Source organism: Ascaphus truei, chromosome 6, assembly GCF_040206685.1.
Source record: "Ascaphus truei isolate aAscTru1 chromosome 6, aAscTru1.hap1, whole genome shotgun sequence".
NCBI lineage: Eukaryota > Metazoa > Chordata > Amphibia > Anura > Ascaphidae > Ascaphus > Ascaphus truei.
The window spans coordinates 18,566,936-18,639,024 of NC_134488.1; the positions used below are offsets into that span (position 1 = coordinate 18,566,936).

Here is a 72,089-nt window from a genome sequence, read left to right on the forward strand (position 1 = left end):
GAGCTTAAATGTAGTAACCCTAACATAGGCCAAGGTATTGCTACTTGCAAAACAATGTCGATTCTCCAGGAACAATACAGCCACTGCAGCTGTACACTACAAAGAAATCAATGTCTCCCGGAAAAATCACAGAACGCTGAAAATTAAATCAGAAGTAGCACATTCAATTCATTTTTATGTCTTTCCATCCCAACCTGCTACTTTCAGACATGCCACCAGCTCACACTGCAAAATAAAATCTTTTCAACTTACCATTATAGTCAGCTTGCTACAGCTACAATATATAACAAAAGTAGATTTATAGGGCAGTAATATATTGGAATCATGAACTTTTTACACCGATATAGCGGTGGAGTTTTAGCGGTGTGTTTGTCACTGGCACACAGTAGCATTCCCTAGTCATTTAATAACACAGCTCATTAGACCCCTGACAATGGGAGATGCTGGAAATAGTTCCCTCAGAACCAGCAGGCTAATGTGTCTATTTATCTTCAAAGTGCTGACTGGAATATGTAAGCTGCTTTTACATGCCAGGAATATGAATCTCTGAGCGATGCACTAGGATGAAGGAAAGGGGCAGATGATGGGAAGTGTGAGCTACAGGGAATATCAATTTGATATCCCTAAGATTATAAAGATGTCCTGCTCCAACCCTGCTAGGGAAAATTTGTAAGCCTGCCATCCCTTCAAAAAATGTTTCCTTACAAATTATATAGTAAACATTTATGAGGCAGCGAAACCATTATTTCCTTTTAGAGAAAATGCCAGTCTTAGTTAATATATATACAGACACACACACTCACACACACTCACACACTCACACACACTCACACACACAGATATTCAGTGCGATTTGACAGATCTGCACAGTCATGCTATGCTAGGTGGTTTTCTCACTTGTTAAACGGCTTACGTGATGGTAGGGCCTGCGATGCTTTGCAGAGCCGAGGTTCAGGAGATATGGTCCATGAAGCTTTAATGTTCTGGCACTTTGTGTGGGCAAAATGGTCTGTTGTAATAATGGCCAAGGAAGAGAAAAATCACATGCACAAATGTCAACATCCAAGTACCAAAATCTGTGACATTTGGGTGTTCTTCATCAACAAATGACATTTAAAAGCAGCGACATAAAAAATAAACTTTTTTGTTTGCTTACTAGTATATAATCTTGGGGTTATGGGTGTCTCAAGCATGGTGCTCCCAGTTCCGGGGACTTCCCTGCTCTCAGTAAAATGTAGTTCAAACTTTTTTGTAGTTTTTATCAACAATAAAAATTAGCGACATCATCTCCCATGACATTGTGGCTTTCTATTGGCCACCGAGGCAAGCCTGACTCTGTGGCCATTTTGTGTCTGCCGGGCAAGTATTCTTGACCAATAGACAAAACAATTGTGGCCAGGAGACCCTTACCTGTGGCCTGCCTCTTCCTTCACGTTGCCCTCCTTCTTCAGTGTCGCGGCGCTAAATGACGTTGCGAGGTTACATGATGCCGCGTTTCTATGACATGCGTCGCCATGTGATGCCGCGACGCTGAAGAAGGAGGGCGGCACAAAGAAGGTAAGAACTGTAAATGGTATAGGATATTTGGTCGCGGCCATCTGGTTTTGACCAAAATGCCACCGGAACATTTCACCGCGATGTCCGTCCCGTGCCTGACCACCCGCTCGCTCCTACAAGCCAGGTCTGATAAGGGCAGGTTTAAATGTCCTGTGCGGGACCACTGCACTGCCTAGACCTGCTGCTTAGATATATATATATATATATGTAAATGTAAATACAACTCTATGCTCATCTGCATGTCTTATGCAGGTCTGCAACCCCGCCTTTCCCCATTATCACCCAGCATACAGCACTTCCACTGCAGCAAGGGATTCTGGGAAATTACATGCAAATGAGCACACCGTGCCACTTTTTGCTTCAAAAACCATTTTTAACATGGTTCCCTATAGGCTTAAGCTTGCTGCATGGTCAAAGCTTTGAGCACAGCCAGGGTTAAGGTGCATACCCAGAAAACCACCCACAGACAGCTGTTTCGACCTTAATGGGTCTCATCAGTGTGGGGTTGATTAACTGGGTATGCAAAGAAGCTAAAGGATGGGTCAACCATAATACTGAGTTAAGTTATGGTGAGTACAAAAAGGGACAAAAACCCTCCACAGCAAAGCAAATATGCAAATGTAAATACAACTGTATGCTCATCTGCATGTCTTAGGCAGGTCTGCAACCCCGCCTTTCCCCATTATCACCCAGCACATAGCACTTCCACTGCAGCAAGGGATTCTGGGAAATGACATGCAAATGAGCACACAGTGCCACTTTTTGCTTCAAAAACAATTTTTAACATATATTTATTTATTTTATATCTATATATAGATCAGGGGTGCACAAACTGGGGGGGGGAACACAACTGGGGGGGGGGTGGGCGTGGGATTTTCAGCGGTTACAGAGGACCCGTGCTTCTCAAAAGGCATTTAAATGAAATGCCGGGGATCGTGCGACGTCTCTGTAACTTCATTTACCTTGGCTACCAGCGAAGCGTCACCATGGCAACCCGATGTCAAATTACGATAATAACGTTGAATAACGATTCGATAGAGCTCCCATTCATACAATTCTGTGTTGTGTGTTCATTTTATTTCTCTAGTGGGCAGGTGGGTGAATGTATTGCTTATGCTGCCAGGTATGTTCAGACCACAGGGGGTGCTAGAGAGCCCTGTATTACAAAAAAAAAAAAAACAGATAACATCACTGAGCCTGCCTGATCTATGGTTCTGGGTCCTCCAGCCCAGGAGGAAGTGCAGCTGCTGCTTCTGAGTTTTTCAGACCTTGATGTCTGTATGGCGCTCTGTACAGATGTAGCAAGACTTACTATTCCCCCTGAGGGATTCCACCAGCTGGACACTACACAGTAGTCACATATTAATTGCAAAATTGTTAAATTCACGTTGCATTGCCCCAGTCATGTTGCACTCAGTCAGGAATCTTCAAGCGTAGGTTATATACAGTCATGTGAAAAAGAAAGTACACCCTCTTTGAATTCCATGGTTTTACATATCAGGACATAATAACAATCATCTGTTCCTTAGCAGGTCTAAAAATTAGGTAAATACAACCTCAGATGAACAACAACACATGACATATTACACTGTGTCATGATTTATTTAATAAAAATAAAGCCAAAATGGAGAAGCTATGTGTGAAAAACTAAGTACACCCTTACTGCTTCCACATGAATTAAGATGCTAAGTAGCTGTGAAAGGTTGCGTCCCAGCCTTTATTTAAAGAAGCAGCAGCAGCATCAGACCCTGAGAAGAATGAAAGAGGCTTTTGCTGTTCTCTGGACCTTCTTTTTATTAGGTATTCCACATTCAGGTGTACCACAACCAGTTCTCCCAGCGTGATGTCTCCAGCCACAGAATAGCCAGCAATATCTGCATTAGAAAGTTTGCATCCTTTCACTGAAGTTCCACAGACATCCTTATATCACATAACCGCAACAAGAAGTGCAGAAAGAGACAACCTCATATCACATAGCATCAACAAGGAGTGCAGCCGCCCCGGGGAAAGAAACTCCCTCCCTTTTATTACTGGTTAATTAGGACACAACCAAATGAAGTAAACCACATAGGGGAGTTGTCTCCCCCAAACTTACACAATTTGCAAACATAATACACTTCACACAACATACAATTTTCTATAGCAAGCCCCAAAACAGTACCTTTTACAAACATCCCATGCATGTCTTTACTCTGCAAAATAAATGACATTCAGTATCACTTACTTTAATTCCCCCCTCCCCTCCATACCATGGTACAATCCACCCTGGATGGTATGCAGGAAGGAAACACCCTTTTCCTTTTTAACAGGAACTGCCCATGGCTGTGTAACATCAAACTGTGTTTAACTCCAACCAGACCTGTATTGTACTGACTGACCTCAGGACACCACATTAAAGGTTAGTAAAGTTTCAGGTAAAGGAAACAAAGAAAAAAGATCGCTGGGCCCAGCAAAAAAAAGACAGAAACAGAAAGAAAGATAAAGTGGTGCACTTGATGCCAGAAAGCAAAACATGCATTTAACTTCTACAAAAGTGCAAGCAGCCCTGTCACATATCCCCCACTTTAAGAGGAAAACAGTCAGGATTTTTCTCCAATATACTTTTGTAAGAGACAGGGATGCTGCAATTTTACACTCCTATACTGAGAAATAGGGAACCTCCGCTTTGTTGAAAGTGCCTCCCCAGACGATATTGCGTCTTCCTTACTTTCCAACTGCAATCTCTGATATGCCTCACCTGCCATATCAGGTTCACACTCTCTCAGGAACATTAAAGACAATTTTTCTCTCTTTTTTTCAACCATTTAACAAATCAACATGGTATATAGACTGGTCCCTTTTTCCTGGTATGCTTACTTGGTAGTTCACAGCCCCCTTTCTTTCCACAATGGTATATGGACCTTGCCACCTAGCTACCAGTTTATTCTCTCTATCGGGCAACAAGAGGAGCACTTTATCCCCAGGAAGGAATACCCTATCTCTGGACTTTTTGTCATTCCACACTTTCTGTTGTTGTTGAGCTTCCCTCAAATTTTCATTAGCCAGATTCTGCATCCGGATAATCCTTTCCCTCATCTGGGTAATATATCCTACTACATTATCCCTCAAAGGATCCCGCTGCACCCAGGAATCTTTGATTAATGCTAGCAGACCCCGGGGTTGCCTTCCATAAAGTAGCTCAAACGGGGAAAATCCTGTTGAGGCTTGTGGTACCTCCCTGTATGAGAACAGTAAATAAGGCAACCACTGGTCCCATTTGTTAGGCTGCTCACCTACCACCTTTCTAATAATCCTTTTTAGTGTCCCGTTTAGCCTCTCTACTAAACCATCAGTTTGGGGATGATATGGGGATGTACGTAGGGTCTGGAGTCCCAACAACTGATACACCTCTTTCATTAAATTTGACATGAAATTTGACCCCTGATCCGTGAGAATTTCACGAGGGATTCCTACCCTTGTAAATACTTGAATAAGAGCATTCGCTACATTCTTAGCAGTAACACTGGGCAGGGGAATTGCTTCTGGATACCTGGTGGCGTAATCACATAGTACCAGTATATACTGATTACCTTTAGAACTTTTTTGTAAAGGACCCACCACATCCATGGCCACCCGGTCAAAAGCTTCCCCACTACCGGTATAGGAATCAATTTCCCCCGATCCATGAGGTTTACTGGGGCCACCTGTTGGCATATAGGGCAAGAGGCACAATATTCTCCCACATCCTTATGTACTTTAGGCCAAAAGAAATGCATTAATATTCTACATAAGGTCTTGTCTCTGCCCATATGACCCCCCATGGGAACATCATGTGCCAACCGAAGAATCTCCTTCCGAAATACTTTTGGCACCATGACCTGCTCCACCTGCAAAGAAGACTGAGGATCCTTGCGGTCCCTGGTTAATACACCCTGCCGTAATACATATGATGGTATAGGCCCAAACTCCTCATCTCTTCAGTCTGGGATACCACCTGCTGAAAAAAAGGGTTTAGTGAGCTGTCCTGCTGTTGCGCCTCTACAATATCCTTGCCCCAAACATTATTGACCTCGTCCAAGTCCTGCACCCCTAATTCTCTAGGACCGAGTGCTTTGTCCTTTCTTTTCTGCCTACGGGATTTCCTGCCTCTCCCTTCTTCACCAAAGATCTCTGGGTGAAAATGAAAAAGCCCCTCCAAAGAAGTTTTCAAAGACATCTCCTTCTCCTTTTCAGCCTGCTTCTTCTCTTGGGCCCTTGTGGTAACTGCTGAACAGTGTGTCAATAGTCCTAACAGACCTGGAAAGTCCCGCCCCAGAATCACCATATAGGGCATATTTTCTACTACTCCTGCCTGTACTACATGTGTAACGGTACCCACGGTGATAGGCAGTGGAATGATTGGACACTGCTTATAATGTCCATGGACACATTGTATGTCCAGAGAGCCCACTGGTATCCCTTTGGAAAAGTGTCCTTTCTTTACCAATGTACTGCTGCGGCCGAGTTTATTCGAGCATTTGCCCGTTCTCGGCCGCGCCAGTTACCTGGCGTGCGCCGGAGGGTGCCGGGCACGCGCCGAAGCAGCGGAGTAGAGGCCCGCCGATCGCGGCTTCCCGCTCTCCTCTCCGGGTCCGCCGGGTCCCCCGGAACCCCCTGCCGCCGTCCCCCACATCGCGGGACACCAGGGCTCCCTCGGGGAGCCCTGGACGCGCGTGCAGGGGGCGCAGGCACCCGATGACGCGTGACCGCGCATCGGTGACGCGCGGCACGCCGAGGGGCTGCCACTTGCAAGCCGGGAAATCTCCCGGCTTGCGGAACTGGCCACACTTCAATAAAGTGTGTCGCCAGTGTACTTTCACTCCCAGTGTCTATGAGGGCCTTCACCATTTTCCCCCTGATGGTCACTTCCTTAATGAATCCACCAGCATTGGTGATCATAGTACTTGGCCCATTCTTCCCTTGTCGGCAATATCTGGCTATGTGTTCTGGTTTCTTACAGAGATGGCATATTCGTGTATCCTGTATATGTGAGCTCCGACCTGCCCCTGTCTAAATGAAGATTCCCGTAATGGTGTATGTGATGAGGGGGGAGGTCTTACCACTGGTCTTCTCTCACGTTCCGGATGAGCTGCCAAATAGTCCTCAGCCAGGTCTATAGCTTTTTATCCCCAGTTTTGGGTCGATGTTCCTGCACCCACAGCCGCGCACCTGGTGGCAGAATTTCCAGGAACTGCTCAAGGACAAATAGCTCCAAAATTTCCTCTCTTGTCTTCTCGGTCGGCCCAATCCACTTATTCACAAGATCCATCAATTTGGCATAAGTCTCCCGCGGTCCTTCTGAATGATTATAACGGAGGTTGTGGAATCTTTGCCTGAATGTCTCCGGGTTGATGTTATATCGCCTGTAAATGGCCTCTTTCACCATCTCGTAGTCTTCGGCATCCCCTGGACTTAGAGCACTGTAGGCCATCTGAGCCTTCCCGGTCAGTGTGGGGACTAGCCTCATTACCCATTGTGATCTTGGCCACTGACTGGCTCTGGCCACCCTCTCAAACATGACGAGAAAAGCTTCAATGTCATTCTCAGGGCTCAGTTTATTTAAGCGGATCTCTTTGAGGATGATTGGCTCAGGTGCCGGTGTTATGGTTCCTGCTTGAAGGAGCTTCATCAAGTCCGTCATCTGTTGCGTCTGCCGCTGCTGCATATCTCCATCTGTCTCTCCTGTTGCTCTACTTGTTTGGCCCATCGCCGCTCCTGTTACTCACGGCGGTTCTCTAGTTCACTCTGCCGTCTCTCTTCCATCTCCTGTCGCCGCTGCTCTTGTTTTCTGTTGGACCACCAGCCACTTCAGAAGGTCCTCCTTTCCTTCCGCTCCAGTATTAACTGCTTCCACTGTATGGGTCTTGGGCTTGGCTCCAACGTCCCCAGTGTCCTCAGTGGCCTCCAATCCCTCGTCATCCTCCATAATTACCTCCACGCCCGGCACCAATTTCTTCTGCTCGATCAGCCCTTGTCTGGTCAGGACACCTGGATATCTTCGTCTGTTAGGGCGAGCTGCTACTTTCCTTTGGGTCCTTTTCATCAGGGACCATAGGGTTTAGATGTTGGGCACAGCATCAATTATCCAACCACTGCCACCATATGTGAAAGGTTGCGTCCCAGCCTTTATTTAAAGAAGCAGCAGCATCAGACCCTGAGAAGAATGAAAGAGGCTTTTGCTGTTCTCTGAACCTTCTTTTTATTAGGGATTCCACATTCAGGTGTACAACAACCAGTTCTCCCAGCGTTATGTCTCCAGCCACAGAATAGCCAGCAATATCTGCATTAGAAAGTTTGCATCCTTTCACTGAAGTTCCACAGACATCCTCATATCACGTAACAGCAACAAGGAGTGCAGAAAGAGACAACCTCATATCACATAGCAGCAACAAGGAGTGCAGAAAGAGACAACCTCATATCACATAGCAACAATAAGGAGTGCAGAAAGAGACAACCTCATATCACATAGCAGCAACAAGGAGTGCAGAAAGAGACAACCTCATATCACATAGCAGCAACAAAGAGTGTAGAAAGAGAACAACCTCATATCACATAGCAGCAACAAGGAGTGCAGTAAGAGACAACCTCATATCACATAGCAGCAACAAGGAGTGCAGAAAGAGGCAACCTCATATCACATAGTAGCAACAAGGAGTGCAGAAAGAGACAACCTCATATCACAGAGCAGCAACAAGGAGTGCAGAAAGAGACATCCTCACATCACATAGCAGCAACAAGGAGTGCAGCCGCCCCAGGGAAAGAAACTCCCTCCCTTTTATTAATGATTAATTAGGACACAACCAAATGAAGTAAACCACACAGGGGAGTTGTCTCCCCAAAACTTACACAATATGCAAACATAATACACTTCACACAACATACAATTTTCTATAGCAAGCCCCAAAACAGTACCTTTTACAAACATCCCATGCATGTCTTTACTCTGCAAGATAAATGACATTCAGTATCACTTACTTTAATTCCACCCCCCCCCCCCCCCTCCATACCATGGTATAATCCACCCTGAATGGTATGCAGGAAGGAAACGCCCTTTTCCTTTTTAACAGGAACTGCCCATGGCTGTGTAACATCAAACTGTGTTTAACACCAACTACACCTGCATTCTACTGACTGACCTCAGGACACCACATTAAAGGTTAGTAAAGTTTCAGATAAAGGAAACAAAAAAAAGATTGCTGGGCCCAGCAAAAAAAGAAAGAAACAGAAAGAAAGATAAAGGGGTGCACTTGATGCCAGAAAGCAAAACATGCATTTAACTTCTACAAAAGTGCAAGCAGCCCTGTCACAGTAGCAGACAGGTGCTGCTAGTCAAATGCTCTTGATTAATTGATCATCAGCAAGTGTGACCACCTCTATTAAAGCAGACGTTTTAGCAGTTTGCTGGTCTGGAGCATTCAGGTGTGTGTTAACACAATGCCAAGGAGGAAAGACATCATATATATATGTATGTATGTATATATATATATATATATATATATATATATATATATATATATATATATATATATATGTAGGTATATGTAGAACAAGTTGATAAAAAATGTATTGCATGAATGTGGAGTCCAGAGGTTGGGCAGGTTTCTAAAAGGCGACTCAAGCTGCAGGGACATCCAGTCAGAATGCATACTGTAGGTCAGTCAGAATGCATACTGTAGGTCAGTCAGAATGCATACTGTAGGTCAGTCAGAATGCAGAGAAGCCAGTCAGCATACAGTATACAGCATGCAGAGAAGCCTTGTGAAGCTGAAGGGAAATCCAACCAATCTGGAGGAAAGAAAATGTGGGGTGACATCCCACCAAACACTTTGTACATGCATTATGACCACTCTTATCTCCCCGAACATGTTATCTGCAAAGATGAGACTGGGGGCATGTGGGACGCAGAACAAATCAAAGTAAGTCATAATCTGTGTTTGTGTGTATTTCTTGCCATATAAACTACACACACACAAAAAAACAATACTGATTTTTAATTCAAAGGAAAGCAGTGTCAGTTTTAATATCCTTTAAAGGCTCATCTGCTCCTCACTTATTGACGTTGGTTATAATAGAGCTTTACGGGCTTGTTTTATGTATCCTTTAGTACCCTTTTGCTCTGTATGTTTCATAGAGGGTGATGATGGCCATCGCAGAACTTTATTCGTACAGTATAATAATGCTTGATTCTCGGATACATGTAGGCACATTGTCCCGGCAATACTTCCCCTTGAAAACATAACCGCGACTCACCACTAGCGCGCCCTGCTTCAGCACAACTCTGAAAGGAGAATGAGGCAAAGGGATCACTGTATTCCTTTAGCTGAGGGAATCCCTTGGTTAAGGGGGGTACCCCAGCTAGTGCCAAGGTGACCCACAAACAGTACATGGTTTGTGGGTGCCCAACCATACATAAGGTTGCGGGGGACTCTGAGAGTCCACACTGAGTAACAGGGAAAGTGTGTGGGGAAATAAGGCAGCCGGAAATAGAGACAACATTGTTACCTTTTCTGTTCCCTGTACCCTAGAGACTCCAAACTTTGGGAGTCTAAGTCTTAGGTGCGGTTTTTGGGTGAAAAGCAAGTCATTGTGATTGCAGGAGGTTTGGGGACAAAGTTACCGGTGGCTCTATCATTCTCCCCGGCTAACTCGCACAATTTACGGGTACCCAGGGTGAGTTGCACTGGGGCCATACAGTGTCTCCGGGATGCCACTTGTTCTGCCAGACCTAAGGGCGCCTGCCCAGTGGGTGTCATTGGGATAGCTGGGGGGAGATGTGGCAGGCTTCCGCATGTCCCTTGGCTATTTCGAATTTCCCAATGATCCGGCTTTTCTACCCGGCTTGGCTCTGATTGGCTGCTAGAGAAATTCCCACGTGCTGATTGGTTGTTGAGTTCTGCCTCTATGTTTCAGCTAGAGCAGGGAAAGCTATAAGAAACTATGAGCCAATCAGGTTGTGTCAGAGCGCGGACGAGCTTTTCAATGTTGCTTTGTTCGAAATAGCAAGACAACCGGCTTCAATTTCAAGCCTGCCCTCCAGAGACTAAGGGGCCTATGCAGAGAGCTCCGATAAGTCAGTTTTCACCAGCTTCTCGCCAAAACTGCCTCCTGCTATTCAGTAAGGTCCGGGAAACTAGCGTAAAATTCTTGATTCGCCATTTTTTGGGGGCGGAAAAAAAACATTTGCCAAACGCTCGGCAAGAAGTCACTTCTCGCCGCTGTTCGCCAGGTTCTGAAACTCGTAGTATTCTAAAAGCCCCGATCAGCATCTCGCAGCTATTCGCCACTCAAAAATGGAGAATTTGTTCTCCAAAACGCCTCGCCAAAAAAATTTGGCAAGAAGGTGGGGAGAAGCTGGCAAGAAGTGCTGATACCCATTAATACCAGCACCAGAGACCCCCGGCATGAATCCGATGCAGGAAAAATGCATTTACAACCCCTTCATTACCTTAGCGGCTAACTGCTAAGGCAAAGAAGGGGATAATCACCCGTGCCAGGCTTATTGTGGGTAGCGGAGGTGGGTGAAGGGGGTATTTGGCCCTTGGTGGTGGCTTAGGCCTTGCGGGGGGGACTGTGGGTGGACTTAACCCCTTCATTACCTTAGCGGTTAATACCGCTAAGGTAATGATGGTGTTAACCCCTCCCGCTACACACCTGCAAGGTCTAAACACCCATCCTTGGGGCTAATACTCCCTTCACCCACCCCTGCTACCCACAATGCAAGAATCTCTCTGTCCGGGTCAGTGAAGGAGACATGAAACTCCATGAATTAGAAACAGAGAAGAGGCTATTGATACAAGAAAAGTCAAGAATGCAGTTGGCACTGGAAGAGGCAAAGGGTGCCTTGGAAAGGTAAAAAGTTAACTCCCTATGTTTCCAGTTGTAACTTTCTAAAATTAGAGCAGAGTCTGAAAGAAAGAACAGAAGCATCCTAACATTGCAGCCATACAACAGAGCACTCATCCAAGGAAGGCTAGAGAGACAGCGTTATCTGCGCAAACGCTCCGCAGCAGTCATCACACAGGCCGCCTATAGAGAGATGAATTAGTCAGCGTTGTCGCTGGAATAAAGCAGCCTGCATCCTTCAGTCAATTTGTAGAATGCAACTATAACAGAGGAAATATGAATATCTGAAACAATGTGTGATTGTAATGCAGTCAAATGTTAGAAGGGTTCAGCAACAAAGATGCTACAGGAGTATAAAGAAAGCTGCTTGTATGATTCAGTCCAGATACAGGTCCTGTATCCTATCCAAGCAAGCTGTGAGTTCCTATAAGCGCATTCGCTATGCTGTCTGTCACGGGAGACCAGGACTTTTAACACTTTTATACCGGGATCATTCGCTAGGCAAAACGAGATAATGGAATAAAATGAGGTTTATTCGGGTAAACCCGCGTACACTCAGTGAAATACAAAATACAGACAAAATACACACTTACTGGGGGTCTGGGATTAAAACTTGCCTCAAATAGGAGCAGGGCGCCTGCTACGGAAGGCTTACCATGACTGGACTATACACCTGGGCTTCCTGGTCCTCTTTTCGGCTAAAGATCCTAGCCGCGACCGCTACTGCTACATTCCAAAACGAGAACTTGGACTTCGCGTCTGACTTAGTCTCTGCTGGGCAGACATTCCTAGATTCAAAATGAAGCCGGTAGCTCTGCTATTTGTAACAGAGCAACTATGAAAAGCCCGCCCTAGCTTCATCAACACAAGTCACTAGATAGTCTGATTCTCTGAGTTGGCCAACTCCTTATATACCCTCCGCTGTTCTATCTTCAGCAATTGAGAGAGAATTGATAATCTAACTATTTGGTATGTGTCTGTGTCTGTGAGCTGACTCCTATCAATTGAGAGAGAATTGATAATCTAATTAACTATTTGGTATGTCTGAGTTGATTAGGCAAACCCCTCCCTTAAGAGTTAATCAAATGCAAGTGATTCGGGTACTAAAGTCAGTGTAACTTGGCTGTGAGCCATATGGCTGTGTAACATCAAAAGAGTAACATCTTAAGTGTCTGCGAGAATTGATTTTGGAGTTGAAATTGGAGGTGAAGATTGGGGGAAGATCTGGACTCTGCATTACAACTTTGCCACTGTGAGACATTCACTTTTAACATCTGTGATTATTTGTTCACTTTTATCCTCCATTACCTGTGAAGTCTCTCCTCCTGCATCTTACTATGCCCTCCCTACTGCTTTTTCTGTTTACTGTTTTCTCACTCCTTTGTTCTCTCCAACATCCCCTCACCCCACTGCACCATTATTTATACACCTCTCTCCCAACAACTTCAATACCCTGCAACAAAAAACACCCACACAAATCCCTCTATCTACTCTTTCCTGCTGCTGGGGATCTCCCCATAGCCTGAAGCCAGACATACACACCTGATCTCACTCATGCCTCCCTGCCATCTCTTCCCCTGTAAATGGTGTTAACCTTTTCATTTAATACTGACCAGCCTTAAATCTCACCCCACAAATCAAATATCCCACACTCAGTCACTCCTACCACCCATTGTGACCAAGCACTGCCATCTACAGCACTTATTCCCTCACCTACTGTCTCTGTAAGTTTCCCATTAAACCTCTTAGATTGTAAGCTCTTTGGGCAGGTATTTCCTTTCCTATTGTCTGATTTTGCTGCACTTATACACTGGCGACACACTTTATTCGAGCTCGGCTAGTCCCACGAATTCGGGTATACCCGGGTGTATTGAGGTTTGTGACTGTTTTCTGCCCGAGTGCATTGGGTTATTTTCCAAGCAGGGATTGAAGCATTTTATTCCCGCTGGCTGCAATACTGCACAGTATATATATATATACTGCATTACAATTCATGAATTTATGCCATCTGGTAGACACGCGAAGCATTGCAGCCTATTAAATCCTAATCATTATCATTTAACAGATCAGCCGCCCGTCAGCCAGGCATGAACCCAGGCTGGGAAGGCAAACGCAACGGGGCTTGTCAGAGGTGAGGAGCGGCGCATTCCAGGTATCTGCCAGGTACATACCGGGTATTTGCTCGAATAAAGTGTGTTGGTGCAGTAGTATAATTATAATTCCCTGTACTGTATTCTTTGTAAAGCGCTGAGTATACTTTTGGTGCTATATAAATAAAGACATACAATACAATGGAGGAAGAAGGAGCGACCAATCAGAGCGTGGGAATTCCCTCCCACCAGCCAATAGGAATAGGGGGTCATCCTTTGGCTGATGTCAGAGGAGGGGGTGTGCCAAGCCAGCTTGGGATGCCATGTGGGCGGGACATACGGATTGACCAATGAGAAACGTGCCTATGTTCTGCGGCTTCCCCCAGTCAACACATTGCCACTTACTGGGCAGGCTCCCCCGAGTCTGGCAGACCAGATTGGTTTCTGGGGTAAACAGATGGGTTTATCCTTTATTGTATAGCCTGGCTACCCCTTACCGTCACACTGTCTCACTGCTACAGTCTGCTTTCCAAAAGATGCTGGAAAGAAGAAGCAGATTACGACGAAGAAGTGCAATTCTGATCCAGTCATTCTATCGTACCCATGTGGTCCAAACCAGATTCCTTGTTATGAAAGCCGCTGCCTTCAAGATTCAGTCTGTGACTAGAATGAAACAGAGATATAACCGCTATAGCACAATGAAAAAAGCAAGTTTTTCCGTTAGAATAATTTATTGTACCGAGATAGAAAGATATCATGGGATTCAGTGGGAGCTGGCGAAAGCTATGCCAAGGTTGAGCTGCTGGAAATCTTTAATGCTGAGCCAGACACAAATGGTTACGCCAGCAATAAAAAAGAGATACTAGCACAATGCCTAGGACAATTCACTGTCAAACCAGTGGAAGATGTGTTTGAGCGAGAAGTCTTCTGCGGGGTTAAGGACAACAATTCCCCCATTGACTCATGTGAAGAGCCTGATGTACCCATTCCTGATGTCCATGCCCCCAGGATGAAGTTAAATGCACCCCTAATGACGTTCCCTGCAATGCCTGATGCACCTGATTCTGCCTATGCTGACTCTTTGAACAGCCTGTTGTACCCGTTGCTGATGCCTATGTTCTTGTGAGGTGGATAAATGCACCTTTCTTGGATTTCCCATCGGCACCTGATGTACACATTGAGTCGGCCTTCCATCGAGGTCTCCCAGAAGATCCTGGAGTGTTGTCAGGTGCCATTGCTGATGGTTATGCTCCTGTGAAATGTGGAGTGTTTTCCGGAGGCCAACGTGAGTCGGCTTTCCATTAGGGACACCCTGCTAAACCTGGAGGGTCATCTGGAGGATCTGCTGGCTCCTTTGATCCTGCTGTGAAGACAAGCACTCTTTCTTCTGTTTGGTCATCAGTATCTGATGTGTCCTCTGCCGAGTCTGTGACCTCCTCTGCAAAGTCAAGTTTACTGCTCACCGATTCTCTGGCTTTTGGGTTGATGCATCCTGACACTTGGCTGTTTCGAGAGAGAATTGCATCCTTCTGATGGACTTGTATAGCCTGTGGAGTCCCTTCTGCCTGTCAACAAATCACCAGACGTGGGCTACCCTGAATCAGCTTTTTATAAAGGTCTCCCTGAAGAGCCTAGAGGGTCGTCCGGAGGACCTCCCTGGAGAGGGGGAGTAATGTCCGGAATAACCCTGACATAGTTTCCTAAATCTCCCTCTCTCACAGTTCCTTTGTCTGTTCACCAGGTGGCTGCTATTTCTGTCTGCTCTGGGCTTTCCTCTGATGGTCTCCTCTTAGGTGCTATTGTCTTCTGTCTCTGCCTGCCTTATAGTTTCCTGTTTCCTGCTCCTCTTTGCCTTTGATTTATAATCCTGACTCCTGCTTCTGACCTGATCTGACCTGCCATGTTTAGTCCTGATTTCATATTAATCATTGTGCACCAGAAGCTTGGCCCGCCCGGAATTCATGCTCAGCTTTCGGCATGCACTGGTGGGAGAGGGACTCGCAGCAGCTTGGGAGAGCTGGGGCCTGGTGGCCAGCAACTGGAGACCCGGCAGCCGGATGCAGAAGTTGGGCCTTGCCGTGCCCAACTTCTAGCGCCGTCCAGGCCCTCCACAGTCGCCGGGCCCGAAAACCTTTTCCCAATTCTTCCCCCCCTATCGGCAACCCTGGGGCAGGACACAGAGCAGCAATCAAGTCCAATGTAGGGACCCTGGAAGTAATAGAATAAGAATGCAATGGGATGATGTACTGTATAGCCAAGCAACTAACCACCAACTGTTCAAGGAATGTGCCTCTCCAGGAATGCAGGAAGCTATAATACTATGAGATTTTAATAAAGACCACCTTGTCTGTAACTATAATGTTCCTGGCGCCCAACCTTTTTCCATCACCACTCAGCTGCACAGACCCAGATCCTGATAAGGTAATACACTGAAGAAGCCAAATATATAGACAATCAGATATAAACTCGCTAGGAGCTAGGCAGGGAGGATTACAGAAATAATAATATACATTACTCTGTTCTCCATTGTACCATGCTGCAGAATATGTTGGCACTTTACAAGTAAACGATAATAATAATAATAGTGTTAATAGAATAAAATCTGAAGAAAGGCCACCAAGATTATGATCACACTGTTGAGTTGGACTTTGGCAGGTTGGTCTATTGAAAAGTGTCCTCAGATAAACCTACACTTTTCCAGGACCCATACAGCTACTAAAATGTCGAACTTCATTTACAGAGCCTAATGGCAACCCAAACAGAAAAGGTCTGAAGCGCTTAGAAAGACCTCATACCAAGTCATGAATCTGTGCTACACCAATATTCTGTTCCTTATAATCTGAACCATTTTTAAACGGCTTTGAAATGTCCCTATGAAGGTTGATAATTGAATGCCGTAGCCACATGACTGATTGGTATTCCATTACAGGAAAAGTGATTAAGGAAAAATATTAATTTTCTTTGCACAAAGACAGCAAGTGCAACAGTAATCACAGCATCAAATCAAAATAATAAAAAGACTTCATTAAAAATCTAGCTGCTCGGGGGCCCCTGGAGAGATCAGCTCAAATAGATTGTATTGAGATAAAATAGATTACAACACTGGAGTACAATAATGGCTGCCATTGTTTGGTAAATCGCATCAGGAAGTCAGAAAAGCTGAGTTTTACATGCAGCGTGATGTACTGAGCTGATAAAACCCCAGAGTTACATTTCTGATAACAACAAGTAAATGAGGTAAAAACCGGCAGTGCTGCATATTGCCCAAATGCATGCATTTTTTAACAAGTTCAAAACACGGAACAATTGTCACTTCGAAGAATGGGGGAAAGACAAAAACATTTTATTCGTCAAAAAATTGAATGTAGCTACACCTTAAAGTATTATACAGTAGCTAATTTGTATTGCGACATAATATATTCATAAGAAGTTTCAATTAGTGTTTTTAGAAAGAAAATCATTTTTGCCCCATGTTTGCGTTTGTCTGCTTTGTTGTGAGTGTAGCATCTATTGATACTTGCCGGTGAGCGCCACTGTTGACGTGACTGTACTAATTAATAAACTGTCCTTATGTGACCTTCATTTTCTTCAAAGTGATCATAAGCTACAGTATATTTCTATCCTCCACCACATAGCTATCTCAGAGGGAAAGGGCCCTATAGGTGGTTGAGCAGTGGAACGGGGGAGCTCTATACCTGTCATTTTATTCAGACGGTACCTGGAGAGTCTGAGGGGGCGTGGCTACTCTTTCGCAACACTCTGCCACTGGCTCCGCACTTAGATGCATCCTTTGCACTCTTGCATTTTCTTTTTCTCTGGCAGGAAACTTCAGTCACACTTGGCAAATCATTTCCTTGTAGCAGAGGATTGGGCCCACCACGACTTTTCCACTTAATAGTCTTTCAGTCCTGAGCGCACCACCTCAAGACTCACAGTCCTGAGCGCACTACATCGAGACTCACAGTACTGAGCGCACTACATCGTGACACAGTCCTGAGTGCACTACATCGAGACTCACAGTCCTGAGCGCACTACATCGAGACTCACAGTCCTGAGCGAACTACATCGTGACTCACAGTCCTGAGCGCACTACATCGAGACTCACAGTCCTGAGCGCACTACAGCGTGACTCGCAGTCCTGAGCGCACTACATCGTGACTCACAGTCCTGAGCGCACTACATCGTGACTCACAGTCCTGAGCGCACTACATAGAGTCTCACAGTCCTGAGCGCACTACATCGTGACTCGCAGTCCTGAGCGCACTACATCGTGACTCACAGTCCTGAGCGCACTACATCGTGACTCACAGTCCTGAGCGCACTACATCGTGACTCGCAGTCCTGAGCGCACTACATCGTGACTCACAGTCCTGAGCGCACTACATTGTGACTCACAGTCCTGGGCGAACGATCAAATGTATAATGTTATTTGAATTATAGAGTATTCCCTTTATAGGCATTGTGATTTACAAAGAGGTTAGTAATTTACATGTGAACAAAATAACCCTTTCTACAGAACCCATTCTTTGCTTAGATATGACTCTTTCCTTCCCTTTGATTTAATAAATAATATACCTGCAAGTAAATTTAGTTGGGTTAAAGGGACAGTCCTTGTGCTCATCTGTATCTGTATATATATATATATATATATTACACGGCTATGGAGCCTATGGCCGAAGCAGCGAAAAAGCATTTTCAGCAAGGGTTTGAACTCGCCATGTTTTTGGCGAGTTGCTCTCACGGTATGCAGGAAGGCCCAAAATATCAAAGCGGTTCAGTTCAGGAGACCCCGTGCTCCAGCACACTATTAATAAAAAATACATTAATGCAGCTATCCGCTAAGGCAATGAAGGGTTACGGCACAATAGCATGTTTATTGGGGACAATTGCCCAATAAACATGCAGTACAGTAATGGCCAAAATGACTATTATCCACATACTGTATGGATAATAATGCATTTGCCCATTTAAAATACAATAAGCAGAATAAATAAAATAAATACATCTTGCACTCACCCCTGACAGGGACCCACGATGAAGGCCATCCTCACCCTCACCCAGCCCCTGCCCTCCGGTGCTGCAAAACATACACAAGAATAAAAAGAGCCAATCTAATGTCCCCTAACCCCTTAATCACCCTAGCGGTTATTAACCGCTATAGTAATTAAGGGATTAACCCACCCTCACCCAATACACACCCAGGAGGCCTAACCACCCTCCCCCACTACTCACCCGGGGACCACCCGAGGGCTGGGGTGCTGGGACCGGGAGATTTCAAGGCTGTAAGTTTCAGGGAGGGCTTGCCGGAGAAAGTCTTTACAGAATGTGTCTATGTATCGGGGTTCCGGAGTTATGGGATACCCCAAGAGTTTGGTCCGAGAATCGAGTGAGATTCTCGGATACAGCCAAGCACATTGCTCCGGTCAAACTCTGACTCTGAGAACGTTCTTACGACTCACCGCCAGGATTCCTGCTGCAACATTATCCAGACAAGATAAACAGACATGAAGGGGTTAATGTATACCTGCAACCATACATGGGGTCCCTAGTATAACAGGGGGTCCCTACGATAAGGAAGGGTATCCAGATACATGCCCAGGTATCCTGAACCTGGTATAGGAGTTCAGGGGGTGCTCCAGTAATGTGATAAAGCTGAGCAGGATTTATTGTGTGAACAAAGTTTTAAAAGTTATTTCTAAAGTGTGCCAAGAATGAGGCTAGTGAGTGTAGGCAAATTATACTCTCACTCCATCCCTGACACCAGAATAGGAATTTATACATTTGATCACACAGAAGACAGGACACAGTATATTTTATTAAAGAGTAATATTTAATAGGTATATGTTCTGATAACCTGTAAATGAACTGTGGGATTTCCAAGTCATGGATTCCAAGAGACCAGATGGCTACCAAGCTTGGTGCCTCTGGGTCTGTGCGGAGTCAGGACTTGAAAGCCTCAGGGATGCTAAGGTGTTAGAACAGGAGGGGTACTGCAGTTCTGCTTGAGTACCCGCAACCTGGCTAACACAGGGCTATCCAGCCACCATTTGCCAGAACCCAGACTCTGTGGAGCCTGGACAGCGGATGGGCTCAGTATGCAAAGAGGCAGAGGTGCCAGGTTGGCGCATGCCTCATTACAGACTGAAAAAAAAAGGTGCCCTCCCGGCTTTACAATACCAGCAAATCGGGGATTGTCTGGCAGGGAAATTCCCACACTCTAATAGGCTGTAGAGGTTTGTAAATGGGACCCTGAAACCCATAATAAACCTTGCAGCCAATGAGATGCGCAGATTCCAAGCGCCAAACCATCAGCGGCAAATTCAAAGATGCTCTGTACTGAATAGACACGAGCCGGCTTCAAAGATTTTGAGTCAAGAATTCTTCTACACTACCGACACACTTTATTGAAGTGTGGTCGGTACCGCAAGCCGGGAAATCTCCCGGCTTGCTAGTGGCCGCCCCTCGGCGTGCCGCGCGTCATAGACGCGCGGTCACGCGTCATCGGGAGCGTGCGCCCGCTGCACGCGTGTCCAGGGGCTCCCCGAGGGAGCCCTGGTGTCCCGCGATCGCGGGACAGCGGCAGGGGGTTCCGGGGGACCCGGCGGACCCGGCAGCGGTAGGGAGAGCGCCCCGATCGGAGGGCGCTCTTCCGCTGCTTCGGCGTGCGCCCGTCACACTCGGGCGCGCGCCAGGCTACTGCTGCGGCACAGAACGGGCAAATGCTCGAATAAACTGTGCCGCAGCAGTAAGTCCCATTTCTGAAGAACAAAGTGGTCGCGTCTGGCATTGCATGCCGAAATCAGTACCAGGACTTTTGTGAGTACCTACCGGTAAAGAAAAAGGGCTCCTACAGAGGTCATTTTTGCGAATTTCGTTCTAAGGATAGATTTATTCATTAGCCCCGTTCCCAGTAAGTGTGTTAACCCTGTAATTGTGTTAAATTGTGTGCATGTCTTTACTTGAAATAAATAACCGTTTATTTTACCTCCATGCTTTGCTCAATCAATGATCCCGGTATAAAAAGGTGTTTATAATCCTAGTCTCCCGTGACAATGATATATTTGTGTTTTATAATGAATGCACTTTTAATCACTCTAAAATATTTATTTAAATTGTTCATTGCATTAGTGTTGAGCGCCACACTTTTTCCCTGTTGAAATAATAGCTATTACAGAAACCTATGACAGAAATATGATCGTGATGCAGGGTCATTAACGCTGTGTCAACTCCCGCATCACGATTTCACTCTGATTTCACCCCGGCTAAATGAGTACAGCAATTTTGATGAATACCAACTTAAAATTGCGGTTATAATGCTCGTAATTATTTTTTGGCGGGTGCGATATTAACTCCACTTGAATGGAGTTTGATGTATCCGGCGCCACTGTGTCTTATATTTATGGTTTGTGCAATATTTGTCGGATTTTTTTGTATATTTTTAATACCGTAGTGGTGAGAGGCAGATGGTTTCAATTTAGTTTTTGTATTGTATGGGGTGGGTCAGACTCACGTTCTCAGCCCTACTAACAACTTGCCCACAGTACACGCATTGCACCCCTCGCACACTGTCCCATGAAGGGATAAAATACATGCTTTGTGGCAACAGACCTCATCCCACTTAGAAACCTATTTCGTCTCTGTGTCACTACCTGGCAATATTGTCTCTGGGGTGGTGGTGGTGGTAGTGGTTGTTGGAGATGGGGGAGAAGGAAGATGTTCTACAGGCAGGGAGATCATAGGAGAAGCAAGAGTCACTTCTCGCAGCAGGGGTGGACCGTGTTGCCCACCTAGGCCTGGTGTGCCATCCAAGAGAAGAAGTGGGTGACTGCCTTCTTTGGTGGGTGTTGATGTTTCTTCCATGATGACCCAGAACAGAGTAATCACATCTGGAGACATGAGGATGCACAGGTTCGCTGATGCTGCCTCTCCCAGAGGTCATAGTGGTTGTTCCACAAGTGTTGCTGCCGACTACTCATCCCCAGGTGGCCTCCACTCTTCCCCATACAGTATGCACCGCTGCAGCACAAAGGACACAGTTTAGCACTGCAGAGTCACTCTCTGAGACACTGTGGGGCAATTGGAAGTATTGTCATAACATCATGGAGGTGGCTTCTTTAGGCAGATGACTGTGCCCATGTGATGTCTGCAAGCTTGGATAGGAGGCTGTAATACCACAATACCCAAACTGGGGACTACCACCAATATGCTGCCAGTTAAACTCCTTAGAAGAGCCATCATCACCACAACCAATGTCACCCTAACCCTCTCCAACGTTGATTTGTGCATTCCCTGGCGCAGACAGCTGGAAGCGCTCCCTGCTACCCTACCCACTCCACCTGCCTGCAGTTCTTCCTCCTGCACCCCCATATTCCCACCTGCTGATGCTTTCTGTGTAACAGCCTGAGGTGGTGCAGCTGAAACCTGATCTAGAGACACAAATTCAAAACCTATCATGGGAATCCACAACAGACTAGAACTGTGCCCTGCTCCGGCAACCCTGAAACCAGCCTAACCTGCATGTGCATATACAGTAACATGAGCAGCTGCATCTCTTTCTCGCACACCTGCTCAAACAGAAGCTGAGACTGGGCACAAGAAGCATTATTAATCTCTGTCACTATATAGACAGAATCACCTGAGGTCAATGACACAGGAAATAGCTGCTTACAAAGGATGCCCTGACAGAAACTCACTCTCCAAAAAAACGCAAATCACATAAAATGAACAGGAGGGGGAGGGATGGTGAGGGAAGGGGGAACTGGGACATCACTAAAAAGTGAGGGATATGAGAAAGAAATCCCTAACGGCGAAGAAGTGGGTGCGGTGAGACACAGGGGGCAATGTTAGTTACCACAAAGTGGGTCTATGGTACTTCCCGACTCCCTCACAGCAAAATCCTCCCAGTGTTAAAACAAATGCAAAAAAGTGTCCAGGCGGATGCAAGCAGTATTAAATTCAATGAGTTACAGATGCAGCGGCCATTATTGAAACACCACGCGGTGTATACCTCGAAATACCCATGTCATGTCGCGGGATTTCTTCCAACCGTACCGCCTTAAGACGCGAGTGCAGGCGAGTGCAGAAAATGGCATTTTAGTGTTCTGGCTTTTAAACACCTGAAATTGACACAGTAGCACAGTACTGTACACAATGTAGACAAAAAGTACCTTTTGCACCTTACATGACTGTGTTGTATATCATCTGTTTATGAGTCTACCTCTGTGTGTGCCAAATCATACCTGTTTCACCTACTGCATTATATTGCTGTTATGCACACACTGACCCACAATAGGGGCTGTAATCTCAGCAGTTACTGACCGGCCGGTCTGAATCTTTAGAGGCAAACATTGGTTTGCTTCTACATTCTTATTACTCATTGGTGCAGTTATTCATCCACTTAGCATATAGCACCAGCATTTCACTATGGGCCTCATGCAGTAAGCGTTGATAAGGGAATTATCACCATTTTATAGCCAAAATTGGGTTTGAGATTCAGTAAGCGCCGATAAGTGCTTGATTTCGCCAGGTTTCGGAGCCGATTATTTTGTTATGGCCAGTCGGCTGCCGATAAGCCTGTTTTCGCCACTGATCGCCACTTTTTTAAATCGGCTGGATTCAACAAAAAAAATCAGCTTATCGGGGCTGATCGGCACTACGAAATTGAGATGTTATGGCCGATTTCTCCCGCCAACTAAAGTTGGCAGTTTGGACGGGAGAACGATCGCTAAGGCTGCCGGAACGGCACTTAGAAAAAAAAAATCTTCTGTACATCAATGGAGTCAATGGAGCGGGGACGTATAACAGTATAGTACTGTTTACGTTTCATTGCTCACAATACAAATGGGATTTGCATTACAGTGTGGGGGGCATTCCCTGCATTGTGTCACAGCTGACGTGTATTATTTGCATAACATTCTACTTTTACATGTTTTCAGCATTTGCGTGTCACATTACTCATCATGTGATGATGTGTCAAGGGAAAATACTATACTCAACTCTTAAAGGAGAACCTCACATCATATCACACATTTTACTGAATTGATCGACAATTGTTTACATGATGTCACACATGTCACACATGTCACACATACACAGTATATTCATGTTCCTTTACATTACACAATGCTTGTAATGTGTCACGCATCTTTAAACGTTCATGTACACTAAATTCTCATGTTTACATCTAGGTTTGGTCCTCCCTATTTTCATGACGTCACTTATTGGACGCGCAATCACATTGCATGTTTACATTATAACCGTTGCATTACAAGCACTTCAACCTAACTTATACACACATGTACAGTAATTCATCATTGGGACACCTTGTAAACTCATTCTATAGCAACTATCCTCATTACAGAAATGCATGCATATGCACACGACTATTCATTGTTGGCAACATGTCACAATAACATGGCTAATTACACATGTTACACAAAACTTTTCCCACATCAATCTCAGCCTTTTTGTCTCATTACATGACTGACTCTTGCGTTCACAAGTTTTACATGCATTGCACATGCAACTATTTATTTGCATGCAATGTTTGTACAAAGCTTCACCTCACATCATTGGCAAATATCATCATTCCCTGCAGAATACACACAACAACTGCACACAGCTTGCCACACAAGTACTTTATTATGTTAATGTAAAACCTTGCATTTTACTATGTCACCTGACATCATCACATACCTATTTAAAAGACGCCCATTACCTGCTCATTCACAGCTACTCATTTCAAAATGTTGAGATTGTTTAGGAGACGGAGGAACATTCTTTTCTATGACATGCTTGCTGATGAAGAGAATGACTTAGGGCAAGGGAGGGACACACCGAGGGACAGTGACAGGGACAGTGACGCGGATACGACAGGGACAGGGAGAGGGACAGGCCGAGGGACAGGGAGAGGGACAGGAGATCAGAGGAGAAGACAGAGGAGACAAGTTGTGCCTCGTCCGCGTCTGTACAGGGAGAGAACCCTGTTAGATGGGATGAGTGAGGAGGAGATTGTAAGTCGCTATCGTTTGAGTTCAGCAGCAATCTTATCTCTTTATCAGGAGATGAGGGGAGATTTAGATTTTTTCACAGCCAGAGGTCGTGCAGTCCCTGGGCTTGTTAAAATGCTGTGCTCATTACATTATCTTGCTTCCGCGTCATACCAGACAACTGTGGGCATAGTGGGCGGGGTCTCGCAATCTACATTCTCGCGGGCCTTGACTCAGTTTCTCTATGCACTCAATAGACGCGCTAGGAATTATATTCATTTTCCTACAGAGGCGACAGAGTGGCTGGAAGTCAGGACTGGCTTTTATAATATAGCAGGGATACCATGTGTGCTGGGTGCAATCGATTGCACACATGTTGCTTTGATTGCACCTAGTCAGAGTGAGCATGTGTACCGCAATCGTAAGCACTACCATTCACTCAATGTACAGGTGGTATGTGATGCGACGATGAGGATAATGCATGTGGTACCCAAATTCCCTGGTTCCAGTCACGATTCCTCTATCCTGAGGAACTCTTCAGTCTTCCATGCGTTCGAAGAGGGACATTTTGAACATGGTTGGCTGCTGGGTGAGTACACATTTACATGTTATAACACAAAACACATTTTTATTTAGGAATGTTGGCATTGTACAATGTGATCACTAATGTCAGCTTATGTGTGCTCCATTCATTATAGGTGACTCAGGATACGGAATTAGGCCGTGGCTCTTGACTCCGGTGCTTAACCCTCAAACTGAAGCAGAGGAGAGGTACAATGCAGCCCATATATCTACAAGATCTGTTATAGAGAGGACATTTGGCCTACTCAAGACCAGATTTAGGTGTCTGGACAGAACTGGTGGGGCTCTTCTATACAAGCCTCAAAAAGTGTCTGATATTATCCTTGCCTGTTGCATTTTGCACAATGTTGCACTCAGGCACAATGTACAATCAGACCTAGCTGAGCCTTTGGTAGACGAGCATCCCACCCATGTAGCTGCTGAAAATGAACAAACTGCCAGTGGTGGCCAGACACGCCAGAATCTCATCAATTCATTTTTTTCTTGTAAGTAAAAACAGATATGTTCCAAGTTCTACTTTTATACTTACATTATGTTATCTTAACAATAATGTTTTTTTATATAACCTTCTGTTAGGACACAGATGAATATGGGTTGCACACCTTTCTTTTCTCTGCTGTGTGCACAAAGGGATGTGGCACCGGTATGTTATTGTTGCACAGGTTATATAATCCCTCTTCAATTGTACTTTAGTTGTGTGTATGTGAATACAACTGGGGTAACAAAGCACTAATATTTTAGCATTGTGTTGTTCCTTATGCTAACACAATACACATATTATGCCCATACTCATTCATGCTTCTAGTATGCTTACATATAATGTTATTGGTGCAGTGTAACATGTACATCCATATGATGTGTACACCAGGCTGATTTACATTTTGAATGTGATTAAATATACATGGTGTTGCACATTTAACACCAAATACACACTTTGCTGTGTTGTTTACGGTACTGAAGATGGCATGTCAATGTTTGCAATTTATATATTGTTCCTTTGCATTATAGGTATATCTCCAGTATGACTGATCATGGTATGTATATTTGCTGACATCTCTCATAAGATGTGCCTACCTCAATCTTCCTATAATTATTTGAAGTAAAAACACAACATATTGGTTTAAACACAAATGTAACATACATGTACTTTCTGTATCATGTATATGCATTTAGCTACTCTTGAGCTTTCATGTGCATTGTATTAGAAAATGATTACTCACATTTTATCACATTTTATGTATGTTTCCTTATAAATTCCATTCATGTAATATAGAGCTGTTTGGAGAAAAGGGGATAACTGTACTTATTTGTTTACTTACGGGAGCTCATTCATCACGGATGAAATTGACTGATCATAACACTCCATGCATGAATGCCTGTAATCACAACAATGCGTACTACATCTTATATTTAGCAATGTAGGTGTTTTTTAATGCTAGGAATTAATAGTCAACATGAATTTAAATTTGTGACATGTGTATGTATAAGTCACACGTGTGTGGATGTGTCCTACATGTACCAAGTGTAAAACTGTGAACAGAAAACACTATTTTGTTGCAAATGTTACTGTCATTTAGCATTTCTAATTTACCTATATGACAATGTTGGTAATATTTTTGCAATATAATTCACGTCACTTCATCATTATCATGATGATAATTATCAAGTATTCTCACAATTGTAACGTCAATCACGTGCACATTAGCATAGACACACTTTTTAAGACAACTGTTTGTGTCTGTATCAATTTGTGTAGGATCCATGTATAACACCGACAAATGATAACACCAGCTTTATTATGGTAGCTTATATCATCATATTGACTATACGATGTATTTTTAGAAAGTTTAATAAACACAGTAAACTATAGTTAGTTAGGTTAATGAAATATACACAGAAACGTACTTCATTACATGATGTTGATGTCATATTCAGAACATCATGCATTGTAGGGGACCACAACATCTGGCCAATAACATTAATTGCTACAGTCCCAAACCATTTTATCAACATACCCATGTAACAAGAGATTTTTAACAATAAAGGGCTAGTTGGTTGTAAGTGTCCTTTACATTGGGAGAAGGAGTGGCTCAGTGAGTAAAGACACACACTGGCACTGAGAGTTTGAAGCAGGGGAGTCTGGTTCAATTCCCGGTGTCGGCTCCTTGTGATCTTGGCCAAATCACTTTATCTCCCTGTGCCTCAGGCGGCCAAAAATAAATTGTAAGTTCCACGGGCCAGGGACCTGAGCCTGAAAAATGTGTCTGTAAAGCGCTGTGTACAACTAGCAGCGCTATACATGAACATGCTCATATTATAATTATTATTATTATTATTATTATTATTGTTACATAGTTTCGACAGTCATACGTTCCATTACACAATAGAATACACAAATGTGTTAGCAGAGTGGGAATGGTTGTTATATATAAAACACACCATGCCATAAAATGATAGTAGTCATTAAAGAACACTCAATAAAAATTCATGAGGCACTATTTTGCAACATCATTATGTTAATTAAGTGCTTATGCAATATAGGCATAAGTGTATCACATTTTTAATTGTTTGTTAATAAGCGCTGCAAGCAATATAAAATTAGTTCCATATGTAGTATAGTAGTCGGTGGCTCCTCCTCACAATCATCTCATATAAAGGTAGACTCTTCTGAAATCATACATTGATCCGATTGTATCTTCCCCGACATCTCTGAAATACAGCAAACACATGATGGTCAAAGATGGCACCTTACTATATATGTATCCGTGACAACGCATTACACAGCTCTATATGATTGTGTACATACACACGTCACTCACTTATATGTTAGAAGTACAAGTGTACATCAGTATGTAATGTTTCTTTAAATTTGTAGCAGGCATAACTATGTATATGATGTGAACGTTGCCTGTATACTGAAAAATGTGCGCGCACATCTTAGTGTGCGCACGCACTTCACGCTTGGCTGCACTAACTGTTTGCGCATGCGCAAAACAAAGCGTACGTTGTGCGTTCAATACATCTTGAAAATATCATTAAACATAAAATCTTTATTTCAAATACAATGAATACGAAACTACATTCGTTCTAAACGAGTACATCTGTATTCTTTTTAAACAGACGTGTTTGGACAGAAAGGACGGCCGATAACACAATGCGCAAATGCAATACGTGTGACGTCATGTTAAACCAGCGTGAAACGCACGCTAACACTCCTCCCACTCAATTAACATTTGGCTAACGCCCAGTGTACGCCCCCACTGTATGACACACTGCAGTTACCGTTACTATAACAAAACATGACAGCCAATAGGCATTGAGGCGCGCACGTCGCTTGGGGGCGGGACTTACATCCGTAATCCTTTTTAAGGACGCCTTGGGCCATGACAAGGGTCCCACGTCATACGTGGTGGACCCGCTTTTAAATGTTGTAGATGTAGCATGATAACAAAACAGGTATGTGTTAGAGTTATGGTAAAATGTTGCTAATATGTTTAAAGTGATAGGAAAGTACGTATATTTATTCCGTCAGCAATGTGTACTACTCTTTCAGGTTCTACTATATTGTATTCGGAAACAATTTGTTTGTGATCACTACATGTTATGCAGTCTGCTATGTTACGCTGTATCCACGCATTGAAAGGGAAAATGGTGGTTAGAAAAAAAAAAAAATTTTAAACACAGAGTCAACTCATAACGGTTGTTATATTTACCATTCTTCTAGAATTAACTCTTCGTCTGGCTGCAACTGGTCGCTCCAGAAATGCAAGGCTTTTTCATCCACGCTTGACCCACCCGCTGAATCCAGTATGACACACATCTCCTCCATGAAGCGCTCATAGGAATCGCCACTGCTTTCTTCAAACAATTGGTCGGGAGGTATGTTCATTTCTTCGGGTACCCATTCCAATGCATTTTCAGCTGAAAGGCTTGGTACATAATCATAGTAGTTATGTTCTTGTACAATGTGGGTTTCAGGAATGGAGGGTGCAGATATTGCAGCAGGTATCGATTCACACGGAACAGTAGTAGCGGATCCATTGCTATTGGCATTAGGAATAAATATGCCTTTAACCACAATATATGTGCCTTCTTTCACGGTGAAATGTTTTTCTTTGGCAATCTTCCAGAAACCATAGTTGTGTTCTAGCTTATCCTGCACACGTTCAAAAAAGTCATTTGTTGATAAAGTGAATCTTATTGAGGAATGCCGACGGTTTTGGTAATAAGGATATTTTGCTCGAATCAAATCATAGATTTGGCGTGTGCTTGCTTGATGTCCGCAAGTTGATAAAATAGCTTCTGATATCATGTATTTATAACCTAAATTCGGATTCATAATTGTCACCAATTCATCAGCCATTGCAGAGTAGCACAAAAGATGTGTGCAGGTATCTGTTCTTTGCTCATCAAAATGAAACTGCTCAGTGGCTAACAAATTGCTGTGTTTCCTTTTCAAGGTCAACAAAAGTATAAACTGTAACTCCTTATTTCAAACGCCAATTGGATTTCTAGTTATAATTGCTTGAACATTTGTGGATTGTGATAGCCGCATGTGGGACAAAAATGTATCCTTTTTTTATCTCGTTTTTGAAAACATTAGTACACTTTTCATTCAGTAACATTGAGTTTTCTTGCAAAATAACAAAGAGCACTGTGTGAAAATAGTGCTTAGACAGCCATATCAGTAAATACACACACCTGCAAAATGAAATGTTTTTTTCCCACATACATTTCTGTGTGTATTTGAAAGTCTGGTTAAGTCCCTGTCTGCATGAGTTTAAATACGTGTGTATCTATATATATATAAATATATCTATCTCATAAATATATATATATATATAAAGTGTATATTGTACTATATGTATATACAATGTATATTGTGTGTATGTGTATGTGTATGTGTATATGTATATATATATATATATATATTATATATAAAAAAATAATATTTTTTTTTTTTTATATATATATATATTATATATATATATAAAAAAGTAATTTTTTTTTAAAATATTGCTGGAGTACACACAACATATTGATGGCAGTAAGTAGGCCTTGTATGAAACCTATTTAAATGGTGATAAACATGAGTGAATTAAGTAATAAACATTTGTTTGCGCCCAATAATGTTAGAGGCTCACACTTAGTATAGTTCTCAAACATTAGGCCTGTATTATTTAAATACTGTGTTTTCACAAGGAAGCATGAAGTGTATGTTTTTTGTAAATGCATCTATACCAGTTTAGATAGCACTATATATATACACACACACACACACAGTGTGTGTCTGTGTGTGTGTGTGTGTGTGTGTGTGTGTGCATATATCAATACATACTACATATATATTAGTATCAATTCAGAGATGTTCTTGAAACAAGAACACATAAATGATTAAAGGACAACATTACAATGGGCAGCAAAGGTAAGTAATATTTAACACAAAATCCTGCTGTACACGTACAAGAAAGATGTTTGCAGTTAAATAGGTGCTTTTATAATTGCATGAAAATAATATGCACATGCAATGATTACATCAATTAACACACCCAAATGCAATGTTTTGCTGCAAAGTCAATGGCAGCTTCTCTAAACTTAGCAACTGGCTCCTGGTGGACCATTACTGAACAGACGATTAAAACATAAATATTTATAACACTATTCATTAATTAGGAGTGTTAACATTTCCAAAACTTCACGTGTACAAGAACATGCTTGAAAGTTTGGAAACAACACAGTCTTCAGCATACATACAATAGTAATTAGATAATCTGAAGTCAACAAAACAAGGCCAAAGACATATTTTCTGAATTAGAACATTTATTTTTTTTGTTCCTTTTGCGAGCGAGTAACAGGCCTGCTTGTTGTCTCTTGAATTTTCCTTTTTCTTTTGCCACCAACTTTAGGCAGAACAGAGCCACTTTGAGTGGCCTCTGGGACTTCACGGGCAGGGCTTGTGGCCAGTGACTCACCTACAGGGCTTTTGGGCAGTGACTGTTCACCTACGGGGCTTGTGGCCAGTGACTCACCTACAGGGCTTGTGGCCAGTGACTCACCTACAGGGCTTTTGGGCAGTGATTCACCTACAGGGCTTTTGGGCAGTGATTCACCTACAGGGCTTTTGGGCAGCGATTCACCTACAGGGCTTTTGGCCAGTGACTCACCTACAGGGCTTTTGGGTAGTGACTGTTCACGGACAGGGCTTGTGCCCACTGACACATGTGAGCAAGTTGGTAGACACTGCACAAGTGATGGTTGGTCTGTTTCATGTGTGTCTTGTTTTGTTTTTGTCGCCTCCTTTGTAGGTGTCTGCTGCTGAATTTGTACAGATGGCAGCGGTAGGATGTCATCAGGAACCTGCACAGCAATGTCTGCTACTTGACCGGTAACATTTGGGCCTGGTGAATGAATATCAGATGAATGTGGTGAAAACTGACCTGCATGAACAGATCCTGGCTGGGAGGTGTTGAATTGTGGTACATTAGTCATTCTCCAGTAATTAGCTTGTGTTTGCTGAACAACTAATGCTTCGAATGAGGTGTTGATTTTTTGCAACTGTTTAGGCACTTCAATGAAGACTCTGTGGAGATGTGCCAATTGTGAAACTGTTTCTTCCTGCAGTGCAATCATCCTTTCCAGCACTGTCATCAGGTCAGAATGGCGACGATTTTCTGCTTCCACAATTTTTCCCTCAGAAGCTACAATTGCATCATATGTGGTATTTGCTGGACGTTTTGGCGGTAAAACAGTTTCAATTGGAACCTCTTCATGGTCACTTGCTTGTATTTGTGTGTCTATGGCGGCGGCGGCATCATCATCATCATCATCATCAAAATCCTCTTCATCATGTTCTACAAATAAATGTACACATTATTAAATGGCATGTTAATCTCTGCTGTGTTACTATGTAATTGTACTGTGTCATAAGTAACAACTAACACGTTTTATAACCTCACATTAAAAACTACCTTGACTTAAGAATAATGTTTGGACTCAGTATGAAATATGAGTGAATGTAAACTTGCTGTAAACTCACAACTCCTACATGATAGTTAACATCACTAACACAATACAAGTTGCCTTACACTTCATTTTCACTGACACTAAGTAATCCTATTTAAAGAAGATGTGCAAAACAAATAATGAACATGACAACATAACATATAGAAGAGCACATATTATATGGCCACCAACTGATACACTCACCTTCTAGGTGTGTTGAGCTGGCTGACCCAGGTGAAGACACTTGTTCAGTCTCAGGTGACACATGTCCTTCAGGGGCAACTATATATAACAATAACATAAGTTTTACATTTACATGTGTAAATATTGAACAAACAGTTATTGTATGTTCTGTATTTATGAGTACCTAACAGCATCATTTCCTTAACCCAAAATGTGTGTGTGAAAGTGAACATAAATAGTTGTAATAACAATGTACATGCCTGTGTACTTAGAACTTTTGAGTTCCCTAACATAAAACATACTATGTTCCTGCAGTAATGCGTGAGGATAAATAGATAAAATTTGTACATAAAAATCATATGTTGTGTAGTGATATCAGTATCATAATGTACATAACTATCATGAGATGACCATTCACAATGGTTATCATGAAGGTGGTCATATTGCAAAAAGTGTTGTTTTTGGTAGAGTATATGTGTGGTACATTAATATAAGATGTGGCACACATGAATGTGGCTGTGACTAAACAAGACAACACATGCAGTGTGTGATAATGTGTCGTTGATAGTAGTAGTTCAACTATAGATATGAGTGAACTAATGTGTGACGTACGGTTTGATAAGTAATGAGTTGTTGGGGCATTTAGTAGCTAAAGTGAAGCTTTCAAATGAGTGTGATTAACTTCAGTTGTGCTAGTCAGGTTGTAAGAACGGTATTCCCTTCCCCAAAAAGCCTAATCAGCCACACCTTTCAATTACTTGAAACAGGTGAAAATGGTGTGAACTAAGTTGACCCTAAAATGAGGCTGTAATTAGTGTGTGTGCTGAACCCCACCCCCTCTGTTGAAGTGTATGCTGTGATGAGATATTAATTGCAGCTGCTTTAACACAATGGTAGATGAGCTAAATAGTCGTGTGCAGTTTCTAAGTTATGAAAACAATGACATAAAATATGATACGTGTGCCTCATTATGCTGTCTGTATATGACTTAAAGCAAAAATGGACCTTTTCATAAACAACTATAGATGTGTTAGTGCAAGTGATGTTTGTAGGCCGTTGCATGCAATATATTTGATGCATGCTTAAAATAGGCAGTAATGTCATGTTTGTCGGAGTAAAATAAATAAAATACACAATAATATTATACATATTTCTGTTCTGTACCTGTAGCTAGTAATAATTTCTCATTAACATGTGTTACACATGTGTACTACCCTGTTGTTCCCCATCTTCGCCCACCATCAATTGCTTCCACTGCAGCAATGCATTTTGGGAATTCACATGTAAATGAGCACGCAATGGCACGTGCTATATTAGTTACTGCTTTTAGTAGGACTACAACATATATGTCTATTTTGAGATATATATATATACAGAATCAGACATATACATATATAGATGCAGGTATGCTTATATTGTGAAGACAGTATAAAAAGCAGTGTAACTATGCAAAATAACTGTAAGCAACGACACGCCTAGTACAGTAATATTTCTCACCTGGTGGAAATTGTGAGGGGTAAATTCCTATATCACGGTCACCAGGTAAGCCTTCCACGACGACGGGAAGTAATTTTGCCCGAAGCAGCTCCTCCAATGGACTTAATATGAGACGTTGTGGTGTCGGCCCACCTCCAGTGCCAGTAGCATGCACGCGTTGGTGTTGTATTTTCTTTTTCAATTTGGACCTAATATCATCAAATCTCTTGTGACAATTCCGCTTGTCCCTCACATGATTCCCACACGCATTGACACCAATGACTATTGTGTCCCACATTTCTTTTCTGCTTGCTGAACTTGTCCGCCCTTGAAAAACATATACAATATATGAGGTAAATGAATAATAATAGAAGCACCAGTTTCCTACACTGCTAGCTGTTCCAAGAGATAGCAAACATGCTGTTTTATGTGTAATATGTGAAGCACATGAGCATTCACTACTAAACCTATACATGTAAGCAAGGTTGCATTCATATTGTATGCAGTTATGGCAAATTGACCGCCTGTGTTTAGTTGTCCTTGTAAGGCATGATAAAAAGCTGTGTTTCCAGACTAATTAACATAGAAAGATATTGTGAACCCATATTTGCATATGAACAAAACTCAGATGACCTAGGATCACATGTATTTGATTAATAAATGTAAAGGTACACTTACCTAGTAAATGTCCATATATACTGTCATAGTGCTCCAGAATGCCAGTGACAAGAGCTGTATTTTCCTGGTCATTGAAGCGAGGATTACGTGGCTTCTCCACACGTTTCTTCCGAGCAGGTTTAGGGTCAGAGCTTGGCTGGTGCTGACTGGACTCTCCTTCTTCCAATGGAAGAGCCTCCAAAAGCTGCCCACCAGCAAGCACGCCACCACCATCCACCCCATCAGCAACTGCGCCACCAGCAGCACTCCCAGCACCAGCACTCCCACTCCTAGCACCAGCACTCCCACTCCTAGCACCAGCACTCACACTCCTAGCACCAGCACTCACACTCCTAGCACCAGCACTCCCAGCACCAGCACTCCCAGCACCAGCACTCCCACTCCCAGCAACAGCACTCCCACTCCCAGCAACAGCACTCACACTCCCAGCAACACCACTCGCAGCACCAGCACTCCCACTCCCTGCAACACCACTCTCACTCTCAGCAACATCACTCCCCTGAACAGTACGTTCACTCCGACGCGTACTCGCACGAGTAGCACTCCCACTCCCACCAGCATCACTCTTCCCACGCTTTGCGGGCATACTTCCAGCACTCACAAAAAACAGACAAGAAATGTACAGCCAATCACACGAAACACTTCCACATATAAAACAAGACAAAGATGTAAACAAAACAACAATGGACAAAGCTCACCCAATACACAAGTCTCTCAGTCAATATGCAAATGTTCAAACAGCCAGCTCTGTGCGTCTCTCTCTCTCTCACTCCCAACAACACAGAGAATGATTAGCAGTACACGTTGCCTTTAAATATGGCGCGCAATCCAATACATGCTTGTTTCGCCTGATTCAGCAAGATTTGTGATTGGGCAACCTAACAGCACCGCGCCACGCACGCCGATACACCTGTGTGTGATCGGCTAATCATCGTGAGAGTGGGCGGATTTGTTTTCGGGTTGATTTTGAATGTATTCGGCACTTACTGCATACGGAGAGGAAAAATCGCCAATAACATGACTAATCGGTAAGATTGCCGATTTCACATAATCGACGCTTACTGCATGAGGCCCTATATGTTTCCACATCATAGTTACAAGCTCTCCTTTTAGATTAATTTAAATTTAGTAACAGCCTATTTCATCTTGTTATTTCTCTCTTTAAGGGGTTTAAGTACAGTACCATGTTACAGCAGGTAGGACACCACCGTTCCTTTTTTAATTTATGTATGTCTATTTGTGATTAATACATTTTGATACTCTTTTGTATGCTAGAGTGCTATTGGGGGATTCTTTTTTCTGTGTTGGTCTTCATATATATATATATATATATATATATATATATATATATATATATATATATATATATATATATATATCTGATGCCCTTAAACTGATGCACTAGACCCCTGATAACCCCTTGTAGGCTAGGAACCTGAAAACAGATATCACATATATGTGTATACTACCAAGTAGTATTAAATTCAACAAATAATGTCATCTGATATGTACTTAGCTAGTGCACCAAATATCTGACAAACCCTTGTAGGCTAAGAGCCTGAGAGCAGACAGCACATAAATGAGAATACTATTAATGAAACACAGTCTTTGCAAGTAATGGCAACAGTCACTACCAATGAGTCTCTAAGGCACAAGCAGGCAACAGTCCTCAGTGGGTGAAGCCCTGTTAAGTTAGATATTTGCAAGGGAAGAACCTGTTGTCTGGGAGTAATTCTCACAGGATCCTTCTCCAACAGCCAGTGGGATGGTGTGGTGACAGGTGTCTAGTGCATCAGTTTGTGACCCCGAAACGTTGCCCCCCTGCGTCTCACCGCACCTACTTCCTTCCCTGTTAGGGATTTCTTTATCATATCCCTCACTTTTTAGTGATGTCCCATTTCCCCCTTCCCTCATCATCCCTCCCCCTCCTGTTCATTTGATGTGATTTGCGTTTTTCTGCACACTGTCAATTCATGTTCTTCACTTCTGCTCATTAATACATATCAGCATTTCAAGTATCATTGATTCTTTCGTATTCATTTGGAGTGCGGGGAACACTTTATGTGTTCTATATGATTTAAAACAGTGTTGCACTACATATTTTTTTTTCCGTGCTGTTTCAATTCCACATATCCCTTGGGACATGTTCTTCCCCTTTAATGCTTTACTGATGCCAATGTTTTCATCCTTGTTTTGCAGATTCTCAATGTCAACATCTTGTTTGTGCAGAAACCACATCATCCAGTGACACAGAACAGCAGTATTGAATAATTAAGGTAACACCTGCCTTTTCTTCATCTCTTTGCATTTTAACTCCTGCACACATGCGCATTAATTAGATGAAACACAGACAGTATGCGCTCCATTCAATAGATATGCGCAGTAATTGAATGGAATGCATATGCATTCCATTCAGTTGGCATATACCACGCGTGTGCACTAATTCAACCGAACGCATATGCGTTCTATACAGTATACATAGAGCGCGCTTGCGCAACTGTGTTCCGACACAGCAACACAGTGTTAATTTAATTAATCTATTTATTGATTATCTTACAGGTTAAACTGTACAAGAGGTATTGTATAAAGCAATAAATATTTTCATAAATATTACACCAATGTATTACACAACACAGTACATGTTTCTATAATTTACTTAAATAATAAATATGTTACAGTAGCATTTATAAAAACTGACTGCGTCTCCGATCATTGAAAGAGTGTATGGGAATAAGGGTTGGGTTACATTACACAGAACAGTGCAAAACTTGCATTACTGTAGCAATAGCATCGGAATACAGTACTGTACATTGAATTTAGCTGAAATACACACTAGCACCGCCTGTCATTACTGTACTACGGCCGTCGCAAAACACCATTTGGCAGCAGCGGTCATGTGGCCGTGACATGCAATGAAGTGCCGGCGATTGGAATCGCACGTGGTTTCTCTTGGTCATGGGAACAGTAAGTCTTGCTACATCTGTATAAGTAGCTTTGAGGATAGGCATTCATTTCAGGGAACATAACATCCTTTCTTGTACCAAGTAACATCACGTTATATATAAACCCTGCTTCAATGGAGCTATATGGATCTGGCTCATAGACTTTTGACTGAGAACAGTTAAGGAACCTTCTATCCCAAAAGCGTTTGTAATACTGATGAAGAATGTACAATTCAAAGGGAACTAATGAAAAAAATGTGCATGACCGTGTGAATTCAAAAAGACTTGGCAAAAATGTATCACTATACGTTAAACATTATAGCGTTAATAAAAAATCCATTCAATATGTGCATCAATACAATCTACACACTGACAAGTGATTAGCTAAATTGCAGATTGATCCGTTATCCTGTAATCCATCACTTTGCTCGGGGTTATTTAATTCAGTTATTGCTGCAAAACTGTACCCACGATGCAAAGTTCTGGGTGGAAGATCATGTGACCAGGCAGTTAATTGATAAAATTGGTGCACTGTTAGAGAGAGGGCAGGGCTCAAGAGCCAGAGCCCTCAGAAGAAGAAGGGGATGTGACTTTGTAAAATGGTTTCTATAGAAACAAAAATGCTTACTACATTAGAATACATTAACATTTCTTTAACAATTGTTTTTTTTTTAAATGCTACAAGTATTTTCTCATAGTACCGAACTGATTTATTAAAAAAAAAAAAAAAACACATGTAGGACTGTGGCTTTAGAAGGGCAACACTAAAAAGCTACTTTTCTTTCTACATTGTGTACAAATACAGGCTTCTTATAAAAGTTTAATACACAGACATTGGCACTTTGTTCAAAATGAACCTAGAATACTACAAATATTCCTAGGTTTGCTTCCATAGGAAAGAAATAGCATTGGGGCTTATTCAATAAAGTGCTATAGTGCTGATTCTGCGCTAACACACACAAAAGCCCCATTGACGTAAATAATAATTTCTGTGCTGTAGTGCTGAATCGGTGCTACCAAACTTTATTGAATAAGAGCCACTGTTACTAAATACAGTATGAGTTTATTACAGTATATGGGGAAAAAAACACAATCTGCAGACAACTACACAGTAGGTGTGGAAAATACACACAATGTTTTTATACTTATACCAAACATGACCCTGAAACATTTGCACATCCCCATACGGAAAAGTCAATAAAAATAAAATAATATCTTTATTGTTGTACAGCAGGTGTTATATACATGCTAAAACACTCTTGTTCCAAATGTTATATTGGCAGCACAAGTAGACCTTTGAAAAATAGAATAAAGCAACAGAGAAATGCAATTCAAAATTCCGATGTAAAGAGCTGTATAGCCACGCACTTCATTGCAGCTGTACATGATACCTTTTCCCACTTGACTTTTATTGGTATTGAACATGCTCAAAGAAAGCAAAAGGGGAGCAGATTGGTACTGACATAGTCTAAAGAAAACTGTTGTGGATAGAGGAGCTGTGGGCAAAAGGACCATCTGCTTCAAATCTAAAAGTGCATAGAAGCTGTTGTCTATAAGGGGTTAATAATAGACCAGGAGTGGTCAGTTCCAGTCCTCAAGGGCTACAAACAGGTCAGGTTTTAAGGATATCCTTGCTTCAGCACAGGTGGTTCAATGACTGTGGGACCCTCCAGCTGGATACCATCCAATGCGGAGGCGGACTCGTCGCTGACTCCAACCGTCGCTGCATCAGTGGATCCTATCTTCTGCTGTGGCGTTACCTGGTGTGGGACCACCCGACAGGTACCTCACCTTGTCAAGTGCACCAACTATATATATCAGCTATATCTCCCAGGGGGTGGGGGAAAGTGTGCTACATATATAAGAGCAATTAATGTGTTTTGTATTTATCCTAAGATGATAACTAAATTGATCTCTTTTTAATTACTCATAATATTATTGATTTTGCAACATATTCTATAAACATACAGCAATGAGTTCACACAAAGAAAAAAGGAGGGGGTGAGGGTTTGGGGAGGGATGTACAGCCCCCCCCCCCTCCCCATTTCACACTTCATGAGTCTCTTTTTCCCACCCTCTTCCCATGGATTTCTCCCCCTCCGCCTCACTCCCTCTTACTCAATCACCCCCCCTCCCACCTCACATGTGAAACACTCTATGCCTATGGGAAATAGCGGTAATTACGGTACTGGTGCTACCTGTTTGACTTACAGGAGGCCTGAGCCTCCACTCATGGGGAGCCTGGGGTGACAGTGTGTTCTCTCTCTCTCTGGTGCAGTGCCTCCACCTATGAGGATCCCTGATAGCGGGATGGCTCCTCACAGGAACACGTATACATTTATAGTATACCCCAATAATACAACAGAACAGGATTACATAATAACTCCTTTACTTCTGTGGTTCCACAGTAGGCCCCAAATATTACCCACAGTACACATTACACAATAACAACAATAATAACAGTAGAACGCCCTGGGGTAGTGTGACGTAGGGGTAGCTGACATCACAAAACTGAAATGAAGCCAAGCTAGCTACCTCTAAAGCCATGTAACCTGGCCACCTATGTAAGGCTTATTTCAGCCAAATGTATTTAATATCTGGGGGAGAACAGGGAATGTATAATGCACGATGTATGTGAGAATGTATTCCTTATTCCCTGTGACAATCCTTCCCCCCCTTTCCCCGTAGAAAAGCTGGCATTGTTCTGTGATGGGATTTGGGAGTCAGCCCTGTAAAGGGTTAATTGGATTATGTGACTGTATGTACTCATTTCTAAGATAGCAGACTGGTAATGGGATTTGCATGCGAGTTGCATTTCTATGGAGGGGACTCTGTGATTCAAGCCGCTGAGGTTCCTGATGAGATTGTCTTACAGATTTAGTTTGCACTATGTATATTTATTTCCCCATTTATTGCTATCCCAATGGGAGAAGTGCAGGGGTTCACTTTCTGTTTTTTTCACACATGTATGGCCAATCCTTTCACCAGCAGCACGCTCCTTACGTGGAGAAGCGCGGTGAATATTTATTTGTTTTACATTTTCTGTTGGTCCGAATTATATCCTTAGCAGCACTAGAGGGCACCACTATTAGAGTGTGAATAATGTATTTAGCCAATCCACCTGCAACTGCTCATTGAGCAGCTTGTGGGAGGCCAGTCCCTCCTTTTTCAAGTTATATAATCTCCCAGTAAGGTCCCTGTAAATTCACTTTCCACTCTACTTGCTTACAGATAAGTAACTTCACTGGTATATAGTATATTAACCCCTTCAGGGTATATTTCACAGAACATTTGTATACATTTAGCATAGGGACCTGCTACTGAGACTTACCTTGACGTTGGTTAGCAGGCTTGGCATTATTTGATCAAAGGATGTAATCAAAAGTCTCCTTTGTCTTACAGATTTAATTTGCACTATGTAAATTTATTTCCCCATTTATTGCTATCCCATTGGGAGAAGCGCAGGGATTCACTTTCTGTTTTTTCACAACCTGATGAGATGCCATCGGTTCCAGCAGACACATTTGAACTAATAAATCTTGAAGTGTACACAGAGATCCACCGGCAAGTCTGTGTTCCGTTCACAAACGTGACATCCAAAATATGCTCGGATTCCATTGTTTCTCAAAATGGGCAATGCTCCAGCGAGCGTTTGTGCGTCTCAAGCATGTAACCATTTCTTTTCGCCAAACACTTGGTGGAAGACAGCTGCCTTGCTTGGTTCTGCACCACCAGCACAATAACAGAGGTAAGGAAGATTCTCTTCAGTTTGGTCCAGGAAGAAATGCATGCAGAGTGTGAGAATTGGGCTTCGGTCCTGCCCCTGTGATGCGCCCCGTAACGAGACGGGTGACCCTCCTCGCACTGAGGTTGCGCACAGGCGCTGTGCGCCCAGACTTGAAGACACCGCATAGATATCGGGCTTAGGCCCTGCCTGTGACACGTCCCATGACGCCACAGACAATGTCCCTCGTGCTCGCGCACCTATGTGCCGGCGTTGCGTCACCAGGGATACGCAAGGGGTTAATGCAATCTCCAATTACCCCACACCTGCGGTACACTCCGCCCCTGTTTACCAGTAGACAGAATATGTCTAATGATTCATTGCTCACAGCCTGGTGCATCCCTGCTATTGGCTGTCACTCCCTTATATGCTCAGCCAGACCTCCTCCAAGTTGGCTGAGCATAACCATACTTTTGTAACTAGTGCTTGGCTCAAGCATCCTGCTGCCTTGTCTTGTTTCCTCCATCTGCCTTTCGTGATACTGACCTTTGCTGGTACTTGGAACTCTGCATTCCCTGACCCTTGACCTTGGCTTGTATTTGGACTCCCGCCTTCTGTATTCCTGGACCGCGGCTACGCACTACGACCATCCGACTTCTCCAACCCCAGAACCACGGCGAGTATCACAACCATTCGAACCTCTCCTACCCTGACCCGGCTACACGACTACGACTCTGCAGTCCGGACGCGGTTACATGGTTGTTGGTTGGTGTATTCTAAAATACCCACCTCGGCCTCGCAGGCCCGTCCTGTTTGTGGTGAGCACCCATTACACAGAGAAGATTAGCTGCATCAGCGGGAAAAGGGATATCTCTAAAGGGGGTTCCCTCTAGAAGTCGAATCCTACAATCAACAAGTACGACCTTATGAGAATAGGTGGTTGCCTTACCAATTCCCAATTGTACTGGGAATACACGATTGGAATCGCTCGACGAACAAGACGCCACGATCCTGGAGGCAGGTTCAACTCGACTCTAATGCTTTCCCATAGGTGGTAATTAATCAGTACCCCTATATATTGGATCTATAGCAACCTGGCAGTGATAGCGTCCCTGACGAAGAGGACAAGGTCCTTGAAACGCGTAGGGCTGTTTCTGCAAAGGTTGCCTGCTTCTGTGCTGTGCTGTGGGATATTGAGTTACACGCTCAGCAGATAGAGTTCCTGCATGCCTAGTTTGGAGGGGGAGCAAGTGTCTGCCGAAAGCCCAACCCCCGATCTACGACATACACGCTGATGTCACGAGTCACGTGAAGCGGAAGCGGAGGCACGCTGCCGATCGAGTGAAGGAGAGCAGGAAAAGACATTGAGCACCCAGCTAACGGACAAGTGGACCACTACTGTTCCAGCGGTCATTCAAAGTACCGAAGTGCCTGTACCTACTTACTTTTTGTGAGTGTTTATAACCGTTTTTATTATCCTATAAATTGACTGTACTACTTTATGGGCATTTGCGCTTTTTTCATTTTTTTGTCCTTTTTCCTTCAGTTCATACCGGTCCTGAGGTTAGTTCCGGTTGTAAAGAAGCTGCACACCCATACTTCGCCTAATTGGACTCTGTTTTTTCTGGGTACACTTGATGTGACTATATATTTTTATTATTATATTTTTTTGAGTGTTGTCCTTTTATTGTCTCTGTGTAACCCATTTTTTATTATATGAAAATTTGTCTATGAGGTCAGGGCGCCAGCAGATACACTCCATTTGTATCAACTATTATCCTCTTTTTACTGTTCTCCCATGAACCTTGACAACGTTTATGGTTGCGGTTTCAACTATTGTCAAAGCCAGAATCTTTATTGGGACAATTAAAGACATATTAAGGCGCACAAGCCCTTTTTACTCATGTGCCTACATTATCACCCTATTCCCATTACATGATCCCATCCCTTATTGTGTATTTCCGCGGTACTTTTTCCCGTTGTATTTCTGTTTTGTTCCCCAATAAAACATTTCACAATATTAGAAGCCTCCCTTTTTATGGAATGGGGATTGAGTTGAGCTGTATGCCTCTACTCACTAGCCACAGTGTGCATGAGTCAGAACATTACAAGTGTAGCCATGTGTAAAAATGGTGTACATCTCTTTCTCATGCTGGCAGTAAGCCTGGTAAGTATGCAGGGTTGCCAGCAACAATCATGGAGGTTTGCCCTCAAGCCCTGGTGAGGTGTCATATGTAACAAAGGAAGTGACAACATGCTTTGTGTCCACTGTTAGTGACACAAAGGTGTGTCTGTTTCTGGAGTCTATATAAGACACAGAACTGCCAAAAGTTAGTAGTTCTAGTTCTGTAGGAGGTTATGTTCCAGTTCTGAAGTAGTCTAGTTACCAGAGTGTCTGCAGCAGTTCAAGGCTGTCAGAGTCAAGTGCAAGCTAACTACACACTGTGACCAGGGACCTGGCACAGATGGTGATCTCCCTTAGGGGAGAGGTGGACCAACTCTATTAAGAGAGGAGGAAGTTCTGAAGGGGGGTACCTCAACAAGATGAGCGGCTAAGCACGACCGCGATGAGGGGCAGTCTGCCTATGGAGATGCCAATAAAGATGCCCTGGTTCAAAAGATCCCTTCTGCGTGAGAGTGAAGTTATTCCACAGAAGGATGCACCTGAGAGGAGTTCCCCATCAGATACTTCCCCTGCGGCCGCAGAGATCCTGACGGGGTGGAGGAGCTGTAACCGAATGTGAGTAGGACTCCGAGCACACTACCTCACACGCCTGTCATGGTGATATTCCCCATACCAACCAAGCGGGAGACTCAGGAGTCCTGTTGCCAGCAGGTGCAGCACACATCACACAGACATGTAATGGGGCCAGTAGACCACAGGGGCCAATGTGAGATTGGGTGGGGGCCCGTAAAACCATTACACAAGTTAAAATAAATAAAGATAATTTTGTGCAGTCTCTTACAATTAAACTGTATGTAAAAAGAGGCACACTAGGTCTATATTAAACTCATTTTTGTATGTTTTGTTTTTGCTTTTATTCCCTGAAGGCTCTGGGATTCCCATAAAACATTCCTTTAAAGCAGCAGTTTTATTTTTACAGTTTTTAATAAAATAAATCGTCCACTAAGGAATTAGTCTATCCTTTGGGGGGGAAAAATCTTACTTTGGAAATCAACCAACACAAATGTTGGTCCCTGATACAGTATTTACAGTGAAGAAGCTGGTGTAATTGATGCAATCAGTTTAAAATATATTAAATACCTCTAAGTTAGGGTTGCCAAGCATCCAATATATACGGGACTGCCCCTTTTTTGCGCACCTGGTCCCATAAACTGTTGTCGGGATGCTGAAATGTCCCGTTCTTTTGAGAGGAGGCAGCGGATTGTGGCGGGCGGCTGCAGAAGACGGCGGGTGGCGGCGGCGGATGCTGCCTGCAGCAGAGAGATAGATTCGGGGGCGGGGTGGTAGGGCGGGGGTGAGAGATGAGGGGGGGAACTGTTTACTCAGGGTTCATAACGGCCAAATTACTAATGGACCTTATTTTCCCTGAGGTTAACGATAATCCACAAACGAACGAGATGTTAGTGATCTCATTAGCATAGGCTTAACGCCATGTGAAGTTAGCACTGCCTTGCGTTAGCCTCAAATAACATGGCGATAAGCCAGTCTTACCCAAGGCGGCATTACTCCCTCCCAGACCCTAAGTAGGTCTTTAATTAAAGTTAAAAAAATAGAAGAGAGGCAAGGAAAAGAGCCCTGTAAATAATAATAAGATCGTTAAATCACACCTTATCTGTGGTCTTACACTTATCCAGACCATGTAAAAGACCTACAGTATTTCAGGGTCTGGATGTGAGTAACGCTAAATTTAGCTATGACTGAACTAACATCTCGTTTAATCCCAGCGTTATCGTTAACGGAGCTCTGTGAAAATGCTTTGATAACGTTGTGTTATTGAGCTTTGAAGATACCAGTGGGCACTTAATGATGCATTAACGTAAAGTAGCCCATCTTTTTTTTTTCCAAAAGTTTTTATTAGGCATTGTATGAAATACATTGTATACAGAATAAACAATATTTTGCCTAATACAGGTTTTTCTTGTTTTATTGACATGAAAGGGAAGGGAAGGGGAGGGTTAATTCCCACTTGTGATGCTAACCAGGAGTAGGCAATGTTTGATCATGATATAAAAATATAAACATCTTCATAGCATAGGACAGTTCATAAGACTCAGGATTCCAGATAGTCCAATGTTAAACACACTCCCATAGATTATGCCACTAGCCATATAGGTAAGTCTTATGTGGTGGTCTAGGTAACCGTGTGTGGGACTGATCACATAAATGAAGTAAATGGATTACTCACTGCTGACCTTGGGGATATCCTGGTCCTGTCCTGCGTGCTCCTACCAAGGACAGAAAGAGGGAAAAAAGACTCAACGCTCCCCCGACCTTCAAGTGTGGGTCGGCAGGGTTGGCGTGAGGGTCGAAACAGAGAGGGGGGGGGAGGGGGAGAAGTAGTGATGGAGAGATGAGATGGGGGGGGCAGGTCTGGGGAAGGGAGGACCCTTCCTCCTCTGACCGTTGCACGGTACTCTTCCACTACTGCTGTCTTCTAATGTAGGAGATGGTCGTCACTAATCTGTCATACGGGACAGCCACGGTTCCCATGTATTGTAAAAGGGCTCCGTTTTCCTTTTTAGAAAAGCCGAGAGCTTTTCCATTAACATAACTTCCTGTATTCTGTTTTTAACAGTTTGCCAAGGGGGGGGAGACACCTTCTTCCACGAGGCCACCACTGCACATCTAGCCGCCGTGAGAATGAAGAAGATCAATTTACTTGTTGGGCGGTCAATGTTCTCGATTGGCCTGGCCAGCAAGTAGGTCAGCGGATCAATGGGTATTGTGAGGTCAGTGACCTCTGTGATTAAAGTCTGTATGGTTTCCCAGTATTTCTGAATTTCTGGACATGACCACCATATGTGGGCCATGTCACCCTTTTGTCCGCAGCCTCTCCAACATAGGTCTGAAGCCAGAGGGTAGATTTGATTTATTCTAACTGGGGTAAGATACCAGCGAAACAGTATTTTGTAAATATTTTCTTTGATTGTGGTACATATGGAAGTTCCTGAGGCTGATTCCCAAATACTTTCCCAGTCCTCTTGGTCTATAACTATGCCCAATTCTGCTGCCCAATGGAGCATGTAGTCATGAACCGGAGCATCTGTTGCTCTTTCTAGTTCTGAGTATATTTGCGTTATCAGACCTTTTTGATGCGCTGTCTCTGTGCACAGTCTTTCGAAGTTCGTGAGGGGGAAATTCCAACGTTGGTGATATTGATTGGACGTAGTGCCGAATTTGGAGATATTTGAAGACATTCAGTCCCCGTATTTCATATTTGCTTTGTAGCCTTTGGTAGCTCAGGAATTCCCCAAAGCTCAGGAAGTCAGCAATCGCCCTTATGTTTTTGGTTGTAAATTGCTCAAATTGCCTGGGCTCACATCCTGGTGAGAATTTGGGATTTTGGATAATTGGTATGAGTTGAGATTTGGTGGTTGTGAGCTTAAATTTCAATTTGCATGTCGTCCAGGTCTCCCATGTATGTCTCATTGGTCCTAATTGGAATTTGTTTTTCTGCAGATCTTCCCTACTCAGGGACCAAAGGCATGCTGGCAGAGAAGGCGTGCCGGCGTATTGCATTTCTATGTCTAGCCAGCAATATTGGCCGGGCTCCGCGTTACATACTACTACCTGCCTTAACTGGGTGGCCTGGTAGTACCGCATAATGTCGGGAACCCCCAGGCCCCCTCTCCCCCTCGGAGTAAGTAGAACTGATCTCGCGACTCTTGTTTTTTTCCCCTGCCAGATGAAATGGAGAATTTGTTTCTGGATATTTTTCAATTCTGTGCCAGGGATGTGGATCGGGAGTGTCTGGAAGTAATATAATAATCTGGGGAGTATGTTCATTTTCACCGAGATCATTCTCCCGATTCATGAAATTTGGTATGCCCCCCATTTTTCTAGGTCTAATTTTATTTTCCGAAATAGGGCCGGATAATTGTGATGGTATAGCGAATGGTAGTTCCCCGATATCTTTACTCCCAGATATTTGATATGGGAGGAGCACCATCGGTAGTTAAAATTTAGTTTAAGGAGTTTCATCTCTGGCTCTGGCAGGTTGAGGTTCAGGGCTTCGGACTTATCGTTATTAATTTTATAACCTGATATAGCTCCGAAGTCTAGAAGCTCTTTTTGTAAGTTTGGGAGGGAAATCTGGGGTCTTGAGAGCGTTAGTATTATATCATCCGCGAAGAGGGATATTTTGTAATGCGTACGCCCAATTTCTATCCCTTGAATATCTACGTTGTTTCGAATTGTTGCCGCCAGGGGTTCTATAGTTAGTGCGAAAAGGAGAGGGGACAAGGGGCACCCCTGTCTCGTGCCGTTTTGAATGCCAAAGCTCTGGGCATTACCTCCTGGTAGTTTTACCGTTGCGGATGGATCTTGGTAAAGTCTGCGGACCCCTTCTAAGTATTTACGCATGGTATGGTCTAAAAATAGCCAGTCAATTCTATCGAACGCCTTCTCTGCGTCTAGGCTGAGTAATATTGCTTTGGTTCCTGTGAGGTGGATATGTTCGATAATATTAATTATTTTACGTGTGTTGTCCGAGGCTTGTCGACCTGTCACAAATCCGACTTGGTCGATGTTAATCAGTCTCGGTAGAATGGGGTTTAATCTGTTGGCCAAAATTTTGCTATATAATTTGAGGTCACTGTTGAGAAGGGAGATTGGACGGTAGCTTCCACATTGCATCGGGTCTCTGCCTTCCTTGTGAATTATGGCTAGGTTGGCTAGGGACATGGAGGTGGGGATCGAATTTCCCTCCATAAAATGATTGAACATTTTTAGTAGATGTGTGGATAGTATGGGCAAGAATTTCTTATAATAGACATTTGTGAAGCCATCAGGGCCAGGAGACTTGGAGATCTTTAGTGCTTTTACCGCTTCATCCAATTCTTCTTTCGTGATCTCCGCATTGAGGACCTCATTGTCCTCTTCAGTCAGGGTGGGGAGTTGACATTTATCTAAGTATTTTTTGATCGCTTCTGATGCTTTTGGTGCTGATCGACCATTATTAGGTCGTAAATTATAAAGTTCTGTATAATATTTTGTGAACTCCGCCGCTATTTTTTTGTCGCTATATTGTGTTTCGCCAGACCTATTCTTAATCGCTGTTATTTGGGACCTTTTATGGATGCCTCTTAATCTGCTGGCCAGAAGCTTGTCCGCCTTGTTACCCTTATCGTAATAATGTTGATTAGTCCATTTAAGGGCTTTTTCAACTTTTTCCAGTTGGGTCTGTTTGAGCTTTTGTCTGGCTATTGTTAGGGCTTTATAGGTTTTTTTTGCAGGGTTAGCTTTATGGGATTGCTCAAGTTTAAGGATGTTATCAGTAAGTTCCAAAATCAGTTTTTGCTTTATTTTTTTCCTATGAGAGGCAATAGAGATAAATTTGCCTCTAATTGCCGCCTTATGGGCTTCCCATAGGATCGCTGGAGATGACATCGACCCTGAGTTAAAGAAAAAGTAGTCCTTGAGGGAGGCTCTGATCTCTCGCTCTATCTCAGGGTGGTTCAATAGGGAGTCATTCAATCTCCAGGAGAATGATGTTGTCTTTTCGAATGGTGTGGATAAGGTTAAGGTGATTGGGGCATGGTCTGACCACGTGATGGAGCCAATGTCTGATTTCGTGGCTGCCTCTAGGATGTTCTTGGTCAGCAGAAAGTAGTCTATGCGCGAATAGGTCTGGTGAGGTGCCGAGTAAAAGGTATAGTCTCTCTGGCCCTGATGTTGTGATCTCCAAACGTCCACCAATGAGAACTCGTCCACTAATTCCCTGAACCTTTTCCCGGTGATTTGGGAGTGGGTTGTACGGGGGTGACCCCCTGTGGTTGATCTGTCCTCGGTGGGGTTAAAGACCATGTTTAGGTCTCCTCCCACTACCATCGATGACAGATATCCCGGGTCTATGCCCTCAAGCACTGTTTTCAGAAATTCTGTTTGATTTTCGTTTGGGGCATATACATTGATTAGAGCGATTGCCGAGCCCGCTAGGGAGCCATATACCACGAGAAATCTACCCTCTGGATCCATGGTCGTTTTGACATGATTGAATGGAGTTCCTTGTCTAATTAGTATAGCCACTCCCCACTTTTTACTACTAAATGGTGCGAAAAAGCATGTTGGAAACACTTTTTTGAATAAATATGGGGGGTCTTGAGATGTGAAGTGGGTTTCCTGTAGGAATACGATGTCTCCCCCTGCCTGCTTCATGTCTTGGAGGGCAAGCCTCCTTTTTCTATTATTTTGAAGTCCTTTGACGTTGAGCGACACTATCTTCACTGGGGTGTTAGAAGCCATATGTGACATTTGTTGTTGTGGTAGTTAAGAACCCTCCCTTCCCATCTGGGGGGGACCCTGATTCTATAGCTCAAGAGAGTTCTTAGCCCTGGCAAACATTGTAGGGTAGCTTGTAGTTTTGAAAGGTTTACTGAATGGTCCGAGGAGGGGGGGGGGGGTAGGGTGGGGGGAAGGGGGATGATGGGTAGGACCGCTGGGACAGAGTCAGCGGTAGAGAGAGCAGGAAGATGAGGTTCGTGAACGAACCTAACAGGTATTTGCCTGGTCCTTGGGCGACCGGCTTTTGGGCAATAATGCCCATCGGGGTGGACTTCGGTGTCAGCATCCTGTGGGCAGTGTGGGGTGGGGGGCTGAACCCTCTGGTTCTTTGTGTTTTTTTCCCCTCCAGAATTCTCATTCACGCCTTTGTTCTCATACGGGGAGGGGTGGGGGGAGAGGGGGGGAGGCTGTAAGTGGGGGGGGGGCAGAGGGGGGAGGGGGAGGAGAAGGTGATTTAGGGGGGGGGGGGAGGAGGGTAAGACAGAAGAGAGATTCTAGAGCGCGTTTCCGCGTCACATGTGGGGGTATATTCCCAGCATGTAGGTAGCTATTGACATTAGATTATCATGCCGTCTTTTATGTATCAGTGTTCTTTATTATCGGGAGCTGGTATTCTTTGTGCAACGTATAGGACTTGGGGTGATTCTTCTGTGTGTACATTGGTACCTCTGTATATTGTAGGAGCTATGAGCGCACGAGATTTGGGGGAGAGAGAACAAGAGGGGGGGAGGGAGGGGGGGAGGGAGGGGGGGAGGGGTGATATGGATGGGGAGGGAGGGGGTGAGGGAGGGGGGGAGGGGTGATATGGATGGGGAGGGAGGGGGTGAGGGAGGGGGGGGAGGGGTGATATGGATGGGGAGGAAAGGAGAGTGGTAGGCATTGCGGCGCCTTGCTTATGTTTGGTTCACCTGCACAGTAGTTATACAATTCTTCACTTCAGTAGGTTATACACACAGCAATCGTTTGTACAATAGGTGGACAGTTAATTATGTGAATAGGCCATGTGGACAGTTAAACCATAATAAACTGCGTCTTGGTTGTATATGGGGGGGTGGAGGGGGGGGGGGGTCTTAGTGATGGGGTTCGTGTTCATTATGGTGTCTGGGGGGGGGGGAGAGGCGGTATGAGGGGATGGGTGAGAGTGGTTAGGGGTAGGATCGTGGTGGGGTTGCTATAGGGCTGCAAATGCACAACTTAGGGTCTGCGGATTGGTTTGCTCAGTGCGAGCTGCGTAGCGGTTTCTCGAGGTTATGCGGCCAGCTCGGGGTGCCGTTCCGCTCGCTGTTATCATTGTGACGTCATAAGGGGAGTGGCGTCTTGGGTTTCCGGAGTGACAGGTAAGGTGATCTTGGTGCTGGGTGGTTCTGTGGGGGGGGGGTATTTTAGGGGGGGAGGGGAAGGGGTACGTGGGGGAAGGAGGGGGTGGGATAGGTGGCATCAGGGTGAGGTTGCGGTGAGTGGTTTGGCAGCTAGCTTTGAATCACATATACCTATACATATATACATGTACATTAGATACATAGATATTCACATTGGTAGAACACATTGGCAATACAAATAGACCGTTATATCAGGGTGGTCTCAACTTTAGTTGCCTGCGGTGAGGTTGGGAACCTTTATGGTGGGGCTGGGGTTCATCGTATCTGGGGGGGGGAGGGATGGGGCAGGGTAGCGGGGGGGGGTGTTTGGCTTCTAGCTTTTGAACACTTGTATATTGGATAAACAGTTGTTTACATTCGCAGTACCTATATACCAGGGTGGTCTCTGTTTTGATTGCGCCTGGTGAGGCAGGGGACCTTGATGATGGGGTTCATAGTCATGGGCGTCCGCAGAAATTTTTTCAGGGGGGGGCATAATTTTAACGGCCAGTGCCCGGCGTGAAAGTGGTGGTGAGTGCACCGTGGCGAGCGAGCCCGACCACCCCCCCCCCCCCCCCCCCCCCCCCGAGAAAATTTTGGGAAAAAAGTGGGCAAATGGTGCATTTTCAAGCAAATTTGAGAAAGCTTGAAGGTTAATAAAGCAATATTAAATATTAAAAAAACACCATTGCATGCAGTTGCACCACATTATTCATACACACACTCTCCCCCCCCTCTGTATCTCCCATCTCTCTCCTCCCCTGCATCTCCCATCTCTCTCCCCCCCTCTGCATCTCCCATCTCTCTCCCCCCCCCTCTGCATCTCCCATCTCTCTCCCCCCTGCATCTCCCATCTCTCCCCCCCTCTGCATCTCCCATCTCTCCCCCCCCCTCTGCATCTCCCATCTCTCTCCCCCCTGCATCTCCCATCTCTCCCCCCCCCTCTGCATCTCCCATCTCTCTCCCCCTTGCATCTCCCATCTCTCCCCCCCCTCTGCATCTCCCATCTCTCCCCCCCCTGCATCTCCCATCTCTCCCCCCCCCTCTGCATCTCCCATCTCTCCCCCCCCTCTGCATCTTCCATCTCTCCCCCCCTCTGCATCTCCCATCTCTCCCCCCCCTCTGCATCTCCCATCTCTCCCCCCCCACTGCATCTCCCATCTCTCCCCCCCTGCATCTCCCATCTCTCCCCCCGCACCCCCCCCCCCCTGCATCTCCCATCTCTCCCCCCCTGCATCTCCCATCTCTCCCCCCCTGCATCTCCCCCATCTCTCCCCCCCCTGCATCTCCCATCTCTCCCCCCCTTCTGCATCTCCCATCTCTCCCCCCCCTGCATCTCCCATCTCTCCCCCCCCATGCATCTCCCATCTCACCCCCCCTGCATCTCCCATCTCTCAATCTCCCTCGCCCCCCCCAAGCTTCTTTGCCCCCACAACCTCCCCCCCACCCCCAATCTCCCTCGCCCCCCCCCAAGCTTCTTTGCCAAATTGCCCCCCCCCAATCTCAGTCTCTCCCCCGCATCTCCATGCCATCTCTCCTGGTCCCACGTGTCCTACTCCCTACCTTATGCGATAATGCGGCCACACTGCCATCTGCCGGGGTGCAGGAGGGAGCAGGGCCAGAGGGAGAGTCTGGGTGCCGGTCCGGATGAGGAGTTACAGCGGTCAGCGCGGGAGAGCACGTGGCGGCCCCCACCCCTGCGTGACTGCTGCAGCTAGCCCCGCCTCCCATCCAATCCCAGGCCGCGGCTCAGCTGCCTCTTCCTCCCTCAGCATATTTTATTAAATTAATGCTGCGACTGCGAGCCCCCCCCCTTGCCCCCCCCCTGCGGACGCCCATGTTCATAGTATCCAGGGGAGGAGGGGTGATGGGGATTGTGGGAAAGGGGAGGGGGGGGGGAAGAGGCAACTGGAGGTATTTTGGTGTAGTGCTGTGTGCCACTTGTATGGTAAGTGTACCTTTATTTACGTTGGTAATTCGTATTGACAGTTGTGGAGTGACGGTCTCAGCTCTATTTGCGTGCAGTAGGGTGGGGAGCCTTGGTGGTGAGGTTCAAACCCATCGTTCTATCCGGGGGTTTGGGGGCTGGGGAGGGGGGGGTGGGGAGGGGGAGGGGTAATGGGGGGGGGGAAGGGGTGATTGAGGTTAGGTCCGTTAGGGGATTATTGCGAAACCACTGTTGTATTCTTGTGGGTGCGTGCGTGGGCTAACTCGCTGTCAACGGTCAGTATGCAGGTGGTTGAAGCAATGCATTCGTCCCTGGGCCTTGCTCTGTTCATCTCTATGTCTCGAGGCACTTCAGGGGGTGAGGCACCCTGTGTTCCTTGGACGGGAGGTGAGTATCTCTGTGTGCTGTTACGGGTGAGCGGGGCACCGTTTGGGGGGGGGACGTAGGGTCAGCGAGAGGAAGGGTTACAGGGAGGGGGGGGAGAGCAGGGGGGGGAGTGGGGGGAGGGAGATCGCGCGGGGGGGGAGGGGGGTAGGGGACTCTCTAGTGGACACCCGGAGTAGTGTGTGATTGGCTGTTTGATACTGGGGGTGTTGTGTAGATTGTAATGGGTAGGTGTTCTGTTGTACGCTCGCCGTCGCGAGTTGGGGGGGGGAGGGTTGAGGGGGGGGGAAGGGAGGACAAATAAGGGGGGGTGTGGGATGAGGATGAGGGAGGGGGCACTGGGGAGGGGGGTGATTGGGGGGAGGGGTGGGATGATGGTGAGGGGTGGGGGGGAGTGATGGTCGGGGGGGGAGGGGGTGATGGTGAAGGGGGGGGGTTGTTCCATCTTATAGGCTATTGTAGTTGACATTAAGGGGCTTTATAACATAGCTACAACTTGGGTTTCAACAGGGATGTAAGCTGCACATAAACAAGGTGGGGGGGGAGGGTAAGTTCCGCAGCACAGGAAAAAGCGCTTAACAGTCTCAACAGGGGTAACGGGTTCTATATCAGTCGGATTGGGGGGGGGGGAGCTATTTCTCACCGGGTCCAGATATAACGTTTATCTGGAGCGGGGGCAATCAAACCTGGTCTGGGTGGTGTCCACGGGTAGGTCGAGGAGTTCCCAGCGGGGCTTGGCCGTCAAGGCCACCAGGTGGATCAGGTTTCCCCTCTCCAGCCTCCGCGCTTCTCAACTCGCCTATGCTGCTTGTGGGGGTGCACATCTTGGCTCCAACAAACCGAGCCATGGGGTGCTGGGGACTCTTTGGTCAACTGGTTGGTATAACAACAACTAACGGGACTGCGTGGACACGCTGGTTTTCTCCATGGCCTCCCGTCGGGAGGTAAGGGCTCTGGGTCGCAGGGCTGCTCCTCTGGGTGATCAGGTCTGTTGCTCCTGCTGGCTGGCTAATCTCTCCGATGCTCTTGTGGGTCTCCGCTCCTGGCTTGCTTCTCGTGGTTCCCTCCGCGTGGTGTTCCGTGCATGCGGCAGCGCCAGGCCTAGTTCGCGGGCGAATCCCTGCATCTCTTCTGGCGGTCTGATGGATCTCTGCTTCCCGCCTCTGCTTACGACAAGCCAGAATGGAAATCCTCACCAGTAGGGTATGTTGTTTTCCGCAGTATTTGGGTGAGTGGTTTGAGTTCTCTGCGGCGCTCAATTGTGATCTTGGCGAGGTCACTGAATATTTGTACCGGCTCATTTTGAAAAGTTAAGTTGTTCGCCTCTCTGCTCGCCGACCTAAACCTTCTCCTTCGTGGAGTAGCTATGGAGGCGTACTATAATGTCCCGCCTTCATTTTGGATCATTCGAGCGGGGACCCAGTGCGCGGTACGCGCCATCTATTTCTAGATCCCTTTTGTCCAGGTCCTTGCACAGGGTGTTAATGAGGTCAGTCACATAAGATTTTATTGCTTCAGGGGGAACCGTTTCTGGGACATTCCGAATCCTGAGGTTCTGCCTCCGGTCCCGGTTCTCCTGATCTTCTATGCTGTCCTTCAGGAGTCTGACCTCCTCACCAAGGCGTATGATCTCATCATCTGCCGCCGCTTGAGCTTGCAACGATTCTTCAAGCTTGCTCTCTAGATTGTCAGCTCTTTGTGTTAGGGTATCCATTTCTTCACGTAGGCCCGTCACCATTTCCCTGAGGTCCTGCTTGAGGGTTTAATGTAGCCTGTCGTGCATATTAGAGAGGAGTTCCTCCAGGTAGGTGCGCGTGATTTCCCTATCCAGGGCTGGTTCCTCTGCCTGCGTGTCTCCCTCTCGTTGCGGGGACGCGGCCGCGTGGTGTCCGGCGCCATCTTGAGGTCCCTGTATGCTCGCAGGGCCGTGTTTTTGCTGCGGCTGGAAAAATTTCGGAACGCCTTTAGAAGCTGGCGCTTTTGCCTTCTGGGGCATGCTGTGAGGTTTAGACGTCGTTTGAGACTATTTGCGGTTAGTTTCGGGGGGGTAAAGGTCTTTTCTGGTCTTTTTATGTGTGAGGGTTCTCAGAGCTCCCTGACTAACCCACCATCTTGGATGACGTCACCGGAAGTCTCCAAAGTAGCCCATCTTTAAGTCAATAATGAAGATCTGTGTATCTGAGCCCTGGTCATGTCAGGTCAATACTGATTTATACAAGAGTTACCCTGAGTTTAATACAGATGCAAATCCAAGGTACCAAGTTAAGAAAAGTGGGAATCGCAGAAGGACAGAGGAACGTAAATAAACAGTATGAGGGGGGCTGAACTAAAGGAAAAATCCTTAGGGGGAAATAACTTTGGGTGGCTTTAATATAATAATGATTTTTACTATTATGTCTCCACATAGAACATGAAATGCTGCCTTAAGGAAATCAATTAATCCATAATTGGGAATAGCACGGCTTCTGACTTTGAGTGCAAGACCCATCAAATTACCTTAAGTGAGTCTTTATGCAATGATGTAAAATGCTGGTCTTTTTTTATATCAAATAATTAAATTATTACAAATGAAACAATTAAATATTAAAAGCTATATTATCTGATTGAGGTAGAAGTCTTTCAGCGGGGTGTGGAGTCAGATAAAACATTCTAGAGGGGAAACTGAGGTCATAAAGAAACAATAAAAATAATAATGGCTTTGAAATTGAGAGAAGTGTTATTTTCTGGAATTGGGTGAGAAACATCCACTTCATGGCCCATTACTCCTTTAGGAGTCATCTCCTCATAGGAAAAGTAACACGTTACAAAATATAGCAGTACTGAGTGCATTTGTTACATCGGTGACAGATTCTTCTACGTAAATACGATAACAGGGACCCAAATAACCCTTTCGTGGTGTTCTTCTGACCCCTGGAGTTTATCTCTTGCCCACTCGGAATGCCCTTTAAAGACTGATCTGGTGATGTGCAAAGTTTACGTTTCAGACATGATGATGCTATGCAGGTTTTGTTACTTTGTTCTATAAGAAGGTACAGACAGTGGCAGATTTAACATTTTGCTGCCCAGAGGCACTTACCATTTTTGCTGCCCGGGCCGCCCCCTCCTGCAACGCCGCCCTCCTCCTTCTGCAGCGTCGTGCCATCAAATGATGCCAAAACATCACGTGATGTGTTTCCATGGCAACTACTTGTCACGTGATGTTGCGGCAGAAAGAGGAGGGCGGCGCGAAGGAGAAGGTCTGCGCTCCCCACCCCCACCCCCCTGCTCGTTCCCCACCCTCCTTACCTGCTCCCCGGTTTCGGCGGCGGCGTATGACATCACGATGTCATGCAACGTCGCGTTGCCATTTGACCCCGCCGCGTTGTCATGGCGACGCGTCACCGAAGAGATGGCTGAGATCAGGTAAAAGAAGTTGCAGAGGCCTCACGCCTCCCCTGGCATTTAATTTAAATGCCTTGGGGAAGAGCTCGGGCCTCTGCAACCGCCGCGCCCCCTGGAAGGCCAACCCGGAGGGGGAAAAAATCCCATACTTGGTGTGTTGTGGTGCGGCGGTGGCGTCTCCCGGCATCCTGCTGCAATTCCCCCTCCAACTGCAGTGAACATGGCTGCGCGGCATGAAATGGCGCCGTGTTGCCATGGCAACCGGACGCTACGTGACGTCATGACGCTACGTGGCGCAGCGTTGCCATGGAAATGCAGCGTCATTTGATGTTGCCCAGCCATGTTCACTGCAGTTGGAGGGGGAATTGCGAAGAATGCCAGAGCCGCCGCCGCCGCACCACAACACACCCCTCCGCAACCCGGATATTGACAACGGCAACCCGCAGCCCCGGAGGTAAGTGCCTGAAACCCGGAGTCTCCGGGTCAAACCCGAAGAGGTGGCAACCCTGCCCGGGCCTGATGGGAAATCCGCCACTGTCTGCAGAATACTGCAGCGTTTTATTTCATCTACTGATAATGCAGAATGTTGGGTTATAACATCACAGACTTTCCATAGGATACACTCGCAATGATAACACAGATCCCAACACAGCATGTCCCACCTGAGCGTGCCAGCAGAATGTGACACACTGCACATGGGTCACACGGGCACTTTCTCCTAGTCAACTAGTGGAAGTGGCACGTTTAGCAGATTAAGTAAAGGTAATTCTTGACTTTTTTTTTTTTTAACAAAGATCAGATTTTAAAACACTACAGTATTTGAAACTGTGTTTCTATGATAACCGGAATTCTGGAAGGATATTTACAATCTGTGCCTAACCTCTTTAAATACAATTAGTATAAACGTGGGGGGGAAAAAGAGGCGGGGAAGGTATTGCATTCATCTGAGGCCGTCACCCTGGTCCTAGGACATTTTCAACCTTGCACCATAATTCAATTTTGCAATTCTGCACCAGCTTTACTCACCTGTGTTTATCCTTTTGACTCTCTGCGTGCAGCAGCCAGCTACGATCACCACCCACCAGTGATTCCAATCATATGGACACTATTCTAAATACTGTTTTTAATATAACAATTGTTGTATATTATTCAATTTGTGTTTTATATTCACATAAAGTTGTCAATTTGCCATTTACCCGTTTTTACTGCGCTTCCTTATATGTTTTTTTTCTTTCTCTTGATCTCACAACCAAGGACTGGGGTCCCTTGTATTGGAAGCAGCAATTAATTTGGGTTTTGTTTTTTTTACTTACTTTATTAGTGTTTATATTTATATTAAGACCCTTTATGCTCCGGAATGGTTCATGTCACGTTATAATCATTTGTGTATTTATTGATTTTAACCTCAAGGGTTTCACGAATCAATCATTTGGCGCTCCTACCTTTCTTTTTCTTTTTTACCGGGGGGAAGGTAACCTCTGCTCAGCTGATTGTCATAGGAGATGAGTGAATAAGTAATGGTGCTGTGCTGAGAAATATATTGATAATACACCTAAGAAAAAGAACTCAGCTAATAGCACTCTATAACTCGGAGTAGAAAAATTGTAGTATTTAAAAAATCCTTTAATAATGTTTAAAATAAATGGGTGTACATACAAGAGACAAAAATGACTGTATATATGTAGCAGAAATCAGCAGATAGAAGCTCCCCCCAGGCTGCATGGAAGATGTAACTGCTCACAAGAGTCCAGAGGTGTTTTTCACCAGTAAAATACATCTGTAGGAGTCCCAGAGATCGCCTCCAACACTTGAATGGCCGCAATGTATTCTCGCACTCGATGCGGCCTCCTCATGCGTATGCGCAACGTCGTAGTGACGTAATAGCGCGATATCGTTCCCTGACACGTTTCGTCACCAGAGGGCGACTTTCTCAAAGGGCTGATGGTGAATGGAAGGAAATCTGTATATTTATAGCCAGTAGGTTGCCTAGCAACCCGTAATTAACGAGGGATATTGTAAAAGGGGACTTATCCCTGTTCACAAATGTGCCTCTAATCCAGCAGTGTGGTGGTTAACTGCTGGTAGCAAAATAACTAACACCACCTGCCTGATTAGAGGTGGTAGAAAAAGCCTGCCTTTGAGACAGGAAGTGACTCCTTAGCTTACTTGTGGGCTGAACTTTGGAGAACACAGATCTCTGGAGCTGACCTGTCTTGAGCTCTGTCAAGAAGAAACAGCAGAGCTGATTGCAAGACACCAAATAAGACTTCTAAACCTGGATGCTGATTTTCTGTGCACGCATGGGTGCGGTTCCAGGAGAGCAGAGAAGCTTACTCTACAGCAGCTAACAGATAAGACTTTCATTCTAAAGAGTCTTCTTATATCTGCTTTTGTCATGCGATGTGTTTGGGGCTGGGAGACCTGCTTAACTAGGAGTTGTGAATTGCATGGGATTTCCCTAGAAATACTCCCAAGTGAATTAAGCTTTGTTTCCCTCCCCCCCCCCCCCCTGTGTTTGGATGATTTCCTGATAAAAAGGAAAAGGCACAATAAAGCCTTATTATAATTTCACCTTATAAAAGCCTCCAATTGTGTACCTCTGTGAACGTCCGTCTACAGATATGCTTAACCTATTATATATTTCTCCAACCGAAGTAATCCGAATCCCATAATATATTAATAAAATAATTACTGGCACAAATATACAGATAAATATAACACAACATGGGACACATAGTAGGATTGATCAAGCTTCTGCAATAGAACCATATGGAAAATAGCTGAAGCGCTCAAATGCAGGTATATCTCAAAATGATAATAAGCCAGACCACTGTACCAGGGTACTAACAATTGATATAGTACCTATTGTGTCATATAATGGGTACTATCCTCCTGAAGACAGGTGGTGTGTGGTGCAACCCACTCACCATATGTCTCATTGGCAGGTTCCCAATAGGGTCTGCAGGTCTGCAATAGAACCATAATGATAACTAAATAAAACCATACATTTACAAAACATAAAAATTACCAATATAGATTATATAAATAATTAAAGCAACCAATAAACATACAAATGACACCTGGGTCAACAATAGTAATAAAGCAAAGGATATACAAATACATTAAAAAAACTTCAATTGGATTGTAGTATACATATATAAGTAATAATATAAAAACAAAATCATTAAAAACAAATGTAAATAAAAAAAAATATATATATAAATATATTGAATACTGCAAGTACAACTGAAGATCGATGGCAATGAACAATATATTTCTAATAATAAATAACTTAATTTTAATTTTAATAACCACCTTAAAATTAAGTTATTTTTTATTTGAAATTTTTTACTTTTGTTACACCTGTGTCCCTGGGCAGTGCGCTGCTGTGTGCATGTTTTTGCATCTCTTTGGATCGTTTGGAATTTATTCAGCGGCCGGACACGCCCGGAGGAATTCAGTGGGCTCTAGGAGTGGGTAAGATCTTTTCAGATATACTGCTATATGGATCCTTATTACTTCGAATCAGGGTGAGTGCTGAACTTTATCATACCCATTTCCAATGAGGTACAGCAAAGTGTGTCATACATATTTTTTCTGTTGCCTTCAGGAGATTCAGGATTTCAGTGGCTATAGTCACTCACCCAACTATGTACCCACTCCATCATTAGAGCCTTTACTGTTTTTACCTGATTGTTGAATACATATAGATTCCAGGACTGTTGGAGCACCAAGCACATTTCTTATCGAACCAGACAGCAAAGTAGCATTGCCTGGGTCACGGGAAGAGGTCAGAGTCAGGCAATAGAGAAGCGCCATTGGGGGTCATTCGCAGTGGTCAGGGCAGGCAGCCAAGTATTATCGTCAGAGTCACAGTGTCATGCTGTGCTCACCACAAACAAGGCGTGACTGCTGGGCTGAGGTGGGGAGGGATATAAACATCACCCACAGCTGCATGGCACGTCTGGAGTGTAGGTTGGTCGAGGTAGCCGGGTCGGGGTTGGAGAGGTACGGATAGTCGATATACTTGGCGGGGTCTGGGTTGGAGAGGTAAGGATCGTTGCAGGTACTATTAGCCAGGGTCGGGGTTGGAGAGAGGAGAATGGTCGTTGTACGGATGCCGAGGTCAGGGTTGGAGAGGTAGTAATAATAATAATAATAATAATAAGGTGCGGATTGTCGTAGATAGCCAGGGTCAGGAGTACAGAAGAGCGGAGTCCAGAACAAACCGGGTCAATGACAGAGAGCTGCGAACAAGAGGACAAAACAAGACTGCGAGGCTAGGAAGCAATGAACACTACGGAACATTGACTTATGCTCAGCCAATTTGCCAGTGGGGCAGCTGAGCATAAATAGGAGCGAGCGACCAATGAGAAACCTGCAGCGTGGAGGTGCGTCAGCAGCGAGGGACGTGGTTGGTGAATCAGGAGCAGAAATCAGGTGGGGTGAGTATTCCTGATAATCTCTGAAGAGGAGGGACCTGTGTGCACCAAACGCGTGCTGCGTGCGCGCGCCACGTGCCCGTTACGTCGGCATGAGAACGCAAACCCGCAGTAGAGGCATAAAGTCTGGAGTGGGGTGCGCACGTGCGAACCGCCCGCGGAGCGACACCCGACGGAGCAGCGTCCTTACCAGCGGGAGCGGAGGTGAGTGGGGAGCATGCCGAGGGGCAGCTTGACTCCCCGATCCTTACACACAGGCAGATGTTGGAGCCAGGCAGCGGAGAGTTGTTGCCGGAGTCACTAGCAGCAGTTGGAGGTAGGCAGTGAAGAGGCAGGAACCTCGGGACTGAACTGGAACGTGGGGACAGGACTGGAACGCGGGGACACAGGACTGGGATACGGGGACACAGGACTGGAACACGGCGACACAGGACTGGGATACGGGGACACAGGACTGGAACACGGCGACACAGGACTGGGATACGGGGACACAGGACTGGGATACGGGGACACAGGACAGGGATACGGAGACACAGGACTGGGATACGGGGACACAGGACAGGGACGCGGGGATACAGGACTGGAACACGGCGACACAGGACTGGGATACGGGGATACAGGACAGGGATACGGGGACACAGGACAGGGATACGGGGACACAGGACAGGGATACGGGGACACAGGACTGGGATACGGGGACACAAGACAGGGACGCGGGGATACAGGACTGGAACACGGCGACACAGGACTGGGATACGGGGACACAGGACAGGGATACGGGGACACAGGACAGGGATACGGGGACACAGGACAGGAACACGGGGACATAGGACTGGGATACGGGGACACAGGACTGGGATACAGGGACACAGGACAGGGATGCGGGGATACAGGACTGGGATACGGGGACACAGGACTGGGATACGGGGACACAGGACAGGGATGCGGGGATACAGGACTGGGATACGGGGACACAGGACCGGGATACGGGGACACAGGACAGGGATACAGGGACACAGGACAGGGACGCGGGGATACAGGACTGGGATACGGGGACACAGGACTGGGATACGGGGACACAGGACAGGGACGCGGGGATACAGGACTGGGACACGGGGACATAGGACTGGGATACGGGGACACAGGACTGGGATATGGGTACACAGGGCAGGGATACGGGGACACAGGACTGGAACACGGCGACACAGGACAGGGATGCGGGGATACAGGACTGGGATACGGGGACACAGGACTGGGATACGGGGATACAGGACTGGGACACAGGGACATAGGACTGGGATACGGGGACACAGGACTGGGACACAGGGACATAGGACTGGGATACGGGGACACTGGACTGGAACACGGCGACACAGGACTGGGATACGGGGACACAGGACTGGGATATGGGTACACAGGACAGGGATACGGGGACACAGGACAGGGACGCGGGGATACAGGACTGGGATATGGGTACACAGGACAGGGATACGGGGACACAGGACAGGGACGCGGGGATACAGGACTGGGATACGGGGACACAGGACTGGGATACGGGGACACAGGACAGGGACGCGGGGATACAGGACTGGGACACGGGGACACAGGACAGGGATACGGGGACACAGGACAGGGATGCGGGGACACAGGACTGGGATATGGGTACACAGGACAGGGATACGGGGACACAGGACAGGGATGCGGGGATACAGGACTGGGATACGGGGACACAGGACTGGGATACGGGGACACAGGACAGGGACGCGGGGATACAGGACTGGGACACGGGGACATAGGACTGGGATACGGGGACACTGGACTGGAACACGGCGACACAGGACTGGGATATGGGGACACAGGACTGGGATATGGGGACACAGGACAGGGATATAGGGACACAGGACAAGGACGCGGGGATACAGGACTGGAACACGGGGACATAGGACTGGGATACGGGGACACAGGACAGGGACGCGGGGATACAGGACTGGGACACGGGGACACAGGACTGGGATATGGGTACACAGGACAGGGATACGGGGACACAGGACAGGGATGCGGGGATACAGGACTGGGATACGGGGACACAGGACAGGGACGCGGGGATACAGGACTGGGACACGGGGACACAGGACTGGGATATGGGTACACAGGACAGGGATACGGGGACACAGGACAGGGATGCGGGGATACAGGACTGGGATACGGGGACACAGGACTGGGATACGGGGACACAGGACAGGGACGCGGGGATACAGGACTGGGACACGGGGACATAGGACTGGGATACGGGGACACAGGACTGGGACACGGGGACACTGGACTGGAACACGGCGACACAGGACTGGGATATGGGGACACAGGACAGGGATACGGGGACACAGGACAGGGATACAGGGACACAGTAAGGGATACGGGGACACAGGACAGGGATACGGGGACACAGGACAGGGATGCGGGGATACAGGACTGGGATACGGGGACACAGGACAGGGATACGGGGACACAGGACTGGGATACGGGGACACAGGACAGGGACGCGGGGATACAGGACTGGGACACGGGTACATAGGACTGGGATACGGGGACACAGGACAGGGATACGGGGACACAGGACAGGGATGCGGGGATACAGGACTGGGATACGAGGACACTGGACTGGAACACGGCGACACAGGACTGGGATACGGGGACACAGGACTGGGATATGGGTACACAGGACAGGGATACGGGGACACAGGACAGGGATGCGGGGATACAGGACTGGGATACGGGGACACAGGACTGGGATACGGGGACACAGGACAGGGACGCGGGGATACAGGACTGGGACACGGGGACACAGGACTGGGATATGGGTACACAGGACAGGGATACGGGGACACAGGACAGGGATGCGGGGATACAGGACTGGGATACGGGGACACAGGACTGGGATACGGGGACACAGGACAGGGACGCGGGGATACAGGACTGGGACACGGGGACACAGGACTGGGATATGGGTACACAGGACAGGGATACGGGGACACAGGACAGGGATGCGGGGATACAGGACTGGGATACGGGGACACAGGACTGGGATACGGGGACACAGGACAGGGACGCGGGGATACAGGACTGGGACACGGGTACATAGGACTGGGATATGGGGACACTGGACTGGAACACGGCGACACAGGACTGGGATATGGGGACACAGGACTGGGATATGGGGACACAGGACAAGGACGCGGGGATACAGGACTGGGATGCGGGAACAGGACTTGGGACAAGGAACAAAACTGGTACAAGCCAAAAGTATAGGCAAGGACCTTTAATTAAACTACAACTCTAAACATGGAACAGGAAAAACAGAGGTAAGGCAGAGAACAGGGCATGGGCATGAAAGAGTCTATAGCATACTAAAGAAAGGCAAAAACAACGCAGAAAGAGGAAACTATAAAGACAGAGAATCACACCAACATTAATAGAGAGTAATAGGAAATAGCAGAGGGAAATTCCAGTCAGGGCAGGAGCTGTAGCATTCACGGTGCAGGTGTTTGGGAATTGCAGCCCAGAACATGTCAGGACCAACCTGACAGTATCTCTTAATTTCTGGGACTGTTAGACCTCCTCCTGACTTTGGAGCCAACAATACTGATCTTGCCCTTGGCTTCTTGTTCTGGCACACACATTGTATTATCTGTATTATCCAGATGGTGGTCATTTATTCACAATTTGCTTGAACTATTTTTACTCTTGTGAGTGCATTTCCTCAACCCCCCCCCTCTCCCCCCTCTCCCTCCCCTTCCTTTTTATTATTAAACGTACAATTTTACGCTATGTTGCGTGCGCTCTCTCTTCTTTTTCTCCTAAAGATATACATACATGCAAGCTTGCCTTTACCTGATTTCTCTGCAGTACCTGGTATAACCACTGCGGATTTTCAGACTTCCACTTTAAAAGCAAGCTTGCCTTCCCCAGACTCCACTGCAGTGTTTGGTGTAACCACTGCTGGTTCTAAACACTCCACTTCAGAGACAAGCATATATTCCCCTGATTACTCGGCAATGCCTGATGAAACCACTGCTGCCTCTCAGGTTCCCATTTCAAAGACGAGAGAAATTCCTATTTTGTTTCTTCATTGTGTGATTCTACCGCAATGTGGGATTGTCCTATTACTAATTCTATGTATTTATTTATAAAATGTTTTACCAGGAAGTAATATATTGAGTGTTACCTCCCTCGTTTTCAAGTATGTCCTGGGCATAGAGTTATGGTGACAAATAAACCACAGAAAACTAGGGTGCTTTCTCTATGAAGTGTATGTATGTATGTATGTCTTTATTTGTATAGCGCCATAAAATGTACATAGCGCTTCACAGTAGTAATACATGTCATATAAATAACAAATATAAATAACAGATCATGGGAATAAGTGCTTCAGACATACTGTAAAAGTAACATTAAGGAAGGAGTCCCTGCTCCGAGGAGCTTACAATCTAATTGTGTGAGGAGTGCAGGAATAAAGTGAAAAAGGTATATATTACCGCACCACAAATGGACGGGGTTTTCTACAGGAAAAACTGGAGTGCACAATCCTGCTGCTCAGAACCCCATGAGGATCTATCCAAGATCCTTAGACAAGCATAGAAAAGGAGGGGGGAAGGGGGAGCAAAAGGAAAGAATCAGCAATAACAGATGAATAAATAAATAAATTAAATAAATATCTACGGAATGTATTTTCAGAGAAGGAAAAAGGCTTTATGCTGTAAAGACTTTCCCCAGCAAGAAGCACATTAACAGTGCACGCCTACTGTAGGCTGTTAAAACTTAACATTTATTGTGCTTTGATTAAAATAATGGTACACATATACATTAAACTTTAAATCCAAAATTAAACAGTGTGTATCGTGTTATTTGAAAACTTAATTGATAAGGAGTGCAAGTATAAGACTCTGTTTATTAATCCATACCCATCATTATTATGTAATCATAGGATACTTATATATAATAATCCTACAATAATGGATAAGTGTATACTCCTGTGTGCAGTTATAGTAGCAATGCTGACATAAATACTTCAACCACCACATTGTCCCTACCACAGTGAATTAAATCATTTATTACTGGGATAATTGTTAACCAGTGGTCCTGACTGTATGTAACTTAATGCTATATAAAAGATATGGGTCAGAAACACAGCTTACCTAATTACTCACCATAGACTATGCCGGCGTCACTCGCGGCTCAGTTGAGCAGTTTCTCCTTATGGGACGCGGAAGTGGAGAATATCTACTGCGAGAGTGCACACGGAGGTCTACTGTTGCTGATCAGGACTTTCTTATATGTGAGTTACTATGTTTTTTTTATCAATAAATGGTTGATTGTATATCTAAAAACCACTCCATATACCTATTCTGACTCTGGGGAACTGCGTGGGAGTGAGGTCATCCTGATGTCACGTCATTAGAGGATCCCTCTCTACGTAGAACCCACTACAGCAGCTCTGCAAACCAGAATAGATGGCATCATCCTAAAGAACCCTTCATGTGTCTGTACTTACACATGGCCGTGTAAGTATTATTCTCTTATTGTTTCACCCTCATCCCTCCAGTCCTACCACTCAGATACCACCCACAATCCCCTCGCATTGCATCTTGTTATTGCATGAGGTGGTGGCTACTGTGGGTTTGTATTAGTGTGCTACGATTTTTTGCATTTTATCTATTTTATTAATTTATTTATTTATTCATTTATCTGTTATTGCTGATTCTTTCCTTTGTTCCCCCCTCCTTTTCTATTATGGTGACAAATACATGGTTACAAATGCATAATTACATTAAGTGAGCAGGGTTACACATTATAAACAAGACATTGCATGCACGGTTAGAGATAATATATATTATAGGCGTATGTAACAGTTACAGACCAGGTTAAAATGTGAGACAGCTTTTAATTTTGAAAGAACTTAGACTGGTGGCGGCTGTGAGAGTATCCAGTAGAATGTTCCAGTTGTGTGGTGATTCTAAAGCCTCAGCTTTGAAAGCGAGTTCCTCTTTCTCTAGTTTCCCTGCTGTGCTTGATATCTCTATGACTAATTCCAAGACACGTTCACTTTTCACTGGTTTTCCTGAGGGGTTTGGTTTCCCTATTTCTGATTCTATGGCTCCCACTTCAAAGACAAGTTTGTCTCACTGATTTCTATGCAGAGCCCGAGGTATCCGTTTCTGATTCTATACATGATGGGTGCGAGGAACATGCAGAAGTTTTCAGCAATGTGTGAGCACGAAGCCGCTGATGCTTCAGAGCTTCTCAAGGCAAAGGGGAAGAAAAAGAAGAAGACAGGAGGTTCTCAGTGTAACGTGGAAGTTGCAGAAAGAATAAAAGATAACCCTGCACCATCAGGAAAGCATGTGTTAGAAAAGAGCCGAGATATGCTGCAGCCTAGAGCGACCGGCAGAATAGTCCCGGGAGGGGTGACAAACGAGGATCTTGGGCAAAAGAGAGATGAAGCCTTGAACCCAGCTAAAGATGACTTAGCTAATGCACTTCAATCTACAGGGGATGAGATTGATTGTCTCTGGGGACGATTGAATAAAGAGCAAGAAGCCAAGGCTGAGTGGCAGAGGTGTTTGTCCGCAGTGTGTATTTTTGGAGAAGGAAAAGCATCAGTTAGTGAGTCACATGGATGACATGTTGAATAAACTGGGGAAGTCATAGATTAATGCTGCCAAGGATCAGAGCCTGCCTCATTGATCAAGTTAGCACAAAACTGGAAGTTTCCCGAAGGAGATTCATAGCCTCAGAACAGAGCTGGAAGTCTCTCAGAGAAAGGATCGCAATTCTCGCACAGGACTGGGAAGGCTCGCAGTCTCAACACAGAGGTGTGTACATGGAAGGATACATGAAAGGGTTAGAAGTGTAAAGAGGAAGTACAAGAATTAGGAGTAAATTCAGCTTTGACTGACCTGGTCAGTGAAAGAAATAAGAAACTCCATGAAATGGAAAAAGGTAAAGAAACTATTGGAACAAGAAGAGTCCAGGATATAATTAGCACTGGAAGAAGAAAAGGGCACCTTCGAGCAAGAAAGAGGCAAATCCCTATATTTCCAGTTAGAACTTTCTAAAATCAAAGCAGACTATGAAAGAAAGAAGAGAAGCATCCTAACACTTCAGAGATACTATAGCGCTCTTATCCAAGAAAGGATGGGGAGAGAAAGTTACCTGCGCACAGCTCAGCAACTGCCATCATACAGGCTAACTACAGAGGGATGAAAACGCGTCAGTTTTATCACCAGAATAAGATTATTCAGTCAATTTGGAGAACAATGACAAAGGAGGAAGTATGAACATTTGAAGCAATGTATGATTGTACTCCAGTCAAATAATTTTTTAACCTTAGATTTTTTTAACAGTAGTTTTAAGTTTTATTAAATATTTTTGGACCACCGTCCATATTTACATGGAGGATTTAACATATTTAAATATGTGTGACACTTATACTATGTGTCAATATATTTATTGTACTTTGTATTGATATACATGTTACTTAGCATTTAGCTTTGAATTAAGACCCTGCCCGTATATCCCGCAACAACCAATGAGATGATTTCAAGATGTTTAGAGGCAGTGCAGATATCTGCAAGCACTCCTGATGAAACCGGTCAGCCGGAGAAACGCGTAGAGTGTGAGCATAGTCTATTGTGAGAGACGCTCTATCCAGTGTTGAATGCCTCCAGTCAACTCAGGCTTTAACCCGGAAATATGGGAGCTGAAACGAGTGACGCGGGTCCTGCCGAGGAGGGGAGTGGAGAGAACGCCCTGGTTTTCAGCTGATCGTGCTTGTTACTTGTTCCAATATACTATTTTACATTGGACACCATGTGAGTGTATTATACCTTTTTCCTTATCTAGATAAATAGTTTTACAGTCTGCGCTATTGGCTTTTCTTACCTTATTCCACTAAGGCATCACACCTGTGGATTTCCTGGGTACAGACACCAACACTACATAAATACTTAATTGCAACTGATTTTTGAACATGCAGTAAAGAACTGGGAAACTGTGAGTACAAACTATATGTAACACATATCCCCCCCTCCCCCCAATCGCAGATAGAGTGCATGTGAGGGAGAACCTATACGTATGTTACCAGGTGTAGTGCAATATACCTGTCAGGCTCACAGGAGGCCTCAGTCTCCACTGATGGGGACCTGGGGTGCTCCTGGAATGTCTCTTCGGTCAGCGCCTCCACCTATGTGAGATTCTGCAAATGTAGAATGGCCCTCACATAGGAACATCCATAAAGTAACCAGCCCACACCAAAGGTTATGGCTAAAAGGGTTTACTATAGGGATCAGTAACAGAACATAACATAACATGCATCACAGAGTACTAACAGCTCTATACATAACACACAGCAACAGCTATATGCATAACAATCTGCCAATACTGACAGCTGCAACACTAGGCCCTCACTGGGCTGTAACCCCACACTTTCCTTCCCCCCAACCCTGTGTCCCATTAGTCCCAATCCACCCAAGTGTGTGATCAGGCCTGTCACATATGAACAGCAAGGCTGGTGCACGCGTATAAGGTGTAGATACCCGCCCAGATGCTCCCAGCACCTAGGTATGACAATCTTCTCAAAGGATCTACCGACGCCGCGATGACTGTGCTCCGCGTGGGATTGGGTCTCACCAGACAATCCCACCGTGAAGACCAGTCTCTCAATCAGCACACAGCAAACAGTGATCTGACCCTCAGACCAGATCCTCAGAAACTGCAGCAGACACCGTGTCCCTGACTGCTACACATATAATGGGGCAGGGTCCCTACCTTAGGGCCTATCCCTATGAGCTTACCCACTAAACCTAGTGGGGAGTGGGGCCTTCCTGGGGCCTGGGGTATTCTCTGGCCTAGTATAGCAGAGCACTCCTCTCTGTACACTACATTCCCCAATCCCAATTGGATCTACATTACATTCTACACTACATTCCCCAATCCCCCTGGATCCAACTAACTCGCATGGTCTGTGCACAACAATGTATCTTTCTCCAGCAGAAGAAGCTGCAAGCCCTATTGGCTGTCTGGCGACAAGTGACAGGGATCATATGGCAGTCCCCAGAGGCTGCTGAGTGTTGTAGTCCTTTGCAGAGCTCTTTAACATTAGGGCCGCGTGCGCCTGCTCCGCTGCGCAACCCTGTAATGTCCGCCACTAGCTCTAGCTGCTCCTGTTCACCTGTAATGGCCGCCGCTAGCTTTGCCAACCTCTACACATGGCCCTGCGCATGCGCAAACTCCCATGCCAACCCTAACATGGCCGCTGCTACTTCGTGGGCTACACTGTGTGTGCGTGAACTCCTGCGCATGCACGAACGTGCACAAGATGGCGGCGCCCTGTTGCTGATGTCGCCGGGGGCCCCCGGCGACGCACTCGCTCCTGCAAATACCCTCACGCTGTCACAGGTAAGGGAGAGAGAAACGGATGTTTGGGGAGCCAGAGGGGACCTGGCTACATATATATAATATATATTTTCTATGCAACATCTATTTGCATTTTCACTGAATGTCACATTAAGGTTACACTTTCTTATTTACGGAATTCACTGATTGATTTAAGCGCCACTTTAGATAAAACTGTTTTTCCACTCCAGTCAAATGTTAGAAAGTTTCAACAACAAAGACGCTATACTGTAGGAATATGAGGAAAGCTGCTTGTGTGATTCAGTTCGGATACAGATCCTACATCATAACCATACAAGCTGTGCGTTCCTATAGGCGCATTCGCAATGCTGTCTCAGTGCTAGTCTGCTTTCCACGAAATGCTGAAAAGAAGAACCATGTTACGATTGAGGAAAGTCATACAAATTCAGTCATTCTACCATGTCCACGTGGTTCGAAACAATTCCCTTGCTATGAAAGCCACCGCTATAAAGAGGCAGTCTTTGGCTATAATGAGACAGAAATGTATCCGCTATCGCACGATGAGAAGGAAGTCACTGTTTAGTCAGTGGTGCTTTCGTCTGAATAAATTAATGTATTGAGAGATGACACAGGGTACAGTCAGAGCTGATGAGATTAATGATGCTGAGCCAGATACAGATGGTCACTCCAGTGACAGGGAGGAGGAAACAGCACGATGCCTCGGATACATCGTTGTCAAACAAGTGGAAGAGGAGTTTGAGCGAGAAGCCCTCTGCAGGGTTAAAGAGGCTGATCCTCTTGCTGATTCCTTTGCACAGTCTGATGTAACCATTTCTTATCCTAAGACTCCCATTTCAAGGACAAAGCTTCCGCTCACGGATCCCCTGGGTCCTGACACTCAATTGCCCCAAGGTACAGGCCTCCTACCGACAGACAATTACACGGCAGAGAACTATCTCGTCACTTTGCCTTTCACTGTTAAATGATAGAATCTGAGCCTTCCATTGGACCCCTTCAGTCACTGCATATGCTTTCTTTTGGCCAGAGAACATCTGTGGCAGAGATTCTTCATGAACTTCTGCGTGCTGATATGAATAGTTTAGTTGCTCCATTGGAACTTTTGCTTAATGGTTCTGAACAACCCTTTGTGCCTCCTGCGTCTTTGTGAGGATCAGGTGCAAGCTCCACTCCAGAGTTTGATTCTGACTGGCTGCAGGCTTACTCTTCAGCTCCTGCTGTGTGCACTCTGCACAGCTATGAATCAGCACTCTGGTTTCACTTTCAGCCTCTGCTGACCAGCAGTTCCCGGATTGGCTGAATCACCCTTTATATGCTCAGCCTTTGCACCTGCAATTTGGCTGAGAATAACAGTTGTTTTGTGTGTGGCATGTGCTGGTCGCAAGCACGCTGTTATTTCCATGCCTTGTCTTGTCTTCTTGTTTCCTTGCAGTTACACCAAGACCCTTGATACGGATACCGACTACCTGCTTGTCTCCTGCTCTCCAACTCTGCTACGGATACTACTATGCTGCCTTCTCCTACCCTCGACCTCCGCTACGTGACCCCCAACTACTCTCACCTCTCCAACTCCGACCCGGCTAACCATGACCACACA

At 45.3% G+C, this 72,089-nt stretch overlaps 1 protein-coding gene across 1 annotated transcript; it reads right to left on the reverse strand.

Moving 5' to 3' along the window:
* Positions 1 to 14,809: 14,809 nt before the first annotated feature.
* LOC142498013 (uncharacterized) lies at positions 14,810 to 34,058 on the reverse strand. The gene is made up of 6 exons (XM_075606523.1): positions 33,761 to 34,058; positions 32,285 to 32,362; positions 31,162 to 31,929; positions 22,022 to 22,143; positions 21,884 to 21,934; positions 14,810 to 15,073 (listed from the first exon to the last, which is right to left on the reverse strand). The coding sequence occupies exons 1-6, from the start codon at positions 34,035 to 34,037 to the stop codon at positions 14,810 to 14,812; spliced, it is 1,560 nt and encodes a 519-aa protein (XP_075462638.1). The 5' UTR covers positions 34,038 to 34,058.
* Positions 34,059 to 72,089: the final 38,031 nt, after the last annotated feature.

Coding starts and splice junctions, on each gene's coding strand:
- LOC142498013 (XM_075606523.1), bottom strand. CDS start 34,037: ATGTGGGACACAATAGTCATTGGTGTCAATGCGTGTGGGAATCATGTG. Junction 22,144..31,161: donor ACTGCCCAAAAGCCCTGTAG/GTGAATCACTGC, acceptor CATTGACCTCAG/GTGATTCTGTCTATATAGTG. Junction 21,935..22,021: donor TACTGTATATGCACATGCAG/GTTAGGCTGGTT, acceptor TTGTGTCTCTAG/ATCAGGTTTCAGCTGCACCA.